This window comes from Cajanus cajan, chromosome 9, assembly GCF_000230855.2.
Source record: "Cajanus cajan strain Asha chromosome 9, NIPB_CcT2T_4, whole genome shotgun sequence".
NCBI lineage: Eukaryota > Viridiplantae > Streptophyta > Magnoliopsida > Fabales > Fabaceae > Cajanus > Cajanus cajan.
In genome coordinates this window covers 6331893-6403981 of record NC_138525.1, presented here as the reverse complement: position 1 = coordinate 6403981, position 72089 = coordinate 6331893, and the positions used below count along the sequence as shown (strand labels likewise).

The window sequence follows — 72089 nt, the reverse complement described above, 5'->3', positions numbered from 1 at the left end:
CTTCGTGGATAATATATTTTTGCGAATTTTAAAATTCGCAGGAAATTTTCCTGCGAAATTTCCTGCGAAAAAAATTCGCAGGAAAGTTTCCTGCAAAAAAAAATTTGCAGGAAATTTTCCTGCAAAAAAAAAAATCGCAGGAAAATTCGCAGGAAACTTTCCTGCGAATTTTTTCGCAAGAAATTCTGCAGGAATATTTTTTACGAAAAAATTAAAAAAAATTATTATAAATTCTATATTTTAAGAATTCATAATCTTTTATTTTCATGCCTCATACATAATCTTTTAAATTCTAAGATTGTAGATTACAAGTCTAACACTCAACCATACAATTCTACTTGTAAGGTAAGTGTTATTCCAACTTATATACTCTTTAATTGTTTTATTTTCAATCGATGTGGGACTTGAAGATTTTTTAAAATATTAATCTTATTAATTTAAATATATTTTTTATTTTTCCTGCGAATTAAAATTTGCAAGAAAATCCGCAGGAAAAGTTACCTGCAAAATTTTTCTACCATTTAGTAAACATTACTTGCAAATTTATTTTTGCAAGAAAATCTGCAAGAAACAAAATAAAATTCTTACAATATTTTCTGCAAATTTTTACCATGAAATTTTTTTCCCCATGATTATTAAAATTGTAGCAAAATTTGTAAGAAATATCTGTAAATTATTTTTTGTAGGAAAATTCGCAAAAAATTTCTGCGAATATTTTTTTGTAGGAAAATTCGCAAAAAATTTTCTGCAAATATTTTTTTGCATGAAAATTCGCAAAAATTTTCTGCAAATATTTTTTTGCAAGAAAATTTGCAAAAAAATAACACTTTTCTAGTAGTGAGATTTGAACCACAATTCGTTACATTATAGTCATCAGATATTAAATAAATATATTTATAAAAAAAAAATGTAGATATTTCTTCTCTCAAAAATTTGAACCTTAATTCATTATATTGTAGGAGATTAATTAGCCCCTTTTGTAGACCCAATCCTTGTTTTAATTTATTTACTGTTTTTGTTATTTTATTGTTTTATATTTATTTGGTTCTCTATTATTATAAAAAAGACATATATTTTTAAATATAAATAAATTTTAACTATTTTTGTCTCAATTAATAATATATTTCTTAAAATATCTCTAATTAATCCATCAACTATACAAAGTTTAACGTTCTGAATATTTTACCAATCAACTTTATATATATATATATATATATATATATATATATATATATATATATATATTAAAGGTATAATGAGAATAATAGAGTTCGAATATAAATTTTTGTAGATATAGTCCAACCTCTTCATTTGATCGATCCTATCGATTGAAATCCATAACTTGTTTGAGTCTTATTTTTAACAGAATAGCAAACCGAAACTTAACACATAATTGTAATTTGAATTGGTTTGAATCCTTATGTACTTATTTTGTCCAATACGGTAGTTACCATCCCTAATATAAGCCATATATCAATAATGCCTTGTCTTTTACATTAAAATTTGGCCACTCCATCGGTGCATGTGCTGTGTTTCCCGTAGGGTATGTAATGAAATGACCTTTTACCAATCAATTACTTACATGATGTGACTTTTCTAATGCGACTGAATGGCTAAATTTCAGACAACGACCAGTTAGCAAACCATTTATTCAATGAACCTTATATTTAAGAAAAAATATTATTAAAAATAATAAAATTTAAACTCGTGTTGTGACCTCTTTCTCTCCGTTTGATCGTGATTGATATAATTAAATGCGACGAAAATTATGCAAATATGTTGTTCATATATGGCAGTGCCATTACCTTTTCAGACTTTGCTTAGGCACCTACAAGCACCTATATTAGAGACATTTCACGACATCACATACAAAATATAGTTAATTAACATATCGCTGTCATATCTTAATTTTCGTAAATAAACCTTGACAGAATCCAAAGGTGTGATAATACTTTTCTTTTCTTTTCTTTTTTTAGTGAAATAGGTGATAATATTTTGAGTTAATCATTTATATATTATTAATGTAAAAAAATTTTATATTGATAATTAATTATATCTTTTAATTATATCATATCACTGTTAAAAATAAATATTTGTATAATAACATGATATAATTAAAAAATTTAATTAATTATTAATATAAAAAACTTTAGTCTAATAATATATATGATTAACTCTAATACTTTTCTTATTTGAAAAGACGATAGAAATGTTACCATGGATTTGTCCCGCAATTTCATGCCATGATGCAGACGTTAAACTACCATTTAGAGTTCACCAAATTCAAAGATTTCAAATCATGCCAACGACATATATGATAAAAATTAATGCCTTAATTTTATAATTTTGGTTCTGTTTATGTTATTTCATTAATAAAACTATTTTGATTGGTTTGATTTTTAACAAAAAATAATCATAAACAAAAATTTGTAAATATTTCATATAACGAAATTTGTACAAGAGTTTGTGGCATGACTTTCCCTCTTTAAATAATTTTCTTGCAAAGAAAAGTTTCAAACCAATTAAACGACCCTATCATGGTACGTAATCCCAAATGAACAATTCCAGATTAGGGTGACTCACTTTCACTACGAGACAACATGAGTGGGCTTTTGAAATTAGACAAAATGTGTCAGTAGCTAGTTGAACAGTTTGAAGCACGTGATTAAAAAAATTGTAGCGATTGAATGTTTCTTTATGGTGAAAACCCTTATAAATAGTTGACAATGCTGACTTATTGAGCATGAAGGGGCTCTAGAATATTCAACATAATAGTTACTACTCCCTCCATTTCATTTTTTTTCATATAGTTATTTAAGGTTTTACACGGGAATTAAAGAAATCATTAATAATTTAGTTTCCACAAATATTTATTACTTACTTTCCTATTTTACCTTTTTTTTATACATTTTTTAGACTGTTGAACTATTCCATTAAATAGTTGTCCAATTTTTTGTTTTTTTATAGTATTTTGTTGGGAACATATTGCTCTTATAAATGAACATTAACTTTATATGAGTAGTTAGAGAAAAATTAGGTAGATATTAAAAATAAATACACACATTGTTCAGGAAACATGTATTAATTATTAAGGGTAAAGTTGGAAAAAAAAATTAATAACTTATTAATTTTAGTAATATGACAATGAAAAAAAAAACAACAAACTCTGACAAAATGACTACGAAAAAAAATGGAGGGAGTATAGTTTTGTTGCGAGATAAAGGTCACAGGTGACATTTATTAATTAGGCAGGCATTTAATTAAGGACAACTTTTGTGAATACTAAGATAGGAGCATTATCCCACGTTGTTGAACAGTCTGGTTCAACATTGGCTACTGGCTAGCTAGTTGGAGAAATCTAGTCTGATTCATGAATCCATTGTTGTAAAATATAATCCAATTAACTGAAGACAATCATCCAGATAATCTCCTTCTGTCATTATACTATTCTTTGAGAATCTGCAACCGCCCATTCCCACCCAAATAATATTCAAAAGATAAAATTAATTTCATGGATGCCTTTTTGGAGTTGAGAGATGTTTATTATTATAAACTATATACTTTTATTGTCTGCTTACTGTAGTGGATCATCGAGGATTTGCATTTAAAAGGCATCACTGAAGTGGTTTGAGGATGTACTGGTGTACCAGAAAAGGTGTAAAACTATAAAATAAAATAAAAAAGAAAAAAAAAACAACTATTTGAAAATAAGGTTATTTAGTTTGAGAGAATTAAGTAAAAAATAGAAGAGAAATAATATTATGAAATTGTTTGATTTGAATGAATGAAGAGGAAAGAAATTATAATTAATAAAAAAATTATAATATTACCTTTTTGTTACATTAGTGAAATTGTTATTTATTCCAATAAACAATATATTTACGTGAATAAAATCTCAAAATAAAAGAACCCGTTTGAATAACAAGTCAATCACATTCCAATAAAGCAAATAATTTGAATAAAATGAATATATTCAAATAAAAAAAATACAAATTCAAATAAAGCATCCATGTATATATTCAAATATCAAACAAATCATTCAAATAAAGTATAAGACATCCGAATAAAAGGATCCACATATTTGAATAAATCTAAGTCATTTAAATAGAAGACAAACCATTCGAATAAAAGTTATTACGTACCCATTCTGATAAAGGAGTCCACGTTTTGAAAGATAATATTGTTAAAATAAAATAATTTTGATCTTTCCTCCAAGTTTTACTCATTTTTGCAAAAAAAATTATAGACATAAATTTCACACCTATAAATTTTGGCTATAACTCATTTCTTATTAAACAAACCAATAAAATTATTTCTTAATTTTTTTTCTCCTCATTATCTTCATTCTTTCTCTTTCATAATAGACAAACACAGCGTAAAGGAAAAAAAGATTTACAATATAGTTACCATATAAGTTTTTTTTTTTTCCTTAATTTTTCCGTTTTATCCAGTGGACAAGATACTAGATACCTCTCACTATATCACACTTCTTTTCAGTTGTATGATTCATCTCCCTCTACCCATATATTTCAAGTGACCATTCTCTTATATACCCATCCAATCTTCCTTTTTACTATTTCATCACATAATGCTAAGTCAATGGTTTTATTCCAGATGGTAACTAGTGGATCTACCAAAGGTCGTCAGATCATCAGGTGTTTGAAATCTCCACAACCGTCTCCATCAAAGTGGTGTTCAAATCTTGCCCTCATAATTTAAGGAGACAAATAAATCAATCTATTTATTTTCAATTCAATCAATTCACAAATAAATTTACTTAATTTATTTATTATAATGAAAATTAATAATAGATCAAATCTATCTATTTAATTTCTCATTCACTAATTTTTCAAAATTTTGTTGAATCAAATATGAAACATTTATTAGATTGAAAATTTAAAAGATTATTATAATATAAAAAAAATATCTTGTAAATTTTAAAAGACTATATAATAATTTAATAATTTATAAAAAATAAAAAAAAATATTTTTAAAATAAAAATTATTTAATTTTTAAATATTATTTTTATTGATGGATCAGATATCCATTCATAGAAAAAAAATTATTAATGAATGGTTTGGATGAATTTTTTACTTTAAATAAATTTGATGAATTAAATTTTTATGTGAATTTTTAATAAATTTAAATGGATTAATAAATTATTTTTAGTTTATTATCATCCATTTAAAATTAAAGATATTAAATCTATTTATTTGTCACCTTTGCTTATAATTAAGTATTGTGTTTGTTTACCGTTCAAGTTCTATAATGAAAATTTTGATTGCATGTTAGATTTATCTTATTGATGGTTACAAAAATGAAATTTTAACTTAAGTCAATTTTACAAAATAATCTAATATATAAGATAAGAAAATGATATTTACGGTATGTTACTGTATCCACTTCTCCTTGCTGCTTACATATATACAGGGCTGATTCAAGCATAAGATTGCTCAAGTTCTAGCATTTAGACCCTCAAAATATTTTTTTTTTACTTATAAAACTTAATAAATCGCTTGTATGAATATTAACTTTAGTTTGTTAATTATTGTCTAAGCCTAACATTATAAAAACTTGGTTTAATCCTACTATAATAATTTTTTGCTAAAAGTTCATTTTTTATAGGTGATTGTTGATTTTCTTGCTACTTTCTCTCATCTTCAAAAATATCAAACTTCAAAACTCGTTTTAGGCCTTAAAATATGTTGGATCAAACCTGCGTTGCATATATAGCTGTTGAATATAACTGATGTAGAACTTCTTTAATTGTTAAGCCCGTAGTGATAAATTATAGAATTTTAGTCGATACAAAAATCTATACTAATAAGAATACTCTGCGAATAAAATATCTTTTTTTCCTTCTAAAATGACAATGAGAATTAACAAAAAAGTAGTGGAGTTCAATAATTAATATATAGTGCATTGAATTTGAAGCAGGCTTGTCTAGCATCGCATCATAATACACAGTAGATACACAGAATACATATATTGCCCCCTAAAATTATGCGACCGTCATCTGTTGGGAATGTGGGGACACAAATCTCTAATAATTATTCAACTAGGAATGATCTTTGTGGACCACCCAAATTTAGCCATTACAATCTGGAGGAAGATATATAGCATAAATAGTTTATTTTCACATCAATTTCATATATCTATATAAATATCCAATCATCGTCCCTCGTTTTGTGGCTTAACTAATAATAGGCAAATTGTTTTGACAAGTACAAGACTAGGTACAAGATTTACATTATCTGAATATGAACGACAGAGATTGTTTGGTGGACGATTAATTATCTGAACATGAATCGATCATCTTGGAGATTTTAAAGATTCGACGTGAGATTTTCCACATGGTCCTCTCAATCTTATGAAGAGCCTGTATTCATCGAAGGTCATGGCCGTGTAGAGTGGAGGTTTGTCTGGCTTTACCAGCTCCTTTGCTGGCCCAATGGGTATGTTACTTTTGGGATTGTAGAAGAAGGCTAGGGAAACTCTCTCTTTATTTGAATTCACTACCACCCTGTGTTCCACACTCTTGTAGTTTGCATTGCTTACAACCTTGCCAAACACAAAATAACCTAAGTTAGTATCATTCACAATGATAACAGATAAGTTAGAAAAGATCTAACATTGAATATTCCACGGTGAATTAATAAGATGATAAAAAAAAATTATATGAGGGAAAAATAATTCTTACATTATAATTTAAATTTATAAGATTAATTTAAATTTATATTTATTTATCTTAATAAAAATATGAAGATAATGATGATGACAATATATTAATGTCATTCGCACTGTGGATAACCAAATTTTTAAAAACCATCACTAATTCATGCAGTAGTATTCTGTTATTTTTTTAGTCATGATAGAAATAATACCGTGATGCACTGATTTATGTGTTTTGCATATTTATTTTATTTTCACAAAGTTCATAAGAGTTTAATCGATGTACTGCTTTTTTTTTTGTTGAAATTTTTTATTAGAATCTAAACAAGGATAGATTATAGGAATCTAAACAGTACTTTTTAGTTGAAGTCTCAATTATTGGAGTGTGCTCGAACCTTTTTTAGTATAGTCAACATAATTTAGATATTTCATCTTATATGGTCATCATCGAAATAATATTTTACTAGGTGCAATGTTTGGTCTTTTGATCATAGTAAAAAATGCAATTATGTACTAGTTACATCACATATAATTGGTAGATCATTGATCTTAGCTTTCTATATGATGAGGGTATGATTGGTCACGAGGCCACTATAGAGGATATATAGAACTTCACAATCACAATAACTCAGAAAGAGGAAGGTAAAAAGCATAATATTGAACTCAAGGTATGAAATCATTCGTTCAGAAATGTCATGCCAAATTGCCAATAAGAGAACGATCTTATCCTTAATTATGTGGCCAACAAGCCAAATGTATATCCATTTACGTGTGCGAGCTGATTCTGCGACAGTAAAAATTTTTTTTTTTTAATGATAAAGATCTCTTTCAAGTTTCAATCAAACTATCACCATTAAAAAAATAATTTACCACTAATTTATAATTGAAAATATTTTTAATGATATTCGTTTTTTATAGTATAAAACATTTATTACGAGTTTATATTAACAGTCATTCTAACAAATAATTCTATTCCCGTAAAAAAAAATTTATTAATATAATAAATTAATATACATATATCATCATATTACTAGTATATATATATATATATAGATATATTTACGGTTAATGACATATTAATGTATCCCAAGACAATTATGCTAATAATTTAATTTCCATTAAAAAAATCTACACTAACGAAAACTAACCAAACAACAAACCACGTAATCCTTGGCTTGAACTAATTAATCTGACGTCAGAAGTGTAAACTAAAAAAATGCAATTAATTATATATTTCGGTTATTACCAAATTAATGTATAAATAAATAAAATGAGATCATATATGTGCAATTTTATTTTATTTTTTAAAAAGACTAACTAAAATGTATTAGTTTGACGTTTGGGTTCTTCGATTAAAGAATGCATAAGGTTTGATTCCGACGTGAAGTAGCAATTAAAATTAAGCAAACTTTACCTCCAAAATAAACCACGGAAGAGAATTATATATAAAATAAAATAAAAATGTTTACAGAAACATATTGAAAAGGCCACATCCACATGCATCAAAAAAATCCGACGAAGAACAAAAGGAAAGAAAAAAAAAAGAATGAAAGGCTGAATTTGATATGTCCCCTCCATGTGGCAGATGCATGCATGATGAAAAATGAATCTGTAGCTAGCGAAACATTCTCTAAAAGGAAGAGAGAGAGAGAGAGAGTAGTGACCTGAATTTGGTCTCCAATATTGACAATAAAGGCATGGGGAAGAGGCTTCACGGTGATCCAATTGTCACCTTTGCGGACTTGAAGACCAGGGACTTGGTCATCTGAAAGTAAGAGTGTCATGCCACCTGGATCTGAGTGCGATGACAAACCCAACGTCAACTCTGGCCGTGGACACTTAGGGTAAAAATTCACCCTCAGGCACGCTCCAATATCTTCTCCTCCAAATGATTTCTGAAGAAAATCCTCTTCCAATCCAAGGTTTATGGACAGAACCTTCATCAACCTCCCACATAACTTCACCAACTCTCTCCCATACTCATCACACACTTCCCTGCATTCATTTTAAGATTATTCCCTATTTATACATCTTACTAATTCATAGGTGAACTAATTACGATCTAACAAACCTAGTGAGTTTTGATATACCATATTAAGAAAGTAATATTATAAGTTTAATTCAGTTTTACAGAACTAATTGTATAAAACTGTTTTTCACTTATATATTAGATTCCGGCTATATTAATGGTTAATATGAAAATTTCAACGCAATAAATACAAAATAACTCACACGTATATGAAGCAAAGATACATAATAAAAATATTCATTATTAGTTTATATATAAGAAAATAGTTCATACACTATTATACCGTCATTGATGAATACATTTTATAATAATTATGTTTAAAAGCATGGTTATCGTCATCTATAATCATAATCTTAATTAACCTCTTATTATTAATATGTTGTACCTGCAAGAGGGAGGGTGAGTGGGCCATTTGCTGTAGTTCTTCAATGGCAAGGGAAGGTAATGAAGAAAATAGTAATCACTCCAATCAAGAATGGCACCTTTCTCAACTCCAAGCCTGCTACCATAGCCCTCATAAGTTTTTGGGGAGTTTGCATATTGCTGTTTGAGCTCCGAAGGCAAGTGAAAAAACTGGCGCCAAGTTTCCCTAGCCATGTCCATCAAGTCGTGGCTAACACCATGGTTGACTATTTGGAAGAAACCCCAGTCATTACAAGCCTGAGAGATTTGGGTGAGAGTGGAGGCTCGTGCATCAGGGTCACCATAAAGACCCGAAAGGTCAATAACTGGGATATTGGCATCATCAGCATGAAGTTGAGGAGATGGACGGTCACTAGGGGGCTTGATATACCTCTCGGGGATTGAATCTATGCAGGTTTGGGACAAGGACTGAACCCGAACAATTGGCTCAGGCCAATCTTGTGGGCTATTGACATTCATGATTTTTGCTACAACTTTAATATTCCTAGGCTTGCTCTCCAACGTACATCATGGTCGTGTATATATATAATATGACATGTGTGTGACAAAGTACTAAGAAACAAAAGGTGTTGATATAATTGTAAGAGTTAGAGGTACGTGTGTGATAGGGAAATTAAGGGGAGAGGTGGGCGCAAGTAGCTAGGAATGAGAGAAGGGACATTGGGGGATGGGGGCTGATAAGGACTTTGAATGAAACGTGGAATTCGTGGGGGTTTAATATAGGTGTGAATGCTGCAAAGAAAAATTAGATGAGACAATTTGGTGGGTATTTTTGCATAGGTGGGGTGCCAAGTCTTGTTGAAGTTGACGTTAAACAATTTAAATTTAGCTGTATCCGTTCTGAATTTACTGGCTCTGCTTATTCACTATATTTTTTTTAAAAAAAATGTTTCACGTACACCATATTTTTTAATAAATGAGATGTATGTCGGTATAAAAGTTTTTTATATTGTTTTCAATTAAAAAAAAAATATATATATATATATATATAACTTACTAGCTTTTATAAAAAAAATGGGAAAGGGAAACTCATTTTTTAAGGATAAAAAATAAGTATAGAAGAACATGGCATATAAAAAATAATGACGATAAAAATAGTGTTATTATTCACGTTATTTTTAAGCTAATATCTATATTTATTGAAACTATTAGGGTTAGCCTAATGGTTAGTGGAGAAAAGTTATGGTAAATAGAAGCTTGAGGATCTAAGTTCAATCTTCATTGTGACTATCTTTGTAATCTATATTTACTGAAAACAAAAAAAATATTATCTCGTCATCTTATTTTTTTTCCTTCTTTTTATCAAGTGATTGGATATTTTTCAAGAATTAAATATTTTATCTAGTGCTTATAATATATTTTTATTTGTTTTTGTCCTTTTATAAAAAAAATATAATCTTTTTATTTTTGTGATGTAAATAGGATACATCGACTATGTTGGAGAAGATATTTGAGAGAAGTTTATAAGTTGTTTTGTTTAACTTATAAACTAATTTAACAAAAAAATAAGATTGTTTGTTACATTAGTTTATTTTCTAAGTTTATAGTTTATTTTCATGAGTTAATTTAAGTAATTTACAACTTATAAGTTTATAACTTTTTTTTTTATCTTTATTAATTTATTTTAATTTTTTTTTATAAACTTCTAATTTTTTAACTCCTATCTTATAAGTTTTTAGTTAATATAAAGTAATTTCACAGAACACACATCTTTATATATAAAGTGAAGTAGATCTTTTATCTATTTTATCACGTAAATTGTCACATTATAAAACATAAGTACATCGGTATATTCTTTAGGAATTAGAAGGTTTAATAAATATTAGTTTTTCTTATACCATACACCATCACACTAAGGGGGGCGTATTGGTTTAGGATTTTGTAAAATTTTAAAAGACTTTTTTTGAGTAAAAAAATTCATTGGTATTCAATCAAGATTTTATGTCACTTAAAAACAATCCAGTGATATTCAATCTGGATTTTCAAGATTTTTTAAAGAGTCCATTAAAATCCACTAGTATTCATTTGAGATTTTTTACAACTTAAAAACAATCCATTGGTATTCAAAAATATAAGGATTTTAAAGGATTGTTGTGTGAGAGAGATTTTGAAGGACTTTCTAGTGTTATCTATAAATACCAGATTCATAAAACAATCTCATCCAAACCCATCAGATTTTGAGGATTGTTTGAAGTGATTTTTCAAGTGTTTCAAGAATTTTCAAGTGAGTTTTTCATTTTTTTTCTATGCTCCTGTCTTCTCCATTTTTTCTCTACTAATAATACTACATTATTGTTCATTGCTCATATATAATATTGTAGTACTGTTCTCATCTCATTCCCCTATTTTGTGAAACTCTGATATGTAAATGATAGTATTATTTATTGACTTGCTCTATTTTTCTGTTCGTTCTCTTTAATTGACTTGCTTTATTTATTCTATGCAGTTGAATTTGTTCTTTTATATAACACAAAAAAATGCTTGAAATTTCAAATTTTGTGACAATTTTTTTTATAACACACGTCAAGAAAAGAAAAAGGTGAAAGATGAAATTGATATCATAATCTCTACAATATATATATATATATATATATATATATATATATATATATATATAAGATGAATTTGTTAGGGTTTCTGTGAGTAGAATGAGATGAAAATGGATTTTAGTTGGGGAAAGAACCCTCTCAACATAAAAATTGCAAACTCTCTCCTTCCCTTAAATTTGTTACTTTTATCCCTCATCCTTTTATGATTCAACAATTATTTTATTTTATTTACTATGAATTTTCTTTTTTATTTTTATATTGTGAAATTAAGATTTTTTTATATTTTAAAAAAAGAAAATTAACATAAGACATTGCAGTATCTAATTTTTTAGGGTTTAGGATTTATGCCTTCATTAGCTTATTTTTTTAAAAAAGAAAATATTGTTAAAATATTTGTTAGAATAATTTACATTTATAAATATCGTTAAAAATTATTATATAATATATAACTAAAATAATATATATATATATATATATATATTCTCTATATCTAAATACTTTCATTTTTATAAAAAAAATTATATATCTAAATATTTTCTTAGTATCGAATATACTAATTTCTTTTTTATATAAAAAATTATCTTATGTTTCTATATTTCCGTTTTTACATATTTTTTTTATAATGACTGAGGTATTTGATCCATTTAGATAGCCAAGATATATTCGATCTTGTATGATTGGTATGCTTCTAAAAATAATAATATAATATAATTTTATTGATTTTGTCTCTTATCCATAATTATTTATATAACTAGTTTTCAACATATATTATTTTAGTAATTCAAATGGGAGATTCACGAGGAAATAATAAAGAAAAAGGAAAAGAGAAAGAAAATTATGAAGCTTGGACCAAGGAGGATTCCGATGAATTGTTACAATTGATAGTGGATGCTATAAAAAGAGGATATATAAGATATTATGGAGAATTATCATTATTATTTATCTAGACATTATTATTTTTTTTATTATTTTTGTCTTTGACTCTTTTGAAATTTGAATGTATGCATTTTTTTTAAATCTTATCAAATGTCAAAAACTCCACAAAATCCCATAGAATCCATTAAAATCCTGATTTAAAAGTCTTGCAGAATCCATTAAAATCCTGATTTTAAATCTTATAGAATCCTGTAAAATCTTAAAAGTCATGAAAATCCTGCAAAATCTTTTAAAACCCGCAAGATTTTTTTTAACTAAAAAAGTCCTTTAAAATCCTAATCCAATACACCCCCCTAAATGTTAATTTTTTTATAACAATAACTTTGAATGCCTATTTAGTGTCCTATGTCCATTACTACACACTCATTTGAATGTCTATATATTAACATCCCTCTTATTGATCATATAAAAAAAAGATATTATAATCTGACTAAATAATGTTTCATTGTTCTTAGTTAATTTTAATTTGTAAGATATTGTTACATATTCTTATCACATTTTCTATTTTATAAACTCTCGTATCATTATTTCTCACTTCCAATTATAATTTGACTCTTATATAATTCATTCTATTTTTTAAAGTTACATATCAGCCTTATTTCCACCTCTTTTCCTTCTCATAACATTTGTGTTTTTTTTTTTTTTTAATATTTACAGAGGAAATAATGGTTTAGATATGATCGTAAGAATAACAACAAATATAAGAAATATGAAAAACTAAACTTTCCATTGTGAATATGTTTCACAATATGTAATTTCATATTGTCGTTCTCTATTTTATATATAATTAATTATTGCAGATTAATGTGTTTCGTGTTAAACATGACTTATTCTTTTTTAGTGTAGAATGAAATTATATTGCTTCAATTGTTCTCTTTTGATTTTTATAATGTCATTCCAAATATTCTCACTCTTATAAATCTTTTTATTAGAAATGATTTTGATGTATTTATTATCTTAAGGTTCCTAGAGTTTGTCTATAGTCTGGTATAATGGTTTGCTTATTGCAATACCATTGTAAAGTCTTAGGTTCGAAACATGACATGTCCTTATCTAAACCAAACTATCAAATTAAGGTTTCCAAGTAATAGGTATTTTTATGGGTTTGAGAAAGGAGATTTGGCTTACTCTCTAACCTATATATCCAAAAACGCATTTGTTATGGTTGTAAAAAAAGATTAGGTGATAAAGTTGATTATTCAAAGAAAAAAAATTTCAAACTTGAAAATCATTCTTTACCAACATGTCTTGATCTAAAAGAGAAGCAAACAAGAAAACAAATAGAAATTTCACATCCTTCTAAATATTTTCACAAATTGTTCAAAAATTTGAACGAATTGGGCATTTCTTTAAATGTTTTGGCATGGAATCCTTTTCATTTTCTATATATCATGTTTTATTTTTAAGCCTTTACATAATCACTAGTTTTCTTCTTCTATATATATATATATGGGTTTGCCTATTAGATTTTGTCATCATGTTCTATATTCATAGTTTATTTTTATTTTTTGGATTAAATTCATAGGTTATTTGAAATTATAAAAAAATTAATATGATTATATACTAAAACTTTAATAAATTAAAAAATAAAATAATTCATGTATCACACGTACGGTCACCGTACTTTTTATTTTTAGAAAGTTATTAAGGTACCCATATAAATTAGGATATTTTGATACAATTAATTTTTTAAATAAATAAAAATGAAGTAATGTGTGATTTTTTTCTTCATTTTTACTTTTTTTTTTCTCTCATAAGTAATATGTTTTTGGCAAATAGATAATATAAGCCAACTTACATTTTTCTCTCAGAAAATATTGACCCAAATGTTTTAAATCTTTTTTGTAAAAATTAAAATAACAGCAAACAAAACATAATAAAATTATGTTTATTGAAGAGAGAGATTTTTAAAAAAAAATTATTTAACTTGCTTCTTATAAAAATTTGTTAAATTTAATATGAAACTTACGAATATAAATAAACTAAAACATTGATAACATATATCATATTTTATACGATCAACAAAAAATCCTTACCAAGCCAAAAATTACTCGATTGATTGCAGATGAAAATTCACAATATATTTTAGAAAAGATGGTTCTAACAAACAGTTAAAATCTGTAGAGAAAGGAAAAACTGCTCCATGCACAAACATAGATAAATAATGAACAGTAAAAATAAGTAAAAGAGAAGATAAAAGTTTTTTTTTCCTTTTATTAATTGATAAGGTTAGTTGAGTTAGTTTCGATAAAATTGACGTGGAGCATTACTCTGGATGAAAGGGCTGCATAATAATTATTAATTGAATTCGAATTGCATTTATTTATTAATTTTTAGAGAATTCAAATTGCATTTTTATAATTTATATTTATAATCATATACATATAAGAGAGTTAGTAGATTACACTGATTATTCCAATCAAAATTAAAATAGTATTTTTAATTGAATAAATATAAATAAATTATTATTTTATAGTTTACGTACATACAGATGATATTGATAATAAGTTATAATATTTCATAATAAAATTAACAAAATAATTATTATATTTTGTATGAAATCGTAATCTTATTTGACACGTACCAAAAGGTATTATTTATGCATATCTTTCCATACCAATAATTTATAAGATCACATACCTTATACCATATCATATCCATATCAAATACCAGAAAAAGTATCTACAGTAGAAACTCTTTAAATTAATATTCGGTAAATTAATAAACTCTCTAAAATAATAAATTTATCCGATCCTGACTTGGGCCAATGTAAAAAATTGAAAAACTCGATAAAATAATAAGATAATAATTTTTCGGGAGATCCCTTTATAATTTTCGGTTCCCAGAAAATCATAAATTAATAATTCATAGAAACTGAAAAATATATATTACACTCTATTGAAATATGATTCAATAGTTGTCTTTTTATACATTGAACACATTTATTCCTCTTGTTTACATTTACTGTACTTCAAAAGTCATTATTGATTTCCAATGCATATGTACTTCAAAAGTCATTATGTAACGATCCGCCTGGTCAATACACACAACGCAACACACCAGAATACTACACAGAAACGAACAAGTATATACATATAAGATCTAGAATATATATATATACAGGGTCCAAATCCATCTAGAATCAAAGTGTACAAAATACATCCAGCAAATACTAACTAAGTAGCTAAATACATCAAAAGAATAAAACTCTATCTGCTAGCTGCAGACTCTCCTCAGCAAACACCAACCTAACCCTGCCCTGCTCCCATACATAGTATGATCATCGCAGTCCAAATTACATGAAAACAACAAAGGGTAAGCTAGTGAAAGAAACAACATCCATATATAAATATATGAATAATAAACAGCTACAACTATCAGCACATCAATCATCTTAACAACATCAGCTTAATATATATAACAGCACACCTTTCACATCATTCAGCAATAACAGCAGAGAACAGCAGTACACAGCGGTAAACAACAGTAAACACACAATGCGTCGTCACGCATATAAGTTAGTATTGGTCGCTTGTAAGCGGTATAGCTCGACCTGGCCCCTATACCGTGGTCGCTTTGTACACGGGTGCCTCGACCTTGCCCACACACGGGACCACTAAGACTTAAAGGAGAACAACAAGTTACCACTCCAAGGGTCAGCTTTCCAAGGAGGGTTTTCAACAAATTGGGCTCGAAGAGCACCACAGCCGCTGCATCCACACAATGGGATGAGGTAAATTTCGAAAACAACTCCTCTAGTTTTAGTGATCAACAGCTCAGCCTTACGGCCTACAATAGCTCCTAACAGCACGGAGCACAGCACTGCATAACAGCAATAACAGCACCGACTTAGCGGCTATAACAGCACCACATTAGTGGCTATAACAGCACCGACATAGCGGCTATAGTACCACAATAGTGGCTAATAACAGCACCGGCATAGCGGCTATAACAGCACCACAATAGTCGCTAATAACAGCACCGACATAGCGGCTATAGTACCACAATAGTGGCTAATAACAGCACCGACATAGCGACTATAACAGCACCACAATAGTAGCTAATAACAGCACCAACATAGCGGCTATAATACCACAATAGTGGCTAATAACAGCACACAACTCAGCACAGCACAACAATATCAGCATACAGCAATAGCGGCTTACAGCTCAGCTAAACAACTTATAGCACAACAATATCAGCATACAGCAATAGCGACTTACAGCTCAGCTAAACAACTTACAGCACAGCAATATCAGCATACAACAATAGCGGCTTACGGCTCAGCTAAACAACTTACAACACAGCAATATCAACATACAGCAATAGCGGCTTACGGCTCATCTAAACAACTTACAGCACAGCAATATCAGCATACAGCAATAGCGGCTTACGGCTCAGCTAAACAACTTACAACACAGCAATATCAACATACAGCAATAGCGGCTTACGACTCAGCTAAAGAACTTACAGCACAACCTAAACATCCTTAATTAGCAATAACATCTAACAGCACAACATATTCATCAATTTCAGCTCAACACCATAATTCAGCATTATCAACTAGTCAGCACAACAATATTTAACAACTACAACTCAGCTCAACGTATCTATCATCACATTTCTACACATAACAACTTAACATCAACTATCATGTCTGCGCCCGACGCGCTCATGGTCGTGCCCAGCATGGCACAACTAGAGAGCATCAGGGCTCAGTGCACCCGGCGCAATGATTCCCATTGCGCTCGGCGTGCTAGGAGGCAAAGACCTCAAAAGGTCTCACACGCCCGACGTGCAAACCCTCGCTCAGCGCAGGGTAAGCAGAGACTTCCCCAAAATCTCACGCTCGGCGCAATATAAATTGTGCCCGGCGCCACCTCTGACAGAGACTCCCAAGAAGTCTCCACACTCGGCAAGACAAGGTCACGCCCGGCGCCACACTAGAAATCCCCAAGCAATGTCACTTACTGATATCGCGCCCAGTGCGGTCCAACCACGCCCGGCGTGGGCCATCTAGAGGCTCACACCCTCAAGCTCGCCTGGCGCATACACCACTGCGCCCGGCGAGCTTGCCCAATGGAGCCCTCTGATGGTCACGCGCCCGGCGCGAAGAATTGCGCCCAGCGTGATACCCAGCAGCAACCCTCAAACTTCGAAAATCTCTTCCAAACCTGCACCAAATCAGCTTTCCAAACACATGCAATCGGCCCAAAACATCACATTTTTATTAAACAACCCAAAAATCCCAATTTTACCCACATGCAACCATAAACAATGAAAATCCCAAATTTCACCAAAAACCCAAAAAATGAGTTTTCATCCAAAACAGCTCAAAATCTTTGAAAATCTCAGCAATTCGTGAGTCCTAGCTCACTACAACACACAACCGGCAAGAAATCCTAGCTTCCCTTACCTGAAGATTGGATCAGGATAGCCAAGAAGCAGAATTCCCTCTCCAAAGCTCAACCCGGAACTTCAATCCTTCAAAAGTAAGCTTTCTAGTCCAGAGCCCTTATCTCTAGAACTTCTCTCTAAAAACCTCCTCTCCTCAACTGCCCACAACCTCTATTTATAGGCATTCCGGAGTGGCCAGAACGGCCTGTACCGAATCCGGAACGGCCCATTCTGCATCCCTTCATCATGTGTAAAAATCACATGCAAAACGACCTGTTCTAAAATCAGAACGGCCCGTTCCGGAACTCATCCAGAACAGTCCATTCTTCATCTAGAACGGCCCGTACTCCCCTCCAGAACGACCCGTACTCCCCTCCAGAACGGTCCGTTCTCCCTCCAGAATGGCCCGTTCTCCAACCAGAACAGCCCGTTCTCAAAACGATTTTCAGGCCATTTTAATAGCTTGGAACGGCCCGTTCAAATTGGGAACGGCTCGTTCTGGGCTACTAAAACACCAACTTGCTACGTCACAATACCTCCCAACAAATAGGAATTTTCGTCCCCGAAAATAGGCTTACTTGGGAATAGAAACGAATATCGCTCCTTGCACTGCTGCTCAACCTCCCAAGTAGCCTCACCAGTAGCTGCATCCCACAACACCTTCACCAGAGCAATAGACTTGCCCCTCAGCTCCTTCAGCTTATGATCAACCACATCTACTGACAACTTCTCATACGTCAGATTCTCCTTCACTCGTACATCATCCAGCTCCACCACATGACTAGGGTCATGAACATACTTCCTTGGCTGGGACACATGAAATACTTCGTGTAGGTTTGAAAGAGACGATGGCAAAGCCAACCGATAAGCAACCGGACCCACACGCTGTATGATCTGATAGGGACCAACAAACCTCGGTGTCAACTTCCTTGCCCTCAGCACTCTACCTACACCAGAAGTCGAGATCACCTTCAGAAACACATGTTCCCCTTCAGCAGAATCTAAAGGCTTTCGCCTTTTATCAGCATATGATTTCTGCTTACTCTGAGCAGTCTTCATCCTCTCTTGAATCAGCTTCACCTCCTCAGTAGTCTGTAGGATTAGCTCCGATCCCACAACCACTGACTCACCATCTTGGTACCAGCATAGAGGAGTCCTACATCTTCTACCAAATAAGGCTTTAACGGCCCCAACCCAATACTAGCATGAAAGCTATTTGTATACGTGAACTCAGCCAGCGATAGGACCTCCTCCTAGCTTCCCAAATGGTCTAACACACAAGCCCTCAACAAATCCTCCAACACGACTTTCTTCAGCTCAGCATCATGAGGTAGGCAAATCCCGCCCTTGAACCTCAAGATTTCATCTTCTCCCAGCTCAAAACCAACAGCATTCTCGGTACCCAACAAACCAAAAAGCTTCACCAACTCAACGTCTTGCAACTGCTTTTGTCCAACCTGCCTCAAGAACTCACTAGTTATGGTAAGCATTCCACAACTAATGTGATCCTGAGCTAACTCCACACAAATATTCCGATCTCTGAACTCCTCAACCAGCTCCAACTCTTTCACCATCATACAAGACATGTGGATGGATTTCCTACTCAGCGCGTCCGCCACAACATTGGCCTTACCAGGATGATACATCAACTGAAAATCATAATTCTTCAAAAACTCCATCCACCGCCTCTGCCTCATGTTCAGCTCCTTCTAATCAAACAAGTACTTCAGACTCTTGTGATCACTGAAGACACTGAATCGAGCACCATAAGATAATGTCTCCATATCTTCAAGGCAAACACAATTGCTGCTAACTCCAAGTCATGAGTAGGATAATTCCTCTCATGGTTCTTCAGTTGCCTTGAAGCATATGCCACCACTTTCCTGTTCTACATCAGTACACACCCCAGACCCTGGTGAGAAGTACCACAATACACATCAAAGGGTTCACCAGAATCCGGCAGCACCAGCACAAGAGAAGTAGTCAACCTCCTCTTCAGCTCATCAAAACTCCGCTCACAAGCACCTGTCCAAACGAACGGCTGCTCCTTCCTTGTCAGCTAGGTTAGAGGCGCTACTATCTTAGAGAATCCCTCAATGAACCTTCGATAGTAACCCGCTATACCCATAAAACTATGAACATCAGTGACAGTTCTTGGGCGCTCCCACTGCAACACCGACTCCACCTAAGCCGGATCAACAGCAATCCCCTCAACTGAGATCACACGTCCCAAGAACTTCACTTCATCCAACCGAAACTCACATTTTGAAAGCTTGGTGTACAGCTGCTTTGCCTTCAAAATCTCCAGCACCAACCTCAAGTGCTCTTCATGCTCCTCCGGGTCCTTGAATAAATTAGGATGTCGTCAATAAACACCACCACAAATTTATCCAAGAACGGCCGAAAGATCCTGTTCATGTAATCCATGAACATAGCTGGGGCGTTGGTCACACCAAACGACATCATAACATACTCGTAGTGACCATACCTAGTCCTGAAAGCAGTCTTCGGTATGTCACCCTCCTTCACCCTGATTTGGTGATAGCCTGACCTCAAGTCAATCTTAAAAAATACATATGTTCCCCTCAGTTGATCCATTATGTCATCTATCCGGGGAAGTGAATATTTGTTCTTAATGGTCAACTTATTCAACTGCCGATAATCCACACAAAGTAGACTACCTCCATCCTTCTTCTTAACCAACAACACGGGAGCACCCCACGGCGATACACTCGACCGTACCAACTGCTTCTCCAATAGGTCCTTCAACTGACCTTTCAGCTCAACCAGTTCAGCAGGAGCCATCCCATAGGGAGCCACCGACACTGGCCCCGCACCTGGAACCAAGTCAATGTTGAACTCCATCTCCCTAACAGGAGGCAACCTAGGCACCTCATCAAGGAACACCTCAGCAATGACCCTCTCGGTCTCCACACTCATAGCAGCAAGCAGAAGACAGCACTCTGCTCGATCCCTCAACAACGATTCAGCTTGACAAGCTGAATCAACAACTCCTCCTCTAGCAGTAAGCATATGGTGAGTACCTCTCCATCAATGCTCAGCCTCCCCAACCAGCATGTAGACAGCATATGCCAGCCTCCTCTCCTGAGAACATCCTAACACAGTGAAGATCTTCTCCAGCTCATAGATCCAGTGGTCAGCTACCTCTAGGTCTGCATCTCCCTTGAACTGTGGAGGACGGCATTTTCGGAACCCAGCTAGATCCCGGCTCTCCTGCGACCCCACGGGCCTTGCTGCACTAGCTGCAGCTCTACCAGCGTCCATCCTAGCAAAATAAGCATTTTGCTGCTGCATAGCCATAGCATTCATCTCCATGGCACGGCCTATCTGCTCATTGGTTCTAGTCATTGTCTACAAAAGTAACAGCAGCATCTTCAGTATACAATAACTAAACCAAACAACCATCAATAGCACATCAATTAATGAAGAAATTAGCACAACAAAACAACACAGCAAAGCAACATAACACAGAGATCAGCACAACAAAAGCCTAAAGGAACCACTCCCACAGAGTGTCCACTAGACTCGAACTGCTCTGATACCACTAAAGTGTAACGACCAGCCTGGTCAATACACACAACACAGCACACCAGAATACTACACAGAAACGAACAAGTATATACATATAGGATCTAGAATATATATATATATATATACAGGGTCCAAATCCATCTAGAATCAAAGTGTACAAAATACATCCAGCAAATGCTAACTAAGTAGCTAAATACATCAAAAGAATAAAACTCCATCTGCTAGCTGCAGACTCTCCTCAGCAAATATCAACCTAACCTTGCCCTGCTCCCATACATAGTATGATCACCGCAGTCCAAATCACATGGAAACAACAAAGGGTAAGCTAGTGAAAGAAACAACATACATATATAAATATATGAATAATAAACAGCTACAGTTATCAGCACATCAATCATCTTAAGAACATCAGCTTAATATATATAACAGCACACCTTTCACATAATTCAGCAAAAACAGCAGAGAATAGCAGTACACAGCGGTAAACAGTAGTAAACACACAATGCGTCGTCACGCATATAAGTTAGTATTGGTCGCTTGTAAGCGGTATAGCTTGACCTGGCCCCTATACCGTGGTCGCTTTGTACATGTGTGTCTCAACCTTGCCCACACACAGGACCACTAAAACTTAAAGGAGAACAACAAGTTACCACTCCAAGGGTCAGCTTTCCAGGGAGGGTTTTCAACAAATTGGGCTCGAAGAGCACCATAGCCGCTGCATCCACACAATGGGATGAGGTAAATTTCGAAAACAACTCCTCTAGTCTTAGTGATCAACAGCTCAGCCTTACGGCCTACAACAGCTCCTAACAGCACGGAGCACAACACTGCATAGCAGCAATAACAGCACCGACTTAGCGGCTATAACAGCATCACATTAGTGGTTATAACAGCACCAACATAGCGGCTATAGTACCACAATAGTGGCTAATAACAGCACCGACATAGCGGCTATAACAGCACCACAATAGTGACTAATAATAGCACCGACATAGCGGCTATAACAGCACCACAATAGTGGCTAATAACAGCACCGACATAGCGGCTATAGTACCACAATAGTGGCTAATAACAGCACCGGCATAGCGGCTATAACAACACCACAATAGTGGCTAATAACAACACCGACATAGCGGCTATAATACCACAATAGTGGCTAATAACAGCACACAACTCAGCACAACACAACAATATCAGCATACAACAATAGCGGCTTACAGCTCAGCTAAACAACTTACAGCACAACAATATCAGCATACATCAATAGCGACTTACAGCTCAGCTAAACAACTTACAGCACAGCAATATCAGCATACAGCAATAGCGGCTTATGACTCAGCTAAACAACTACAGCACAACAATATCAGCATACAGCAATAGCGGCTTACGGTTCAGTTAAACAACTTACAACACAGCAATATCAACATATAGAAATAGCGGCTTACGGCTCAGCTAAACAACATACAGCACAACCTAAACATCCTTAATCAGCAATAACATCTAATAGCACGACATATTCATCAATTTCAGCTCAACACCATAATTCAGCATTATCAACTAGTCAACACAACAATATTTAACAACTACAGCTCAGCTCAACATATCTATCATCACATTTCTACACATAACAACTTAACATCAAATATCATGTTTGCGCCCGGCACGCTCATGGTCACGCCCGGCGTGGCACAACTAGAGAGCACCGTGGCTCAGCGCGCCCGGCGCAATGATTCCCATTGCGCCCGGCGTGCTAGGAGGCAGCGACCTCAAAAGGTCTCACACGCCCGGCGTGCAAACCCTCGCTCAGCGCAGGGTAAGCAGAGACTTCCCCAAAATCTCACGCCCGGCGTAATATAAATTGGCCCAGCGCCACCTCTGACAGAGACTCCCAAGAAGTCTCCACGCCCGGCGAGACAAGGTCACGTTCGGCGCCACACTAGAAATCTCCAAGCAATGTCACTTACTGATATCGCGCCCAGCGCGGTCCAACCACGCCCGGTGTGGGCCATCCAGAGGCTCACACCCTCAAGCTCGCCCGACGCTTACACCACTGCGCCCGGCGGGCTTGCCCAATGGAGCCCTCTGATGGTCACGCGCCCGGCGCGAAGAACTGCGCCCAGCGTGATACCCAGCAGCAACCCTCAAACTTCGAAAATCTCTTCCAAACCTGCACCAAATGAAATTTCCAAACACATGCAATCGGCCCAAAACATCACATTTTTATTAAACAACCCAAAAATCCCAATTTTACCCACATGCAACCATAAACAATGAAAATCCCAAATTTCACCAAAAACCCGAAAAATGAGTTTTCATCCAAAACAGCTCAAAATCTTTGAAAATCTCAGCAATTCGTGAGTCCTAGCTCACTACAACACACAACCGGCAAGAAATCCTAACTTCCCTTACCTGAAGATTGGATCAGGATAGCCAAGAAGCAGATTTCCCTCTCCAAAGCTCAACCCGGAACTTCAATCCTTCAAAAGTAAGCTTTCTAGTCCAGAGCCCTTCTCTCTAAAAACCTCCTTTCCTCAACTGCCCACAACCTCTATTTATAGGCATTTCGGAGTGGCCAGAACAGCTTGTACCGAATCCGGAACGACCCGTTATGCACCCCTTCATCATGTGTAAAAATCACATGCAGAACGGCCCGTTCCGGAACTCATCCAGAAGGGCCCGTTGATAAGTGTCTAATTAGTTTGATTTAATACTCACTTGAGACACTTATCTAGCACATTTTGTGTACATATTGATATTATTTTGATCTATATATACTTAGAATCAAAGAGGTGCTTTTGATTAATGTTAGTACAGGGAATAGGAAGCCTTTGATCCAATTTGGTGTTATTTTGTAGGTTTTGAAATCTGGAGGCAAACGGCTGAGCGCCTTGAAACGGCTGAGCGCCTTCAAGCCAGAGAGCTCAACAAATGCAGCAAAAGAGAGGCGCTCAGCCACTATAAGGCGCTGAGCGGATTTGGCCCTGGAAGAAGGAGTGCTCTCTGCCTCCTAGGCGCTGAGCGGATATGAAGCGCCCAGCCCCTTGTGCTTGCTTAACAATGAAGAATCTCTCAGGCGCTCAGCGGATTTGAATGGCTCAGCCATTTAGATTACTTCATGGTGAAGAATTCTTCAAACCGCTCAGCCGTTTCAAGGCGCTGAGCGGATTCTTCTCTTTCCTGCCTACTCTGTTTTAATTCTAGCAATTATAAAAGGGCAGGGGAGAGAGAAAAGGGAGAGGAGAGACGAAAACAAAGAGAAAAACAAGAGCGGGGAGCACAGGAGGAAGAAAGAACAGAGTGGGAACGAAGATTTGGAGGCTGGATCACTTGGGAACGAGGATCAACTCCTTTTTCTTCATCTCTTCCTTTGTAATTTCTTCTTCCACTCCTTTGATCTTGTAAATGGCCACGAGGGGTTAAATCTTTGAGGATTGGTCTAGATGTAACTACTAACTCTTCTTCTTCTTAAATATATATATGCATTTCATTTTCATTACTTGTGTTTGATTCTTCTCTTAATGCTTATATCGGCTTGATCACCCGTTGTATGATTTTTGGTTTTTGAATCCGGTTGGAAAACGTTTTTGAAAACCCGAACTGAATCTTGCACCTAAACATCTCTTGCTCTAGGAATAGACTTGATTTGTTTAGTCACCTTGTTCAAGTCATTGCTCTTAATGCAAAGTGTTAATCATAAAACATAGAGGAATCATGTTTTAGATTAATTACTTTAGGATTCAATTTTGAGGGATCTTGTTGAATTACTAAATGAACGTGGAAGTCATGAAGATGAAATCATATTTATTTTAAGGAAATTTAGGAGTTAGCAAGTGCTCTAGGGTCCAATCCTTGTTTCATATAATTGTTCTTATAACTTTTACATTACCGTTTTAATTTTGCCTCACATTAGCTCACTTCCAATCATATCAACATCTCTATATTAATCATTAGAGTAAGAATTACTAAATTCTCAAATCCCTGAGGACGATACTTAAATACTACATCGAAACTTGGTCCGCTTGCCAAGTGGAGAGATTGCGAAAATCTTCATCAAGTTTCTGGCGCCGTTGCCGGGGATTTGGTGTTATTTAGTAATTCTTGTTCTTGTGATTTTGTAATTTTGTAAATAATTTAGTTTGTGAATATTTATAATATATAGATATATTTGTTTTGTTGTGTTTTGTGGACTCACCTATATATTTACAAGTAAGTCAAATCATATGGGGCTATTGAACTTGAAAATCCTGCCACTGGAAGGATTTGGGTAGTAAATGGTCAAAGGCTCAAACAATATTTGGGTGGCGAGGTGAAAGACTCACCACCATTACTTATCTGAAGGAGCCATGGTCATACAGGAAGTGTCAAGCTAATGACAATAAAGAAGCGCTTACTGGGAGGCAACCCAGCTATTTTGGTTTGAATTCTCATTTTCATTTTAGTTTAATACTTTACATATGTAGTTATGCTTTTGAAGAGTTGAGTTTGTGATTTGATGTTTTGATGATGCATTCTATCAAATGTTTTGTTCCTTCAACATTCTCTTCTCTTGTGTTATGTTTTTTATAGTTTATTGAAGGTAACTGGAAGTGGGAGTGTGAAAGGAGAACAAAATGTGCTTCTTCCAGGTAAGTTTACAAAACTGACAAAACGGCTCAGCCATTAAAAACGGCTCAGCCGTTTGGCTGCAGTGTCTACTTTGTAGATAAATTTTCCTCACAGGGGGTAAACGGCTCAGCCGTTTCAAGGCGCTCAGCCGTTCATATCAGCAAAACATTTTAGTTGAGATTTCTGCATCAAATGGCTGAGCGTTTTCAAAGCGCTCAGCGCTTTTCTTTATAATGCTCTCTGTACCCAAATGGCTGAGCGCCTAAAAAGGGCTGAGCGCCTCAAAAAAAAAAAAAAAATTGAGAAAGACCAATCCAAGAACAGAAAAGAAGTTATCCCTTTATTTGTCTTTCATTCCCAACACTTTCAAACCTGGTCTTCTCATTTTCTCTCGCTTTCTTCTCTTTCATACACACCATCATTCTCTTTGATTCAAGGTAAGTTTTAAGTTCTCTCTTTTGATTTCTGTTGTGCTTTCATGCAAATATCGTATTAGTATCTAATGTGTTTTGTGTCCACTTGTGGTGATGACAAAATTCTTTTTGGGAATCAAATTGATAATCTTTCTGGAATGAGCATTTTCATGGTTCAAAGTTTTCAATGAGCATTGTTTGCTAATCTGGAAATCTACATTGTTGCACCAGTGGTTGTACATTTTTGACTTTAATTGTGTGCTTCAAGTATGTTCAAGTGAAATTGAAATGAGTCTGAAGTTGTTGACATCCAGGGCACTTAACCAAGCCGTGTGAGGGAGTGAGCCAAACAGTTAAAATTCAATCATTGAGAGTCATCACTGATTCATGCAGTCAGTTTTGTTTGAGTCTCCCATGAGTTACAGTTAAGCTATGCTTGGAATTTACTAAGGCAATTGTTTATTATATGTAGCCAGTAGCCAAAAAGCAAACCCATGAACTACATAAACCTTTAATCAAACAGTTTTGAGCCTAAACAGAACCCCTAAGCTTAAAAAGAAAAACCATGATTGTCCTTAGCCTTGTTGGTAAGAGACATTCTCATGAAACAAGTGGGTTTTGAACCAAGTTGGGGGTAGCATGTATGAAGAGATCATATGGTTGGAGCTGAATTGCACAGGCAAAGTGTGTTTCCTGTGTATATCCATTACTTTAAAAAAAAATAGAGTTAATTTTATAATCAAGGTTCCTTGTTATCAGTTCATCAATTTGTGTACAGTCTGAAAGAGAAGGAACCAGTAAATTCAATCAAAAAGAGGGATGAAACATAAAGAGTCAAGAGAGTTCAAGTTAGTGCAAGAATTTGGAATTAACCCATATGAGTGAGAATGTCTCTTGTCAAACAGGCCTTCAGATTCCCAAAGAAAAACCAAATCTCTGATAGCCAGGCCACATTACAACCCTCTTAAGCCCTTAGTGATCCATGCTTAGTCTTAACAATAGACTTGTGGGAGACGAGTAACAAATCAGACTTAGCGTGTTTTAGTGCATGAAATGAGAGAAACACTCACCCTTCACAACATATCATTGAGAGATACACATTGGTGAGGAAATTTGAGTGCTCTGGGTTGAAAACAATGGAAGATGAGTGAATATTTCCCTTGAGTGTGCTTGAGGTTCATAATTTTTGTTATCATGTGGGCACCATTTGTTGTAACATGTACTCACTGGATTTTGTAAACAAGTTCATTGGATTCTTTGTAATCATGTAAGTGCGTTAACATATTTTTTGTGGGTGAAACTTTTAGTGATTCACTGAATATATAAACTAGTTATATTATACTCTTAGTTAAGACTTTTTGTTTGAGGACAAACAAATTTCCAAGTTGGGGGTAGCTTGATAAGTGTCTAATTAGTTTGATTTAATACTCACTTGAGACACTTATCTAGCACATTTTGTGTACATATTGATATTATTTTGATCTATATATACTTAGAATCAAAGAGGTGCTTTTGATTAATGTTAGTACAGGGAATAGGAAGCCTTTGATCCAATTTGGTGTTATTTTGTAGGTTTTGAAATCTGGAGGCAAACGGCTGAGCGCCTTGAAACGGCTGAGCGCCTTCAAGCCAGAGAGCTCAACAAATGCAGCAAAAGAGAGGCGCTCAGCCACTATAAGGCGCTGAGCGGATTTGGCCCTGGAAGAAGGAGTGCTCTCTGCCTCCTAGGCGCTGAGCGGATATGAAGCGCCCAGCCCCTTGTGCTTGCTTAACAATGAAGAATCTCTCAGGCGCTCAGCGGATTTGAATGGCTCAGCCATTTAGATTACTTCATGGTGAAGAATTCTTCAAACCGCTCAGCCGTTTCAAGGCGCTGAGCGGATTCTTCTCTTTCCTGCCTACTCTGTTTTAATTCTAGCAATTATAAAAGGGCAGGGGAGAGAGAAAAGGGAGAGGAGAGACGAAAACAAAGAGAAAAACAAGAGCGGGGAGCACAGGAGGAAGAAAGAACAGAGTGGGAACGAAGATTTGGAGGCTGGATCACTTGGGAACGAGGATCAACTCCTTTTTCTTCATCTCTTCCTTTGTAATTTCTTCTTCCACTCCTTTGATCTTGTAAATGGCCACGAGGGGTTAAATCTTTGAGGATTGGTCTAGATGTAACTACTAACTCTTCTTCTTCTTAAATATATATATGCATTTCATTTTCATTACTTGTGTTTGATTCTTCTCTTAATGCTTATATCGGCTTGATCACCCGTTGTATGATTTTTGGTTTTTGAATCCGGTTGGAAAACGTTTTTGAAAACCCGAACTGAATCTTGCACCTAAACATCTCTTGCTCTAGGAATAGACTTGATTTGTTTAGTCACCTTGTTCAAGTCATTGCTCTTAATGCAAAGTGTTAATCATAAAACATAGAGGAATCATGTTTTAGATTAATTACTTTAGGATTCAATTTTGAGGGATCTTGTTGAATTACTAAATGAACGTGGAAGTCATGAAGATGAAATCATATTTATTTTAAGGAAATTTAGGAGTTAGCAAGTGCTCTAGGGTCCAATCCTTGTTTCATATAATTGTTCTTATAACTTTTACATTACCGTTTTAATTTTGCCTCACATTAGCTCACTTCCAATCATATCAACATCTCTATATTAATCATTAGAGTAAGAATTACTAAATTCTCAAATCCCTGAGGACGATACTTAAATACTACATCGAAACTTGGTTCTCCATCTAGAATGGCCCGTACTCCCCTCCAGAACGGCCTGTTCTCCCTCCAGAACGACCCGTTCTCCCTCCAGAACGGTCCGTTCTCACAACGATTTTCAGGCCATTTTAATAGCTTAGAACGGCCCGTTCCAGGTTGGGAACGGCCCGTTCTTGGCTACTAAAACACCAACTTGCTACGTCACACATTACGTATTGATTTTCAATGCATATGTACTTCAAAAGTTACTAATTTACATTGAGTCCCAAGGTTCGCTGCAACGTAATTCTAAGAGGCATAGACTAATTTGCCTTTTTGTTTGGTATGTACAGTATAATTACTTAAAAACTCTTTAAATTAATAATTATTAATTTATCGATAAATTAATAACTCTCTAAATTAATAAATTTCTCCGGTCCTGATATTATTAATTTAAAGAGTTTCTACTGTATATATAACATTAATAAAGAAATACCTTATTTTGATATTCACATTTTTTATCACTTCATTTTATAACTAATTTATTTAATTACCTTTTTATCCCTTAATTATCTCACTATTTTAAAATTAATTACACACTTTCTTAATTTCATATTTTTTTTTTCATTTTTCTTTTACGAGACACAAAATTCACACTTTCATTAGTTTTGAATTATGTGAATGTGCATTTAACACTAACATCACATAGTCATTGACGGGAAGGTTTTTGGAACTCGTCGTGGATGTTTACTGCAGCATTTAACACATTACTGAATTTTTAATCTGAGAAGTTTGACAATAATAGTGATCGATATTAATTGTTGGAAATGTATATTATATATTTTTATAGTATATTGTAGAGTATTAAAAAGAGGGTTGAATATGGGCACACCCCAGTTGGCGCCGTGCACAACTTGGTGTTTTCTTTTTATACTTAGTTATGTAATATGTTTGATTCTGAACCAGAAAATTTGTTAGTTCAATAACCATATCCAATAAGGTCCCCAACATAATAGTAGCTTTACGACAAGTTTTGAGGCTGGGATTTAAGTTGTCCCAAAGTGTTTGATGGGACTTCTACTTAATTCATTCACGTTTTTTTTTCTTTCATATATATTTTTCCCTCTCTAAAGACCAAAGTGTTTCCATATGTTATTATGTTAGGTACTTACAGTGGTCCAGCTAGCACCCTATGTCTCATAATCTTTTTAATCGATTCAATGTTTGGTGGTAATGTAATATGAAAGCTTTTTGTTTATTAAAATCTTCGATTCTTAACTGTAATTTTAATTCTTTATATTGTTAAGGTTTGATTTTGGTCCATTAATAGTTCTTTTCAGGTAAAATTAATTCCTCATTTTTTAACTATTAAAATTAAGACTTGTACATTGCAACTTTCTTCTTATTTTAAATTCTCATATTTTTGTTTTTCACTAAAATCACACATGATTGAATTGATTGAATTATTTTAAATCTTAGATTAAAAAACTCTTTGTGATTATCATCTTCTAATTTTTTTAGTTAATTAAATCTCTCTGTTGATTGAAATCAAATAAATTTTGCTTCAAGAGGTGTTATGGTGGGAAAACCTCTAATAAGAATAAGAGACTGTCATAACTAGCTTTCACATTTTGATAGGACTTTGATAAACATCATTTGATTGAGGGAGGTTCGAGGTAATTACTATAAATAAGTGGTCTCGTTGCATGATTTTTAGGTTATTCAGTATTGATGATGATGATAAGGAAGGAGATTAGTACCACATACATGTAGAGTTAAAAACATATGTATTACACGAATCTTGTTTTATGATTGAGTAAATTATACAACTTGTTGGTTGTAGATGTTGGATGAATGTATGATAATGGTTATTATATATGTATGGATAGAGGTTTACATGTATATGAAATGTTTTAATATTATAAATGTGTGTTTATTCTTATGTCTTATATGTGTTATGTATGGATGAGATGTATTATCATTTCTTATGTTTGTGTACTTGTGTTTGACTTGATCACCAATTACAGGAATAGACCATATATAAGAAAATTTAATATAAGAAAAGGAGTCTTGCTCTGATTAGTGACATCGAAGATGAAAATATAATTTCACTATTTCATTATACCAATTAGTATAATGATTAATTAGATGTGGAGATACTAACAAAATTAATAAAAAAAAATCTCTCATTTTAGTTCACAATATTATATTTGTGAAAATAATATTACATATATATATATATATATATATATATATATATATATATATATAAATAATATGAACACACAAAGTTTTAAATATATGAATTGTGATAAATAATTATAATATCTAAAATTAAATTACATAAGAATTTAAAAAAATTTAAAAATCTTTTAAATTTTTTAAAAGAAAAGCTTCTAAAAAAAATATTTATGTAAAATAAAAATTTATATTTAATATATAAGAGTTGATTTTAACTAATTATAAAATATGCGTTAAAAAAATTAAAGAATGTGTTGGTGTAATTATCGTTTCTCTTCCAATAATACTTTTTGTACAAGTCGAACATATTTTTAAGTTTACAGAAAACCCAACAACTTTATAAACCCAACCCAAATTCTATATTCAGCAACATAAATTCTACGCCCAAAACTGAAATTTTTACCAATTATTATTCAATGATTCCAGCAAATGCAAGAGCCTAACAATGGATTTGAATGATTCCTGAATGTCTGACCAAATAAATGAAAATTACAATGATTCCATAACGCCTTTCTTTTTTCTGACTGATCCATAAAAAATAAAAAAGAACTCCATTGAGCTGGTGGATACATTAATTCATTGGGGAAAATTACCCTTTGCTTGAAATAATTCTCTTTGATTTTACGTTTACAGCCACTTTTCCCTAATGATTGGTTAATGGAAAGGAATAAAATGAAATGATGGGAGTAAATTATAAGAACTGTAACTTCACGAGATGATTTCAATAAAATGTTACAAGCAAATATATTAAACTCTTTTATCACATAGTTTTATTTTGGTTAAACAACTTTTGAAGTTAGTAAAATAACTTAAAAATCTACTTCTTCAATTTTATCAAACACCTTCGTTTTTTTTTTTTTTTGTCTCAATCATAGTAAACTCGGATTAAAAAAATGAATAAGAACTAAAACAAAGTCATCCCATAAACACAGTTAATACCTTTTCAGTTTGTTTAAACTTAAAAAAAAAATTATAAAAAAAATATATAGAATTTTTTCGTAAAAAAAAAGACAGAAAATAATTTATTCTAATTACAACACTTTTAAATTTTTTTTAATAAAAGGCCCATTGAGCAAGGTTGCTTTTAGTGGGATATATGTTTTTTTTTTATGAATAGATTTGTTTGTTATTGGACTAGCAGGTGAGAAAACATGGGTAGGCCTGAAAAAGGTTTAAGTAAAAAAAAAACCTAGCGGGTCTGGATAAACTAGTATTGGACCGCATCATTAAGGCCCAATACTAGTTTGGACTCAACCTCATAGATAGACATGGACTCCCAAAACAGAAAAGCCTCATATTTAGATGGTCAATGAATTACTCATTACACAATCCAGCTCACACAGATTATGAATTAAACAAATTAGACCTTGGACTCTATATTTTTAATTTTTTTTAATATTAATTATTCTATATTTAGAAATTACAACAGTAATTAAATTGATATCGTTTAGAATATTACAATATTTTTAAAATATAATATTATAGTTTTTTTTATAAAAAAAAACACTCTTCCTATTTCTTTAAAGATAAAAAAAATGATCATTTTTGTTTCTTGTAATATTCGATACTTTTATTCGATACCACAAAAAAATAAAGAATTTCATTTTCATTCTAAGTGAATCCTTAGAGAGAAAAAAAACAATTTGGTAAAAAAAAAATAAAGTGAAAGTGATAAATTTTGAGTTATTAATATTTTTATGCATGCTGTGTTTCTTATAATATGATAATAAACAATAAAATATTACATACATAAAACAAAGAAAATAATTGCTTTTAAATATTTTCTTAAAGAGAGACAACAAATGCCGAACAACTGATAAACTGGTGTTTAAGGTTAATAATCTCTTTTATCGTTGTAACTTTCACTTACTCTCTAGAATTTCACTTATTGAAAACCTAAATTTTGAAGAACCGTGTGATCTAGTAAAGAAAAGTTTGGCTTCTCAGTTTCAATGATTCATATAATGTGTTGGTAATTTATGGCTCATCTAATCATGTATTTAGCAAGTAAGAATTTAATTTGATGTTCAACAACGTTATCATGTATTTAACAAAGAATTTAAAGTACGTGAAATGTGTTATTTTTTGTACGCTATTTGTTCAACAATGTTATCTCTCAGTACTTTATTTTAGACTAATGAAAGCAGTTTTAAGGGTTTAGGGTTCTTTAGACACACCAAGACCTTGTGGGGGCATTGATGAACCCCTTAAAGCCACTTCGCTTGAAGAAAATCTTGAACATATTGAAGATGTTTTTCCGCAAATTTCATAGTCAAAGAAAAATGAAGTGAATGTGTCTTTTAGACAGTTGCAACAATGAATTAAATAATTTCATCAAACACTTGCAAGAAAGGTTTATATTTTAAATTTTTAATGTTGTTGAGATTCGTTCAGACATGAATACAATTTTAATTTTTGGCCACGTGTCTTTTAGACAATGGGCAAATAATTAAACTCATAAAAGATATGAAATATAATCAAATTAATAATTACAAATTACAAAAGTTCAATTTAAAATCTTTATCATTGAATTTTATATTATTAAATTCTACTTTTCAAATATTTTTGTTCATTATAAATCATATTTATCGATGACTCATGCTAATTACTATTTGAAATTTTATTAGTTGTTAATAAAGAAAATACCGTATTTTGATGTTTAACTAATTTATCTCTATAATTACTTTTAAATCTAAGTCTCTTTCATCATCTTTGATTTATTTTTTTCTGTTTTTCTTTTTTACTTTAACAATACTCAATTTTTAAATTTTTATTTTTAAATAATCACTTATTATATTTTTTTTATTTTTAAGCAGAGAGACACGAAATACTTTTTTTTTTCTCCATAGTATCTATAACGTGAATCAAAATTATTCTGGTATAGAATTTCTTATATAAAGACTTAGCAGTTGTTATAATTCAGAACATTATATGTATATAAACTGTTTCTTTTGAATTGAAGCTCTTTATTTATACTGAAGATATATTCGAACCATGAATCTCTTTTTTTTTTTTACTGTAATTCCGTAAACCATAACACATTACTTATTATTATTAATAATTTCACAAATTATGTCATTCCGACTATTATTAGGTTTCGTTTCATTAATCTTTGTGAATTTTTAACCAAACTGGCCTCCTTAACTTTTTGATATGCATAATTGGCCTTTCTTTGAAATAATATACATCATTGGCCTCCATTCACTGCTAAACTTTAATTTAAATAAAAAAATTAAATAAATAATGAAATTTAATAACTATTGAGAAAAACCTAAGTCCCACATCGACTAGAAATTAGACAATTAAATAGTATATAAGTGAAAAACAACCCTCACTTTACAAGCTGGTTTTGTAAGGTTGAGTTAGATTTAAATTCACCATTCTAAGATGGTATCAGAGCTATCTTAGATTGGCTCACCCATCATTCATTGATACATGCACCATGGGCATGAAGGGATGTATTCGGAAAAATCCAAGTCCCACATTGACTAGAGATTAGGCACTTAAATAGTATATAAGTTTCATTGATACATGCACCATGGGCATGAAGAGGTGTATTCAAGTCCCGTCATTAAAATAGTGTTGGACGTGAGAGGGATGTATTCGGAAAAACCCAAGTCCCACATTGACTAGAGATTAGGCACTTAAATAGTATATAAGTGCAAAACAACCCTCACCTTACAAGCTGATTTTGTAGGGTTGAGTTAGGCTTAAATCCACTATTCTAAGAATAACTTTAATTTCTTATTTATTTCCTTATGGATTTCAGTTTTAAATGAAATAAAATTAAAATTTTGTATATGTTAAAAGAAGAGTGTAATTTAAATGTTGTGGAAAGTCAATTTTGTAATTTAACAAATGAAAATGCTAGTATAATATTTGAATATCTTAACAAATGAGAGTGTAATCTATGTTAACAACATTAAGTTAAATAGATAAAATTATTTTTCCTCTTATTATAAGATACTATTTTTAAGAATTTATTGGTCTTTTATGAAGTATTTAAATTTTTTTTAAAACGCATTAATTTTATTTTTCATATTTTACCCGTATTAAAAATTGTGTAGCGTGTGTTTTTTCACACACCTTTTAATCTCTTTAATTGTATTTACCATTTTTAGTAGTATTGATACATAAATATTTATGTGGAGTAATATCTTCACAATGAGAATGATAAACAAAAAACTAATAATTAGTAAATCATTATTTTATTTTAAAAATTTAATAAAATCAACGAATATAATTATATATAATTTTATATTAGTTTTTTAAATAAAATTAGCAAGAAGTATACTTTAATATTAAGTACAACAATCGTATATATGATAAAAGGATAATGTAACTGATGTTTAATTTTTATAAATAGAAATACTAAGGGGATGTATTGGATTATGATTTTAAAGGACTTTTTTAGTTAAATTTTTTTTACAGATTTTAAAAGACTTTCCAGGATTTTCATGACTTTTAAGATTTTACAGTCTACAAGACTTAAAATCAGGATTTTAATGGATTATGCAAGACTTTTAAATCAGAATTTTAATGGATTCTGTGAGATTTTGTAGATTTTGTAGAATTTTCGTGGATTTTTGACATTTGATAAGATTTCAAAAAAAAAATTCATACATTCAAATTTAAAAAGAGTCAAAGACAAAAATAATAAAAATAATAATGTCTAGATAAATAATAATAATAATAATTCTCCATAATATCTTATCTTCTTAAATAGCATTCACCCACATATCCATAGTTATACTAGTCCTTCAAGCATTAACGTCTTTTCGTTCTTGCTCCTGGGTTTGAATAATAGGCTCAAAAGTATGATCTTCATTAATTGGTAATGTTGAAGATGAAGGTTCATCTACCGCTTCAATTGAAAATTCATCAGAACGACATTCTTTGCATAGAGAGTTACGTAGTGCACACATACTAACACAAGTTCTACTTGTGTCTTAAATAAAAATGGAGGTGCTGACTTAAAAATTGTGAACCTTGATTTAAAAATACCAAATATTCTCTCGATCACATTCCTTAAAGACACATGACGAAGATTGAACAATTCTTTCTCATTTTCAGGGTCATTACCCTGACTTGCAAAATCTTGTAGATGATATCTTACACCTCGAAATGGAGCTAAAAATTGACATCGATTAGGTAATCCACAATCCACCAAAAAAATATTTACCTAATTACATATGCAATATATATAATATTAGTATAATAATAATTATTATTATTTAAAGAATAAGCATTTAGATATAGAGAATATATATATATATATATATATATATATATATTATTTTAGTTATATATTATATGATAATTTTTAACGATATTTATAAATGTAAATTATTCTAACAAAAATTTTAATAATATTTCCTTGTTTAAAAAATAAGTTAATGAAGGTATAAATCCTAAACCCTAAAAAATTAGATACTGCAATGTCTTATGTTAATTTTCTTTTTTTAAAATATAAAAAAATCCTAATTTCACAATATAAAAATAAAAAGAAAAATTAATAGTAAAAAAAAATAATTATTGAGTCATAAAAGGAGGAGGGATAAGAGTAACAAACTTAAAGGAAAGAGAGAGATCGTAGTTTTTATGTTGAGGGTTCTTCCCCTAACTAAGATGCATTTCATCTCATTCTACTCACAGAAACCCTAACAAATTCATCTTATATATATATATATATTGTAGAGATTATGATATCAATTTCATCTTTCACCTTTTTCTTTTCTTGACTTGTGTTATAAAAAAATATCACTTAAAAATTGAAATTTCAAGCATTTTTTTGTGTTATATAAAGGAACAAATTCAACTACATAGAATAAAATAAAGCAAGCCAATTAAAGAGAACGAACAGAAAAATAGAGCAAGTCAATGATATTATCATTTACATATCGGAGTTTCACAAAATAGGGGAATGAGATGAGAACAGTACTACAATATTATATATGAGCAATGAACAATAGTGTTGTATTATTAGCAAAGAAAAAATGGAGAAGACAGGAGCATAGAAAAAAAAAATGAAAAACTCACTTGAAAATTCTTGAAAAGTCACTTCAAACAATCTTTTAAAATCCGATGGGTTTGGATGAGATTGTTTTATGAATTTGGTATTTATAAATAACACTAGAAATTCCTTCAAAATCCCTCTCACACAACAATCCTTTAAAATCCTTATATTTTTTAATACCAATGGATTATTTTTAAGTTGTAAAAAATCTCAAATGAATACCAATGGATTTTAATGAACTATTTAAAAAATCTTGAAAATCCAGATTGAATACCACTTTGTTTTTAAGTGACATAAAATCCTGATTGAATACCAATGAATTTTTTTACTCAAAAAAAGTATTTTAAAATCCTACGAAATTCTAAACCAATACACTCCCCTAAAATTAAATATTTAAATTAAAATATAATTTCTTATTTTAAAAATTAAGTTAAAATAAATACCTTTAAAATTTTAAAAAATTTGGTATTCAGAATTATAGTTAGGGAACCTCAAATTTTACACGTAATCGTTCAATTTTTATGAAAATGGTGAAGATATTACTTCTATAAATGTTTATGTGACTTTTTTAATTTTTATTATAAAAAATAAATATGCATATTGATAGCACAAGTTGTATAATATTTATTAAATTAGGACATTTTACTATGTTTTAGAAAAGTCCCACTCCTCAATCTCGATTTTGCAAGGGAAGTGTTGATTTTTTATTATTTATAAATGTTGTTAAGAAATCGGGGTTGGCCACCCAAATTTCTCACAACAACCAGATTTGAAGTGAAGAACTTTTAAACGTTAATATAAAACGTGTTATTTTATGAATTGATATTAGTCATTAATGCGTAACAAAATTAAGAAAAAATTCATTAATTTCACAATAAACATAAACATTAAACATAACAAACATTACAAATCTTTAAAATTTGAGTGATAAAAGGTGGAAGAGTAAGCCAAAATCCTTATAGATACAAAACTAAGACAAATTAAGGAGGATGTGGATAATACTAATAATTTGTAAAATATTGAGTTAATCACTGTAAAAAAAATTATATTAACAATTAATCATATTTTTTAATAGTGTCATATTATTTTTTTATTTAATTAAATAAAAATAAAATAAAATAATTTTAAAATATAAATAATTATTAATATAAAAAATTTTATACTAATAATGTATAAATAATTAACTCTAAAATATTAGTGTTGGAGGCATAAAATATGATTAGGTATTTTATGAAGAGAGTAATAGTAATAGGAATTAGGAAGGTATAGTGGAAGGCTGAATCAGGAACTTATCCCTCTGTCTGTCACCCAACTGCGACCCACTCACTTAAGCATGCATAATACATTATATAATATAAAATACAAAAACCCAAAAGAAAACGCGTTCTAACTTCTAACTATTAATGCCTTCAACTGCATTACGCATTCTACTGTGGTCCCAACCATTCTCCAATCCTATTTATTATTTTAAAACACCCCGCTAAGTGCTAACAATATAAAATCAACCAACTCGATTCCCTCACTTTACCATCTTCAATCACCTTTCATTACTTATTTTCCACTTTCAATTCTTTAATATTAACTATCCCCTTCCAAATCAATTTAGTAGTAAGGCTTCTAGAGAATGAAATACCACAATACTAAGGGTCTTATAATTTATTTAAATAAATTTATCTTGACTAGTTCATACTTTATTTAATTTGATCAAAATAATTATCTTTGGTACACGAATTTGTTTTTGTGGTTCCGCGATTTAGCTAGATTTTACGTGACCTTACTCTTTGACCCATGAACTAATTGTGTTGCATGAATGTCTAGTTTTGCTGGATTTAAAAATTGAGCATGTGCAAATATTAAAAAGACTAGATGGGATAAATATGTGAGTGAGGTGCAATAATCTTCTTAGGAAATGATTGCGCGTCAAAATCTCACACTCTTTGCAACTTCTTCAAACCATTTGTTTTTATAATGCTTTCTTATCCATTATAACGGGCCGAACATGATGACTATAAAGAAGTTGGCAAAAAGATTTTGAGCATGGAAATTGCAAATTGATATTTTAACAAAATGAAAATGAAAAAAAAAAGAAAAAGAAAAAGAAAAGGAAAAAAGAAGGTAGTGTGGTCTAGCGCGTAGTGAAGAGGATGACAACTGAAAAGCGCACGTGAGAGAGTGAAGCGCCCGTTGTAATGGAGGGTGGGGTCCAGGGGAAATTTGAGTTGCATTTGAGCGTCATTTGGAGTTTCATTTGCGTTTGCGTTTGCATTTGCATTTGCATTTGCATTTGCATTTGCATTTGCATTTGCATTTAGGAAGATAGTGACATTAAGCAAACGCTGCCCCTGGGCCCTAGCTTGAGCATTGAATAATTGACTTTGACCAAAGAGAGAGAGAGAGAGAAAGAGTGAGGAAGAAAAGTCACACTTTCCTCCCTTCTTCCTGATTGCTGTGAGTCTGTGACAATAAAAAGGGCAACCCTTACCCCCCTTTCTCCCTCATCTTTGCTCAATCGAGGTCTTCTCGATTTTTTCATTCACGCTTTCTTACAACCATTTCACTCATACTACTCCCTCCCTACTACTCAAAAGGTATTTTTTTTTTATCTTCTTTTCGCGCTTTCACTCACTCAAAAAAAGCTCTTTTGCCTCTTCTTTGTTTTGATCTTTGGTTGTTTTCGGTGGGTTCTCAGGAATATGTTTTGTGGGTAGATCAAAGTTTTAAGCTTTGGTAGTTGTTTGGTTTTTAGCTACTTTATATGTTTCCTGTTGAGGTTTGGAACACCAAGTTGTTGTCTTGGATGGTATTAGTTGTGGATCTGATATTTGTTGGTAAAATTGGTGTAACAAAGTTTCATGGGACGTTACCTACCCGTGCTTCTTTAGGGATTTTGAACAAGGGTTGTTAATTGTTGTTGGGTATTGATGGAAATCGGGATTTTTGGCTTGTGAATTGGACGTTTAATTATTTTTCTGTTTCTGTGTGAATAATTTATTTTTTTTTTAAATTGATAGGCTTATTGAAATTATGCTATCTTATTCTGCAGGATTTGGGGCATGTGCAGTGATTCAAAGAGTAAGCTTTCTTCGCCAAACCTCGTCATGGAGAATGGTAATCTTCAGAAGCAGAATCTAGATGGTCTCTACAACTTCTCAGTTCTGCTGGAATTGTCTGCATCAGATGATTTTGAAGCTTTCAAAAGAGAAGTGGATGAGAAGGGGTTGGATGTGAACGAGGCAGGGTTTTGGTATGGTAGAAAAATTGGGTCAAAGAAGATGGGATCCGAAACAAGGACCCCTCTCATGATTGCTTCTTTGTTTGGAAGCACTAAGGTGGTCAACTATATTCTTGAGGCAGCAAGTGTTGATGTAAACAGGGTCTGTGGTTCTGATGGGGCCACTGCTCTCCATTGTGCTGTTGCTGGGGGCTCTGAATCCTCACTTGAGATTGTCAAGCTCTTGCTTGACGCTGGTGCTGATGCTGAATGCCTTGACGCCAGGGGCAATAAGCCGGTTGATCTGATTGCTCCCGCCTTCGATTCATCGTCCAAATCGCGAAGGAAGGCTATGGAGTTGTTCCTCAGAGGTGAGGAAAGGGATGAACTCATGAGCCAGGAGATGGAGCTGCAGATGTTCTCATCCAAAGAAGGTGCTGAGAAAAAGGAAGGAAGTGATAAGAAAGAATATCCTGTTGACATATCGTTGCCGGACATAAACAACGGTGTATACGGATCGGATGAGTTTAGGATGTACAGCTTCAAGGTGAAGCCATGCTCGAGGGCTTACTCCCATGACTGGACTGAGTGTCCATTTGTTCATCCAGGGGAGAATGCAAGGAGGAGAGACCCAAGGAAATACCCTTATAGCTGTGTTCCTTGCCCTGAGTTTCGCAAGGGAACCTGCCAGAAGGGGGATTCCTGCGAGTATGCTCATGGTGTTTTTGAGTCATGGCTCCATCCGGCCCAATACCGAACAAGGCTTTGCAAGGATGAGACTGGTTGCACTAGAAAAGTCTGCTTCTTTGCTCACAAACCTGAAGAGCTGCGCCCGGTGTATGCTTCCACTGGGTCGGCTATGCCTTCGCCGAAATCCTATTCAGCTAGCGGACTTGACATGAGTGCTATGAGTCCATTGGCTCTTAGTTCAACATCTTTGCCTATGCCAACTGTTTCAACCCCACCCATGTCTCCCTTGGCAGCTGCTTCCTCTCCCAAGAGTGGAAACCTGTGGCAGAACAAAATAAACCTCACTCCACCATCCCTGCAGCTCCAGGGTAGCCGGTTGAAGTCAGCTTTGAATGCCAGGGATCTGGATCTGGAGATGGAACTGCTAGGTCTAGAAAGCCCGGCTCGTCAACAACAGCAACAACAACAATTGATAGAAGAGATTGCCAGGATCTCTTCCCCCTCTTTCCGGAGCAAGGAATTCAATAGGATTGTTGACATGAGTCCAACTAACCTTGATGACCTGTTAGCATCTGCTGACCCTTGTGTGTTATCTCAACTACATGGACTTTCGGTGCAACCTTCAACACCTACACAGTTGCAACAATCTCCAAGCAGCCTTCAAATGCGCCAAAACATGAACCACCTTCGCGCCAGTTATCCATCCAACATCCCTTCCTCTCCTGTGAGGAAGCCTGCAGGATATGGGTTTGACTCATCGGCTGCTGTGGCCGCTGCGGTGATGAATTCCAGGTCGGCTGCTTTTGCAAAGCGAAGCCAAAGTTTCATCGACCGTGGAGCTGCAACCCACCATTTTGGGCTGTCTTCACCTTCCAACCCTTCCTGTAGGGTGTCCTCTGCCCTTTCAGATTGGAGTTCCCCCACCGGGAAACTCGATTGGGGTGTAAACGGAGACGAGCTGAACAAGCTGAGGAAATCTGCTTCATTTGGGTTCAGAAACAATGGGGTGACTGCATCCCCCATAGCACAGCCAGAACATGTTGAGCCTGATGTCTCATGGGTTCATTCATTGGTTAAAGATGTTCCCTCTGAGAGTTCTGAGATATTTGGTAAAGAGATGCTTTCACCATGGGGGGAGCAGCTGTACATAGAGCAGGAGCAGATGGTAGCATGAGTAAGGGCTACCATAGCAATGCTTCTTGGTTATGCTGACAAAAGTTTATTAATTTATTTATTGATTTTATTAATTTGAACTGCGACAACTATCCAACATTACACAAGAGTATAGATAGGGATAGGCCGAGATCTTATGTTGCAAAGAACAAAGTTCAGGTTAATCCAGAGATTTGAACGGAGTTTCAACTTCTAGATCAGAGAAGACTTGGAGAAAAGTTGGAAGAAGGATGCTGAATTTTTTTTTATTGTATAATAATATAATTTATAATTTATTCCCCCCTCTTTCTCTACGGGGGTGAATGTATTTTCTGTAGCAAGTGGACCCAAGGTGTTTGTCATTGATTAAGTAGCACAATTCTTTATATATATATATATATTGTTATGCCATTTGATCAATGCGTATCCGTTGTTGCGAAGTACTTTCATTGTCAAAATACTTCTTGTTTATTCATCTCGGCTTCTATATAATAAACACAATCATCTTATATATAATAAACACAATCGTACGTAATAATAAAAAAATGTGTGGTTTTATACTGTTTTTGCTGTCCTTGTACGTGTGAAAATTAGCAGCGTAAATGGACATGCGCCGGCTGCGATGAGTAAACGTAAGCATGAAAGGTTCAAATTCTTCGGATATAACTTGGCAACCTAGTCAAACATGATGGCTTCGTGTTTTCTTATGAGTAGAAGAAAAAACATGATGTATTGTTCTTGTTTAAAGATAAAATTAAACCACCATTAAAAGGTATACGAAGAATGTCAAATGAGGGGGTATACTGTCTGAAACAAAATAATAATCCAATAAGAGTACTCCACGTGAAAGAACTGTAGATGTATTTTTATTTTCCAAGGGAATAAGATTACAAGAGAATGATAAAGGAATCAAACAAACTGCAAGAGATCGAACTTGCAGGCTCACAATTCATGTCTCGCAATCAATTAATCAATTTAGATCAATCGAGGAGAGTACCAATATATATATATATATATATATTGGTTTACATAATACCGAGAATTGTTAGACACTTTATAGTTTTTTTTAATCAATGATATTATCTTCCATACCAGTTTCTTGAGATCAAAGTAAATTTTCTATTTATTCAATTTTATTAATTACTTATTTCATAATAATTTTTTATTATATCTAAGGATATAGAAAGAAAATTAGAGTATGTCCCTTTAGTTGGTTATATTTTATATTTTAGGAAAAAAAAAACTGGTGATGACTAACCTGCTGCTTCTTTTTCCAGAGCATTTGTTGGGACTTGGAATGCAATAGAATAAAAAAAATGTGTAAATTTTCTTCATCTCATTAAACTGCAATTATATGTACAGATACGATATTTACAGATTTTATATAAGTCATCAATGACCCTCAATAAAGAAAAGGAAAGCGGAATGAAAAAAGAATGGTATGAAATAATTCTGATTTAGATTTATTTTAAAATAATTAAGCATAAAAATTGCTCTCATTAGATATTTGGAAGACTTTATTAATGTATGCCATTATTTTAGAAAGATACAGCTTCGAAATGAAGGTAATGTCGGGAAACATTGTTATCCAGATTAGAGGGTTATGTGGCGCACAGGCGGCCAATGGTCCCTGAAGGTAGTTGGGTCCTTGGGAGAATGAGTTGGTTTAGAGTTGGTTTTGTAAGTTCAGCAACCCACATGCTTAAATTTGAAAGGGATAATGTTGAAGGCACATTAGAAAAATAGACAAGGTAAAAATGTATAAACATAAAGTTTTATGCAGATTTGTGCTGGAAGATATTAATATTATATGTATAAATCGAGATAAATATCCCCCATCGTCACATTGAGTTATTAATCGACTATAATACATATTTTTAGTTTTGAGGAAAAAAAAATATTGATATTCTTTCACATTTAATTCATCTGTGATTTTTTTAAAAAAATCTCAATTTACCTTCACATGCTTTATGCAGCATGCTATTTATTGAAGCTTATACAAAATTGCGTTATAAGTACACAATAATTAATAGCGTAGGTGACTCTTTCATTCTCAAGAAGTTTCTGAACACGCTATAAATACACTTATATGCGTGTAATAAAAATAAAATTATAAGAATAATTACATGCACATGTGAGACCAAACATGTTTACAAACACTAAGCAAGCAATGGAATCAGAGCTGCTTTTGAAAAAAGTGAGGCTACTTCTACAGTCCAGAACTTCAACTTCGAAACGAGCATAACGGGACGTATCGATGAAAATAAGAAAACCATGCACCCAATCATAACTGCCACCATTTACGATTTTCCATTCTTTTACGGAGTTCAGTTGCCATGGATGCAAAATCTTGTGCCCCATTTTGCAACTCTTCAGTACGTTCATTGAGCAGCTGGGATAAACCATGCAATTGGCAAGAGATGATTAGATAGAAAATCAATATAAACATTTGGGAAATAGAAGTAAAAAAATACTTTGATGTCTCAAAGTGGTCAATGAAATTGAGAGTTGGGAATCAGAATATGTCGTAAATCATGCTGCTAGGTGTGTCTACAGACTTCAACGGGTCAATGGGACCCTCAATCATATTAAGATAAACCCGAACCTATCATCTATTTAAATGAAACAAACAACGTCTATTTTTAGAAACTTCTAACAAATGGAGTTTGTTTTTGGTGATTCGGATTTTTATGTTCCTTGGAGAGAAGAGGTTTGAAATTGTGAAAAATATGATACGGGTAATGGAGAAAGAAGTCGAATAATACTCTACCTGGAGTTTTTCTTGACGCTCCATAAGTTTATCCTTTGCAAGTGCAGCTGCTGTGGAGGCATCCTGAAACAAATGACCAGGTCAAGACGTGAGCTAAAATGCTTAAAATACAGAATTTTCAGATCTAAGATTTACCCCCGCAGTCTTTCTGTATTTAGCCTTAATTTCGTCAGCCGTTCTAACTTTCGGTTTTGAGACGGTGCTTGCATCTTCAAATAATTTCTGTCTCTCTGTTCCTTTACCTTTATCTGCAAGGCAACCATTCAATAATCAGAAGATAAAATCATTCAATACTTTATGGAGAAAATAAAACAATATCTGTACCTCTCTTATCAATATCGTTTTTCTTAGGAGATGAATAGACTACAACAGGTTCATCAATCAGAATGTCATCTGCAAAAGATGAGGTAATATTTTAAGAAAGTAACTAGTAAAGAATAGTTGGCAGAAGAAAATGTTAAGGACAAACCTATGTCAAGCGCAAAAGCATCTAGCTTATCTACTGTACTCGAGGAAGACTTTAAGAAGGGAGGACTGGAGAATATTTGCTTTAAATTCTCCAATCTATTAGCATGAACTGCTTGATTTGCATGCTGATCGGCTTTCCCCATTTTAAAGTTCTTGGCTATATTAACAAAGATAGCAGAAGCTCCCTATAGCAAGATAAGTTGAATTACAAGTCCTGAAAAAAATAATGGGAGAAAAGCACTGCAAGCCTGAACAAACTAGACCTGTCTTTCATTTTGGTTTGGTGATAGACTTGCTGTAGAATCTACAGCAGCTGCAAGAACTTCATCATGGAGACAAGGAAAAGACTCTGGAATCCTACAAGAATTTGGAAGTTCATGTTGGAAACCAAAGTTCTAATTATTATGGAGATAGATTATACAGACAAACTAAAACTAATGTGTTAAATTCAAGGTCGAATCGTTCAAACATTGTCTAAATTTAATCTTTGGTGAAAACAATACTTGGCCAAACTTTATTTACCTTCTGACTAGACCAGATTAGTCTAAGACGAAGTCTTAAGATACTGATACTAAAGTAAAAAAAAAAAATGAGATAGACTACATATAATTTTCTCAAGCATTTTCTGTAGAGGTTGATAACATTCAGCAACCACCTGAGGGTTGTCCCGGGTCCTCTTTTATATCAGCCCTCAAATTTGATTTCATTTATTTTGTCATAAGCTGTTATGGTGAAACATTTAATCGGATACTTGGAATATGAAGAATAGTGCTCTAAATTGTGGGGTTAAGAATTGACGTCTAATTGCTAATAAAACATATATGGCCAGAAAAGGGAGGAATGATGAAGCTACCATAACTCATTTTCACAGTTCCACAGTGATATGCAAGCAATTTCATTCCCATTGACCTATAAAAAAAGATAGCCATGAGTTTGATTTTAAACCAAAAGAACCTTGAACTTCATTTGTAGGAACGCTAGGAATTATGCATGTAACATGTTTTCTTGCCCTTCCTGTACAAAAACTTTTTGAAGGATCCTAAACACATTAAAGGTAAATGTATGATGGTTTTAATTGTGGATTATATTGAACTCACTCTCCCAAAATCTTAAGCTGCTAGAAGAAAACTTACAAATGGTTGTATATCCAACACCCTAACACGAGCCATTATCTGAAGCATGGACTATGCACTGCCAACTAGTGGTGCTGAAATCCAATTTTTTTGGATAACTTACATTATGCTCAAATTACACTGTCCTCGCCTCTACTTCAAAAAAAAAATTACACTCCCTCCAACTTAAGATAAAATATACTATATTTTATTATGCCTAGTGGGGGGGCAGAATTTACCCCCTTTTCTATTTATTTTTTATTTTTTAGAATAACAAAGGTAGCAAGGGCCAAACATCTAACTAATATTCTTATTTTCTAAATCAGTATCCAACAGATATATGCTGAACTCAAAATACTAAACATTTGTAAGGAGACATATCAAGCTGAAGATAACAGACGAATCATGTAAACTTTTACAGCATAAAAGGAAATAACTTCATTTGAAAAAGGCTAAAAAATTCAAACCATAATAATTTTTCCATTTGATGAAGAACATATCATCTTCTCCATGTTGGTTTCTAAGTTCCATCTGAGGATTGACATTAAAGAGCTTTCTCCCAACACTTCCAAAGCTGGCAAGGACCTGCTCAATGTGAGATAACATCCATCAAAGCTACTACAGATTCTAGAATAACTACTACAGATTCAGAGCCAAAAGTGTATTTCTCGTACAGAGTATAAAGAATAAACAATCAGGAGAACAAAATATTAAATACTTTTCATGCAGCAAAACTGGGACTTTAATATTGGGATGTGGGGTAATCCAAGTCCCAGTCAAAAATAATATGAAATTGATGAAACTCCATAAAATACTATTTATTTGAAGGATAGCAATTTAATTTATAAAGGCCATCAAAAGTTCATTTTTTATTTATTAAGAAAAAAAGTTCAATTTTTCTTTTTCTTTTTAAAAGGGTTGGGGTTGCGTTGCGATGTTGTGTTGGCTATTTTCATTCAAATGTGATTCCAGTTCCACTTATGAACTGAGTAATGTCACCGTGGCCAAAGTATGAGAAGAACACATATTCATATAAGCACTTGACCTTAATTCAATGTCTCCACTTTGATACAGAAGAACCAAAACACACTCTTTCTCGTCTTTCTTGAAGGTTGTAGTCCAGCAGCATCGTTGAACAAGGTTCAGCTTCCGTACGTACTTGCTACTACCCTGTTATTAGGAAATTTCATTAACCAGTAGAAAGGAATGGGTTGAAATTTGAAGGAAGATAGATGTAAAGACCAGCACCTCCATCACAAAATTTAAAGAGTGTAAACTCAATTCACTCTCATAACAAAGTAAAATGAGCGAGTTTGATATTATCTGCCCAAAATGTGAATTTTCTATGGTAGTAGCAATTGCAACTTCAACTTGTGCATTTTCAGATTGGATGTTAGCTTGCATTCCACAATCACTCTTCTGAGGTGAGTTGGATGACAGTTTTTCAGCAGATTGATCACAAGTACTACCATCTAAAATAAAACAGCATCATAAGTAATAAAATTGGTGACAGATCATAATATCTAATTTTCTCATCCAAAATACATGCCTATAATGTGCATTGAAATTGCATTTGATTTTTCTTTAGGGCTCATTGTCCTATTGCAAACTGTATTCCCTGTCACGGTATCTATTGCAACAAAGTGTGCATCCCTTGTCATAACAAAGACTAGCCCCATTCCAAGATTGTCAGAAATATCAGATACAGATTCCTGTAGATTGTTTAAGTTGCATTCTAAAATTTTTACTCTCATAGAAACAACTGCCGAAGAAGTGTTAGTTTCATTTTTGGAAAGAGACAAAACTGATGATGAACTGATATCAAGCATAGCCACCTGTAAAGCGGGTTAGAAAAATATAAGTTGGAAGCTCATTGCTAGTTTAATTCAAACTGCCACTCAACCAAGTGACCGAAAACATAAAAACTATTTCCTTCAAAAAGGAAAAGAATTAATGCATGATCTCACCTGCCCATGTTCATACCCAACAGCAAGCGTCCCTCCAAGGTTTGCAAACTGTAGGCCACATACAGCAGAATTTTGAAGGGAAAACACAGCTTTGCAATGAGGTCCATCCCCTTGATGCATATTATGAACTGTCCCATTAGATAAAAACAGGTTAAAATCCGAGATTAGAAACATGAAATCATCTTTTAGCATAAACAGATACATGAAAAGTAAGTAAGCTCATTGTCAATTAAACTGTTCAACTTCCCCATGGCAATTGGGCAGCAAATCAGCAAAGTATCTTTTTTTATTGATAAGGCTAAGAAAGGGGTAGAGAGAGAGAGAGAAAAATCTTGCGGAAGAAGCTTTTCTACAAATTCCACCAAGACAGGGGGCATATCAATGCATTGGATTGGGCCAACTATTGGGTAAGTGGTAAAAAAAATGGTGCAAAGAATGTATCTTTACAGAAAAACCCAATCAGCCTTTTCAATTTGTTTACTTTTTCTGCAACAGCAAAACATGTTGTCTCAGCTCCCAATAAATTTGAAACAGGTTGCAGAAAAGCAGGACTAGTAGTGAAATTGAAATATTTTAGTTTCGATTAAATTGTACTTTTGGTCATATTTTTGTCAGTCCACAATTTTAATTCTTTTATCTTAAACGGGAGACATTTAATTCCCCAAATTATTAAAATAAAAGACTAATGACAGAATCAAAATTTCGTACTTTTAAAATAAGAGGATTAATATTGAAGATTAACAAAAATAGAAGATAAAAAATGTATATTAGCTTTTAATTTAAATCAAAGACTCTATACAAAGTTATATTCCTATAGTCTTTCTCAATCAACCGGATGCCTGTGCATCCAACCAGGCATTTTTTCCCTTCGTTAGAAAATAAAACTATTATAGTGTGTCGACTGTGCTTATACTAGTTGTCTTGTTGTTAAGTTTCAATTACACTTCTTTTTGGACAAGACTTGTTGAACAATTTCACTCATTCTTTGAACCATTGCAATAAAATTGTTCTCTTTTTGGTTCATTTTGTGTGCAAATATAGCTAACCCATAATTTAGCTAACAATACCCTAATACACCTCATTTTTGTGCAGGTATTGAGCTAGAGAATTGAGGATTGAAGACCCATAGGATTGAAAACCTAAGGAGCTAAGGAGCATAAAAGAGTGACTGCGTCGGGCGCAAGATGACCCGCGCCGGGCTTGAGCAGAACGGAGTGCCTTATCTCTGCAAGTCATATATGCGCCAGGCGCAAGACTACCCGCGCTGGGCGTGATTGAGGCAGAGAGTGACTTAAACTCTCTGGAAGACATTGCGCCGGGCGTAAAAGGAAATTGCGCCGGGCGTGTCCTGAGGCAGATAGTGCTCAACTTCTCTGGAAGGCCCTGCGCTGGGCGCAAAGACTTATGTGTCGGGCGCGTAACCCTAATCTGACTCCCCAAGCTCGTATTTGAAGACATTTTCGAGGGCTTTTTCCTCATTCACACATTGGACGCGTTTTAGGAGCTGAGGAAGGGATTCCCGGAGCTTGGGGCCGTTCGTGTGTGGGTCTTTCCTTCGGTTCTTCATTCTCTCTTCATCTCTATTTTGTGTTTACCCTCATTGTTTTGAGTGGTTCTACCCATTGTTTTGTGGGGTTAGATGTAACCAACGAATTCTATTGTAATCCTTACGTTTTCAATGATATATATATACATGTTGTTCATTCATTGTTGTGTATGTTTCTATTCTTAATGTTTGCTTTGGATTGAATCTCCTTTGCATGATATAGGTTCCATTGGGTGTTGGAAAATAATCATTGAATCTAGCTCTGAAACAACTGCCTAGTGGGAAATGTATCTAGGAATGGAGCTTGGCCCATTAGTAGTCTTAAACCCAAGCCCGTAATGCGGGTGTAGATATTGGGTACTCAAGGAATTGATATTCAATATCCGCACCTACACTCTTGCTCTAAGGGATTAGGTTTGAGTAAACTTATGAGTTGACTAATCAATGTATGTAACAAGAGATTAAGGATTCATTAGTCTGACGTTTGGTGAAATCTGACCCCACAATCTCACAAAAATCATAATACCATTTCTACCCTTTTCCACTCAACCAAATACTTTTATAGTTAACATTCCAGTAGTTATATTCTTCAATTAATCTTCACATGACAAACTACAAATTGGAATTATTCTTTAGTCACGAATAATCAATAAATGCTTATTTTACCTATTAATCCCTGTGGATACGATAATTTTACTACTTGAACGGCCGGTATACTTGCCGTGTTTGAGATTGTTGATAGAATTAAACTGATTTACAATTATAACAAAAGTATTTCAATGGAAATCTCAACACTTGTGTGGTACTGCACTTGTACTAAACATAGCTTATTTATATATATAAGCACATTATGATCCTAACTTCCTAGCCGATATACAAGTTAATGAATGCCATTATTCTTCCTCGCACTATGTGTGTGAGGTTCCATGTTTGATGGTTGATGTCCACTTGTCTAGATTCTCATAACTCAGGTGGAAGCATTTTTCATGTAGAAAATATTGGATGATAGGCTTAGGGTAAATCAGCAGAAGTAATATTTTTGCATAGATTTTAATTTTTTTTCCCTTATGAATACATTATAATTAATTAAGTAAATAAACCAATCCCGTGATACTCAGGGAAGAGAAGAGCCCAAACTAAAGATTCTTCCATTCTGACATCACATCCCAAGCTGGTGCACTAGCCAAAGATTCGTCTAAGGACACAATTTACAATAAAATACTAAGGCATCATTTTATATAGAGCCAACCCTACCTAATGTGAAAAGTATTGGTTGGTTGTTGTAAGAAGTTTGTTTTAACAGTAAAGTTCTGAAGAGTAATTATATCCAACTTTGAAAAAAAAAGATGGTAGCAAGGTGGACCAAGATTTGGAAAACACTCTATATGTTATCACAATTCACAAATGGGCATGCAAACAAAATAGGTTTCAAATGTTTTGTTTGTGGTTCAACCTTCAGTTCCATTTTCTGAGACGAAGTGCAAAGTGGTGTCATCTGAACTCCTTATTAGCCCATATAGACGAACCTACATATTCCCATAGGATACAATTACCAGGCACTCAAGACTTAATTGAATAAGAAGAGGATGAAAAATGCTAAATACTAATAAATCTTACAACACCACTTTCATCGCCAACAGCAAGATGTAGAGTATCAGGGCAAAAACCTAATGCTGACACTGGCACACTTGCATTGCCAATTTTAACATCATTAACCTGCCAATTGCAAAAAGAATAAAATAAAAAAAATTCATGATGGACTAACATATGTCTCCAGTATGAGTTTCAATCATATACAAATACATGGGTGGGTAAAAAATCACTGGATAAAAGATTGTATAATGTATAATAACCTGATGGCAAACCTCAGATTTTATATTGTAAACAAGTGAAAAAGCAGGATATGTGGCATCCCATATCCGAACAGACCCATCTTGGTAACCTGTTATGTATATTTGAATGATAGGATGGTCTTCTTTGAAAGACAGACCTGGAACACCACCAGTCAAAGGCCACTTTATACCAAGACTTTTCTGATTTTCTATTGAACGATGCTTTGTATCAACAAGAATCTACACAGACATTGTTTGCTATTATTACCGTTGAGTTGTGAAAATCAAACATTTTATCATTAAAAAAAATTAAAGATGTTGTTAATGCAAACTTAATATTGTAGAACATTTAGCAACAAGGTTAACAGCTAAACATGGAGAGAGAAAAATCCTGAGACCTAATATATATGCATTACCTTGAACAGGGCTTTAAATGACTTCACTTCTTGACATACCACATCAAGCCTTGATGTTGTCATGCGTGGTTCAAGAGTGGGTATGAGGATGGGATACAACATTGCATTTGCGGGAACAGAAGTCTTCTTTTCTTGCTGAGACATCATAGAAGACAAATAATCATTGTCATAAAGATCCAGTTGTCCAGAACTTGTTAATACAAATAGCATATTACAAGCTCCCTCTTTATGGCAATCACTGGATAATAAAGCCATATCAGCAAAAGAACCATGAAGCGTAACATCAGTGCGGCCAGTACACTTAAGATTTTCCATCCCACGGGACAAATCAATGCTCAAAACCTGTAAACATGAAAAGGCCATATTATAAGTGCCACATTAATTATTTACATAAAATAAATTTATGAAAACTTAACAGGCTATTGACACTGCCAACATGACATGCCCAATTTTTAAATCTAGTGTAGCAAAAGTGAAATACTAATTGTAGCAATACACAGTTTCAACAAATTAGTTATTCTTCGATACAAATAAAGTAACAATGCATGGAAGATGAACAGTGTCTGCTCCTCAAGTTCACATAATCCCGTTTACTTTTCTTTTCAATAGGCAACACAACTTTATCAGAATGATGAAACGTACATTGAACACTTATAACAAAAGCAAAGCACCAAGAGAATAAAGAAGCACAGACCAATATTAATTTATGGTATTCATCTAGGACCATTTGCTTTCTTTCTTTTTTAGTGTTGTTTGTTTGGTAGGAATTGGACAATCTAATCCTTCAATGAAAAACCTGGAATTGATCTTTCTCAAAGTGAGCATAGATCCTTGTCAATGTTTCTTCTAATCTCTTGTTTACCAAGAGGCCACCTCACACGATCTCCACCCTTAGGCCTTAGCCCACTGAGCCCAAGTGTTGTCTCCAGCTCACTTCCTCTTTCACCTAAACTCCCTCTAAAACATTCACAAGACTACATGTTAGTTGCGTGAGATAGGATGTTGCGACAACTTGAACTAGTGGCACTCATTATCATGGCTTTTAGTGAGATTATGGCTTCTTTGGCTGTTATTATATTCAAACACCACAAACATAACCTAAACAAAGGAAAGTTTTTCTCGTCTAAGCATCACCTCCTGCAAATGTTAACATTATGATAGATGCTATGATGTTTTCAATTATTACTATGCTATGAACCATGAAGCTTACTGTCAGAACTTCTTCAGACCCAATATCATGACCACCATAGACAAAAAGTTTTCCCCCACTATTATTGACCCACCAATGTAGAACAATAATAGGGAGTCTTCTATCAGCTGATGATAATTGAAGCTTGACAACATTATTCAACAAGTTTTTAAGTTGTTGATCTGGGGTAAAGTCAGCAGTTGACAAATCCCAAAACATTATATCACCATCTACATAACCAACAACAACAACTGATCCATCATTAGATGCCCAAGACACAGAGCTTATCTCCTTATCCTCCTCTCCATGGTCTAATTTATCATCAGAAAGCTTAACCATAGGGTCATTTGGATAACTAGCCACTGTTTTTCTCTTCAATTTGATATCTTTGTGGCCTCTAATGAGAACAATTCGATCTTCAGAAGCATCCCAGAGTACCATCAAACCATTTTCATATGCAATTAGCAGTCTGCAAAATGACAATTTCAATTAAATCAAGTAAAAACACGCATACCATACATATTAATACAAAAGTTAAGTTCCCATATTAATCTTTATGAAAATATATGTGTGTTACATAATGTGTATCTTAGATATTTGTCAATGAATGTTAAACACGTCATAAATTAATTTTGTGATGATGTTTTCAATACACCATGTTGAAACAAGGAAGATACTCCATGTTGAATTATATCTGGATTGAGTTTATTCTCCATTTGTATATTTCAAAAAGAAGAAACCCTGAACAAATAAAATTGAATTTGAATTGGAGAATCCTTAAGTGTAATCCATTGCCTTGCTGCACAACAAAAGTGAATAAAACTTTACTTTCCCCTAAAAACATGGCTAAAGTATTGCATATATACTGCATTCAAACTTCACTATGTAAGACATTTGGTCCTATGGTTATAAACCAACTGAGTTCTATGGTCAAACCTATATAGATATTGATGAAACTCAAACTCCTACTCGTGATTTAGAAAAGGCCCAAATATCTGACGATTTAATAGAAAGATCAACTAGCCTAGACAGAGATGCAAAATTACCTAAAACTCATGTCTCACAATTCCTTCATAGAACATAAGGAAATCAATTAGAGAAACTTTTAAGTATGTTCCTGTCTTGCCTGTTTCCATCAGAGCAAGGTTGATGGAGAACTCTGACAACTGAAACCTGATCAAGTAACATCCCAACTGCTTCTGCAAAGGTGAGCAACATTTAGTAACAAGTTAGATGTTAGACTTAGAGAAACCATATGATTACCCACGTGTAGAAACAAATCTAAATTAGATATTAACAACATGCTTATGGCTAGGAGTAGGAACTTATGATACATTTATGACATGCCAACAATAATCTTCTCCAATAAGGAAATTTCATTGAAGATGATCACAAGGCTTTTTCATAAGTTGATTAATGAAGATCTATAGCAATTTATAAAGGATCAAGAAACATCACCACCATTATCCTAAAACTCCAAACAATTCTTTACCTAATAGTTAAAGCTTTTACACTTTTTGGTCATGCGATTCCTTAACCTGGTATAAAAGCCTCTTTGAATAAACCATAAACTTTTTATTTCAACATAAGCTAGTTTTGGATCTGCACTTTAATTACAGATTAAGCCTAAATGAGTTTCGCATAGAGGAAGGGATGGATTAAATATAAAATTAAATAAATTCTTATGTCTTCACCTAACAGCTTAAAGTTTCAAGTCGAGTGGATATAGAACATATATATAACATGTAAACAGGCATGGATCTTAGAAAAATGCCAAAAAAGAATATTAGATCCTGACATCCTGTATATTATCATATGCATTTATACAAAATTTCAGTAGTTATAAACTTACAACTTTAAGGCCTTAACTCATAATCTGAGTGACACACATCGCCCATGTCAAGAAAGTTAATGGATTACACCAAGCATGCAATAACAACTTTTCTTGTGTATACAACCACAAGGGCATTTCAAAATTTGTGGTTGGTGGGTTATGAACTTCATCAAGAGAAAGATGCCCTATATCTTGATCAGAAATTTGGATCAGAAAATTTCTCTCCTCACATACCAAATTCAAACTAAAGAAAAAGTCAATGCTTCTATTAAGTTTAAGCCAGCCACTTTGGCAGGTGGAAAAATACAAGTCTTGCTTCCAACTCAAATATGGTATAAATGAACTTCAAGAATGAGTACTTACCAGATATAACATTTGTGGGAACATAATAGGATAATATTTTAATTTTTCTGTCTTCATGATCAAAAATCAACACATATACCATCCCATGCTCTGTTCCAATATACCTGAATCTCATTAAGAGGGTAAAAATGTTATAAACACATTTACCAAGATTTTAATAGAAAGAGTAGCATGCAAATGCACATAGAAAATCATCCGCACAAGTATTTTACATGTAATTGGTGCCATAAATAACAGAGAAAGCAGTTATGATGGATTCCCACTGCAAGGCAGAAGCAATTTGTTTGCTCTTCAAATCCCAAACCTGCCATTATCAGAAACACACAGAGCTGGCTGGTAAATGAAACAGAGGCAAGGGGAGAATGAGAGTAAGGGAGAAAAACTAGGTATAAAAGTCAACCATTTTAAAACAACAAAAGCATTCGAGGAAAGAAAGTTCATGTGGAATACCAGAAAAAGGGGTAAAATATTTTTTGGTCTCTCAAAATATCTGGAAATTCGGTTTTAGTCGCAATAAAATTTTAATATGTTTTGAGTCTCTACATTACCAAAGTGATATGGTTTTAATCCCTCATGACGACTAAAAGCATGTGTTTCTGTTAAAATGTATGGACCTAAAACATATATTTTTATAGAGAATAAAACTGTATTTTGAGATATTTTGACATATTTTACCCCCAAAAAATTATAAAAGCATATTCAGAGGGTGTCTGGTCATATAGCCAGTTTAAAAGAACCCTACTACAATTTTAACGTACCTCTATCTTGTTGTCACTTGAGACGCTGACAAGAAAGCCTTGATTTTCCAAGAACTGTGAGATTTGCAAAAGGATAAGATATAATATTATTCATGAAATTCCTCAAAATCATTTCATTTGACTTCTAAAGTTCAATAAATGTACAACGTTAGGTCATTAAACATGCATTCAGATGCACAACATACACAAATCACTACATATACATGGATTCCAGAGATGCAAACATTCAAAGAACAAACAAAACACAATATCAGGGTAAAAACAAATATAAGATTAAATAACTGAAAATGTTACTCATTAGTTTCAAGTTTCAACAAAGATCCAAAATTACAAACCTCCAAATTCTTGAAGGATACTTGCTTGGGAGAGATAAAAGTTCCTTCAATATTGTCACCACCAAACACCTTTATCCTTCCATCACTGCAGGAAGGAAGGAAATGCCAAAGTCAACTAAAAAATTCACTAGCAACCTCCTTAGCAAAATTGTCTAGCTCTCAACATCACGATGTAGTAATAACTAATGTGAAGCCTATTTAGATACAAACATATGAGAGCTTTTGAAAGCTTTCCTATTAAAGATAAAAAGTTTTTTTAGTAGAAAAATCCTAAAAAATACTTATAACGTGTATCCAAACAAGTTCGTACTACATTTGTTTCTATATCTAAGCTACTCCTCAATCATCACAAAAGAATGATGAAACATAGTTATAATACAATTTCAAAGGCACATAAAGCATAAAAAAATCCTTTAATAACATTAAAGATATAAAGTGCATAACATATTATCGGCTAGTTCCAAAAGCATGAATCTCTATACACTGCATAGAACGCATGCATCATACACTTGACCTTAAGCGAAAATAGAGAGTTGCTAACTAATGGAATTTCATTTCGGTATCATTGGAAACGGAGAATTCTGATAAGGCAGCAAATATGAAACGAACGCGCCGTTCCAACGCAAAGCCGAATAACAAGCAATAACTCACAGTGTTCCAACTGCTAATAGACGTTGGATGTGATCAAAAGCGAGAATAGACGCGGTAGATGGAACGCCGTAGTGAAGAACAACTCGCGGATCGAATTTCGCCTGTACCACGTCCTGCGGCGGAAAGACACGAAAAATATTCAGAAACAACATCAGTTTCAAAATTTGTATTCATATAGAAACTCATATCATACGAATGCACTGTTCAACGAAAAACGAAAGGATTCCTAACATTCTTCACCGCATACATTCGTAACCGTTAGAAAAAATGGAAGACGATAGAATCTGCAATGAGCGGGAATAGCATTTATTTGTGGAGGAAATTGAGCACGTACCTTCTGGTGTTGTTGCGGTGAAGATTTATGAAATAATCGAGAAAACATTGTTAACGGTGATCCAATCCAAGAGCTTCTGGCTCTTGCTTCCTCTTCTGCCCAAATTTGTATTCCGATTTTCTGTTTTTTAGGTGCTTCAGGTGCCGTGTGAATCACCAGTATGGTGCATCGTGCACGTCTGCTCCTTACGATTTTGTTATCGAAATGGACGGTGATGCGAAGCCTAACGGATCACATGGACCGTTGATTTTAACCCTTCAAAGGAGTTTCGGGGATCTGATCACGAAATTCCAAAATTAAAGACGGGCCTACCGAGTATAGAGTATAGAAGGCACTTTGCTTTAATGCTTTTCTCTGTCCAACTTCTTTTTAAATAAATCAAACATGTTTTTTTTTATTCTTTTTAAACGTTACGAAATTTTAGTTCGTCATTTGTAAATTGAGTATTTACATATCTCTTGAAAATAGAGATTAAATAGAAATTTTATAATACTTAAATAAAAAAACACACAATTTATAAAGATAAAATAAATTAACAACAATAGTTCATAAAAATTATTAAAAAAAACTAACAAATAAGTTGTATTAGGAAAAAATTTAGAAAACTCGATTATAACTTTATGAAAATGAGATATGACGAAAAATATTATGTTAAATAAATAAAAATATTTACCAAAGAATTAGTGGCTTTTCAATCTAAAAATATTGATAAAATATGTTGGGGTAGTTATTAGAGTAAGAGTTTTATAGTTAATGTTGGGAATACTTCTTCCAACTTTGATGCTAGGAGTACTCTTTCTGGAGTCAGGATTTAATTATAAGTAAATTTATCTAACTTATATGCTATTTTAATTAAAAATTATTTTTTCCTAGTCCTCACTAAAAATTGAAACCAAGAATAAAAAGATGCCAATAAAAATAAAATTTCAATTAAATGAGAAATATTTTAGAGATAATATTATTAAACAAAATAAAAATATTTTTTTACACCAAAATAAAAATAGTTAAAATTTGCATATTTTTAGGTGTAAATTTCATGGATTTTAGAAGTTATAAGATGGTCCGGATGATTTTGAAAAAAAGATATAAGATTGAAATGATAAGAAGTGAGTGAGTCTTAATTTCCAACTAATATATCTTACTTATTCTAATATTTGTCTATCAAATAAAAAAAAACTATAAATTTGTTTGTACTTATATTTGAGTTTGAATAAGTAATTTATGATTTGATAAAAAAAAAGTATTTCATGAAAAAATTATATAAATTTATAATAAATTTATTATTATTGACTAATTTAACAAACTTCGTTTATCACGGTGATATACCATTAGCATCATTTAATTTTTAAAATTTTTAGAGACGGATTCGGGGGAGTGTGGATGGAGGTGGAAGCAGACCCTCCCTCTGATGACTTTAATAAATTTAGGCTAAAAACTTAATTTGGTCCCTTATAATCTTTTTTTGTTTCAATTTAGTCCCTCATTAATTTTTGGTCTCAATTTGGTCCCAAACTAATTAATTGGTTTCAATTTAGTCCCATATTAATTAATTGGTTTCAATGTGGACTTTCCGTCTAAATTGTTTTAACGGTGTTAACTTTTGGCCACGTGGACGCCACGTAGATGCATACGTGGATGCCACGTGGATCAAAATTTTTTTAAAACACCTGGACCCAGAACGGCCCGTTCTGAAACTGGAACGGGCCGTTCTGGGTGCACTTTTGGTGTGTTAATTTTGCATCCGGAACGCCCCGTTCCAGGTGCAAAATTAACACAACGAAAATGCAACCAGAACGGCCCGTTCCAGTTTCATAACGGGACGTTCCGGTTTTATTTTATTTTTTTTATATATAAAATATTAATATTTATAAAATATATATTATTAATTATATTTTAATTATGTTATTATATCTAATAAAATAAATATATTAATATTTTTTTTATATTTTATTTTATTATGTTTATTTTATTAATTTTTATCATTTTATTCTTTTAATCTTAAATAAGTTGCAAAAAGTTATAAAGTGATATTTAAATATTTCTTCAAACAGAAAGAGAAAGAAAAAATTATTACTCTATTTATAAGATAATTATATTTTATAAAAATAAGTAATTTTAAAATTTTTACCATAAAAAAATATTTTTCAAAATTATTATATTTTTTAATAAAATTAATCAAGAATATTGGTTTAATTGCATTTTATATCTCTCAAACAATTGTGCAGTTTTGTGATCTCCAAGATTTTAATTGCATAATTTTAGTGCTTAAAGAATTACAATTGCGCGATTTTGGTCCTTCAATTTTTAATTGAACAATTTTAGTCCCTCGAATATCATAATAGTATGATTTTTGTTTCTCCCATTAAAAATTAATAATTTTAATATATATATAATGTTTTAAAATTAAATAATTATTTATCTATTCAAATTAACATATATTATAATTTTTTGTAATGTATCAAATGATATATATTTATTATTACTAAATAAATAAAATTTATATATTATTAATATTTTAATATTACTAATAAATTAATATCAATAATATTTTTCCTATATTTATAAATAAACTAATAATTTGATAAATATATATTAATATATTTTTACAAAAATATAAATATATAAGATCAGATATATATTTTTAATTAATATACTTATATTTTTGTAAAAGTATATTAGTTTATCTATAAATATATTAATAATATTATTGATATAATATCAAAAATTATAACATATGTTAATTTGAATAGATAAATAATTGTTTAATTTTAAAACATTATATATATATGTTGGATATCAGCACATATCAATCAGAATCTGTTGGAAATCAGCATATATCAATCAGAATATTCAATTCTGATTTGTAAAGATTTAATGTTAATAAGATCAATTTTATTTCCCCTCCTTTAATTATTTAGATACAGCATTTATAGGGAGAATTATTTCCCAGATTTTTAGGGATAGATTAGTGTGCAGATTTATTCCCTTGTATTCTATTTATACCACTTTTGTATTTTTCCCAAATCAGAGAAATATACATTGTATTTTTCCGCAATATATATATATATATATATTAAAATTATTAATTTTTAATGGGAGAAACTAAAATCGTATTGTTATGATATTCTTTATTAATTTTATTAAAAAATATAATAATTTTAAAAAATATTTTTTTATGGTAAAAATTTTAAAATTACTTATTTTTATTAAAATATTTATTTTATTAGATATAACAACATAATTAAAATATAATTAATAATATATATTTTGTAAAATTATTAATATTTATATTTTTAAAAAAAAAGTTAAAACCGGAACGGCCTGTTCTGAAACCGGAACGGGCCGTTCTGGTTTCACTTTTTGTGTGTTAATTTTGCATTCGGAACGGGCCGTTCTGAATGCAAAATTATTACACAAAAAAAGAAACCAGAACGGCCCGTTCCGGTTTCAGAACGGGCCGTTCTGGGTCCAGGTATTTTTAAAAAAAAATTTATCCACGTGGCATCCACATGGCATCCATCCACGTGGTATCCAGGTATGTATCTACGTGACATCCACGTGGGCAAAAGTTAACTTCGTTTATATAATTTGGACGGAAGTCCTAAATTGAAACCAATTAATTTTTAAGGGACCAAATTAAAACCAATTAATTAATTTGGGACCAAATTGAAACCAAAAATTAAAATGGGACTAAATTAAAACAAACAATTAATATAAGGGAACAAATTAGTGTTTTAGCCATAAATTTATTATAAAATAATTATTTAATTTAATATTTTATTATTTTAAATCAATTTTTTAATAACTCCGAAGAAATTTCGGCGTTTTCTTTGAGAGGATGCATCATTTTCCTTATCTAATAGACCTATAAATTTCACAAATCATGATTCAATGATATTGATTTGTTCTTTCAGAAATTTCAATCAACAAGAACATACAATTTTTTGGACACCTTCATTTCTTGTTGTGTTTCGTTATGCAAAGAGGTTGTTCTCACATAAGTTTACTTTTTAAACAATTATAAAATGAGACGCAATAGTAAAACAAGTATAATTAAGACAAACAAAATATCATTAATGAGTACAAATTACATTGTAACAGCAATAATATGGAACTTTTTAAACATTTTATTTTTGTAATTAATACTTCAATTTTTCCAATTAATATTATATGTTAACAATTTTTGGTAAACTAGAATTAAAATGATCTATATTAATTAAGATATTTTTGCTATTTTTAAATGTATATGTTTTAATAATTTTATGAATTATTTTTATTATAAAATAAAATTACATTGATTAAATTAATTTTAAATAATTTATTTATAATTCGAATATATTTATTAATTTTTTATTAAATGATTTTTTTAATATATTTTGATGTTATTGAATTCTATTTAAATAAATATTTTTTAACTTCTAATAATATTATTGAATAATAATATGTAACTTTTTAAATATTTTATCTTTTATAATTACTAGCAGGAAAAACACACTTCGTGCCTGTATTATATTAAAATAAATAAATAAAAAATGAGAAGTTACTTATAAAAAAGGTGGTTATTAAAAAAAAATGGTCCATGTAAAAACAAAAATCAAAAGTAGTTATTGAAAGTGAAATTTCCTTTATATATTAGTATAGATTGATTAGTTTCAAGTTTTTAAATTTGATTAAAAATATTTTTCTAATTTTTTAAAATAAAATGGTATAATGGTCCAAAAAAGTGGAGACCAAGGTGATTACCGAAAAAGGTATCTCTTTTATATATGAGTTAATCATCCATACACTGTCAGTGTAAAAATTTTTACACTGGCAACCAATCATATCTTTTAAATTATTTTATTTTATTTTTATTTTATTAAATAAACAACTGACATGACACTATTAAAAAGATATGATTGGTTGCCAGTGTAAAAAATTTTTTTACTGACAGTGTATAGGTGATTAACTCTTTATATATTAGTATAGATTATATAAATTTTTTATCTGATTAATATTGAGTTTGTTTTTTAAAACTTTTTTTTTTCTAAAACTGTTTTTTAATAAAATAAATTTTAAATATTTTTTATATGCGTGTCTATTTTTTTAAATATCTTTTTTGATTTTTTTATAGAAATAACTCTTGCACGTTTCTTAAAAAATTATTTCTTTTAAAATACCTGTTTAAAAATATTTATTTTAAATTTAAAGAACCAGGTCCAGTATGTGTAACTAATTATTTGTAAACTATCTTCAAAAATATTTTAGTATATATGTTTCACAATTAAATGTTTATTATATATAATTAAAATTTATAATATATTATATGTATAAATAAATATCATATTTAAACATATATAAAATATATTTTAAATTTAAGTAAATAATTTATATTTTGACAAAAAATTATTTTTATCTATTGATAATTTATTTTAAAAATATTAAATTAAATTTATAAATAAATATGATAATATGAAATTGAAGTAGATAAATTTTTTTAAAAAATCTCTAAAAATCCTTTTATCAAAATTTTTTTTAAAGGATTCTGGTGTAAAATAGAATCATTCAAGTTGATTTTCACTAATTAAAATAATTTTTAAATATATATTTTATTGATATGAAATATTAATTTACTTTTGTTTTTACAAGTATTTATCTACTCTAGTGCAACTATGTATTTTCTATTAATAAAACTCAAATTCGAGATTTCATTTAAGTAGTGGATTCAATTATTACTCGAATCAACATTTTTTATTAAATATATATTTGTTAATATTTTTATGCATTTTTGTTATCATTAAAATAAAATTAGGTTGATTAAAAATAGTTTTATATAATATTTTTATTTATTTATTTCTTTAAATTATTGAGTGAGACAAGTGTTGAAGAAACAGTTAAGCTTTTTCCCAACTGCTGAATTGAAGAGCCACCAGTGTCCGTGACCACGAGAGGCGCATCTTTCCTCACAAAATGGCAGAAGGCTGCCACTAATATTTTATGCAAAATCTGGCACAGATAAAGTAATGAATTCAACACTCATGGCCATGGTTTCAATCAAGATATTCCACTGTGCTTGAATAATTAAGCTCTGTCCATTCCACTGTTCCTTGTCTCCTTAGTTTATGAACACTGACTGGTAGACACCATCGCATACCTAACATCTAACCTTTTTACAAGATCATACCTAGAATAGATAAGTTTAATTATATAAAATAATAATTATGTGCTATGGTGAAGCACCTAAGTTGTGGCTTCACCAATGAGGCATAAAAATGACTTTCTATCTTTGAGGGTTTTATCGGGAGAATGATAATTAAATATAATTTAATATTTATTTTCATTTAATTTAATTTATTTTTATTTACTTCTTAAATTAATATATAAGATAACTGAATTGAAGACTTTGTTTATCATATAAAAAAAATTAATTGTAATATTAATGAAGATTTACTTACATCCTTAAAAAATATATTACACATTTGAAATCGGAAAAATAATATAAATAAATCCACATTCGTAAATAATGTATACATATCAATCCCTATCTTATAGGAATTGAAATATATCATCTAAAAAGAGACCAAAGTATATACCAAATGATGGAAGGCTTAAAAAATTATCAAAATACAGTTAAAAGATTAAGAAAAACAACAATAGAATTATAGACTTGACTGAATTTATTAATCAGTGTAAATATATTTATATACTGCTTTCATTTTATATTTATTGATGTTTAAATTTATTATTGATACACACATATTCAAATATATTTAATACATATAAAAATATTACTGTATTTAGTTTAATACTCATATTTAACGCTACTTTTATTTGTATATGTATAAAAAAAAATACTTAATTCATTACGATCAATTAAAGTAATTAAATTAATTAGTTTTAATTAATAATATCTTAATTTAAAATCATTAAAATTGAGATAACATACACGTAGTTATAAGTTTAAATTTTGTTGTCATCATTGTATTTTTTATAAATAAAAAAACCTTAATTTAAAATTTTATTCAAAAAAATATATCTAGAGTTAAATGGTATAACTGATAATAATATTAATGATGCTAAAGAATAGTTTTTCAACCGATAAACATGACTTATAATAGTAGTATGCAAGTAACCAAATAAATGCATCACTTTCATAAATAATGAGTGAATGTCTCATTAATAGACTCTTACTAAATTAATAATATAAAAAATTATCAATCAATTAATAGATATAAAAGTAGACCTATGTTAGTACCAAAATAATGTTTTATATATAATCAAAAGTAGTATTATATGAAAGAAACAAATGAAAGTCTGATTGTGGTCCTAATTAATTAAAAAAAAAACATCTCTCTTTTATATATATATATATATATATATATATATATAAAATGTATTAATTGCTAATTTTATTTTGTACCCTTAATTATTATAAGTCTATTAATAAACTACTCACTAATTTTTCATAGAAGTGAATATATTATTGAGCTACTAACAATGTAAGTCACACTCAAGGAAATGCGATGACACTAGAAGTGAAATTTCTTTGATAAACTTCTATTGACCCCCAGTTTGACAAGTATATTCTTGGATCAAGTTAAGTACTATTAAACTTCTACTAAATATTAAGTCAAAATTGGTACTTGGCTTAAGAATCTCTAATATGTCATTGACTCATTGATAATTTTGAAAGTGTCATTTTTTATCTATCATTTTAATGAGTCAAAAAATTACTTATTAGTTGAAAACATTATTTATTGATTTATGAGTAATCATTAAATATAACTACCACTCACGCCATTTGATATTTTATTAATATTTTTAAAATGCATTTTCAAATTAAGACATTATTAATTAAAATTAACTAATTTAATTATCTTTATTAATTTCAATTAATTAAATATTTGTTTCCTATATATAATAATAGAGGTAGTGTTTATCTAGACTACCCTTCACATGGACGAAACTAGGTATAAGTATACAGGTGTAGTTGTCGACCCCTAAAAAAAAAAGAAGGCTGTAATATTTAGTGTTAAAGTAAAAATTCAGCCCCTCTAGTATTCAATCCTAAGCACCGAATTTGTTTGCCTATGAGTAGTGTAGTAATAAACCTCTTGCTTCCCTACACCTTTTTTTGGTTTTGTCCTTCACCCTTGACCTATCTCAACTTCTTTTGTTGTGTCACCTTAAAGTTAATTAATCATAGAAGAGATATCATATTTATTTTCTAATTTGAGTGTCGTAGTATTTACAGGAGGAGATATACTACAAATAAAAATAGTTATGCAAACATGAATGGTTATTTTCACGAATGTTGGCACAAGCAACATTGAGCAATAAATGTGTTAAAAAAATATCCCAATAGGAGCATTTATATTGCCTGCCAAGTCCGACATTGTTAACTAATCTGTGTCACGTTGAAGAAGGAAATGTGTAATGATTTAATTAGGGAAAAACGATATAGAGTCGTGGAAAATGGAATAGAAATGGGTCATCACACTTCACACGTGTGAATCGTCCTCTCCCCAATACTCGCACGCTCGAACTCAACAAAAGGAGCCCAACATATATAAACGCAACGGGGTCCCAAAAACTTTCGCACCATCATCATTATTATTATTATTATTATTATTATCTCACGTAATGGCCTCTTCGACTCACAAGCAACAACTCTTGCCCAACCTCTATGGCGGCGCCACCTCGGCTCCGCCGCCAACGCCGGCGGCGCAGCCGAATAGCCTCCTGTCAACCTCCGACGCCGCCGACGCGCTCTCGCGCCTCCTCCACCGCCTCCCGCCCACGCTCTCGCTCCCCACGCGCTGCGCCTCGCCGTCTTCCGCGGCCGCCACGTGTCCCCCCTCTCTCTCCCTAAACGACGACGTCCTCTCCTGCGTCTCGCAACTCGGCTACGCGCAACTCACCGATCACTCCGTTCCCTCCGGGCTCGCCAACTCGGCCGAGTCGGAAGCGCTGGCGCTCTTCGACCTCTCTCGCGACCGGAAGGAGGCGCTATTCCCCAAAAACTGGCCTCTCGGCTACGGCGACGAAGAGGACGAGGGGCTCGCCGAGTCGTTCCGGTTGGACTCGGCGCGGTGGACCGAGTCGAGCGAGTTGGCTCTGGCTTCTCTGCGCGAGTTGGCGCTGGAACTGGAGAAGCTGGGGTTGAAGATCGTTGATGGGTTGACGAAGGAGTTGGGCTTCGAAAACCCACTTGGACATGACCCGACCCGGTTCCGTTCACTCATGTGGGTATCGGAGTGTGTTCGTGGATCGAAACCCGATTTATCGGGCGGGTTTTACCCGTTTGTGGTCGGGTTGCAGTTCCAGATAAGGAATCAGAAATACTCGATGCTGTCTGATTCGGGATGGGTTTCTGTGCTGCCACACGTGGACTCGATTTTGGTTACTGTTGGTGACATTGCTCAGGTAATCATAATTGTTGTTTAATTATTAATTTAGTTCTTTTGCATTTTATTCTTTTTATCTTATTCTTATATATAAAAATTATAAATAAATGAGTGTCTGAATTAATAGGCACAGAATTATTTCAACTTATGACTTCAAGTTTAAGGTAAAGAATCTTATCTTCTACTTGACTCGCATAAAACTACTTTTAGATTATTAGTCACCTTTATCGTGAAAACTGAAGTAATTTGTCTAAGATCGTAAACTCGTGGATACTAACATTAGTGTGATCATTATACATTAAAAAGATCTATTAAATATATTTGTTATAAACTTTTTCTACAAGTTAATCGCTAGATATTAGCGATAGACATTAAAATGTAAGATATTCCACCATACAGTAAGCCACGTCAACAAAGTTAGCAACGATATTAACGATAGAATTAAAATGTATTAAATTTGCTTGTTTAAGATCAAAACTTATACTTTTTGTAAAAGAAAAAAAATCAAAGCTTATAATTTCTTTATATAAAATTAAAAGAGTAAAGTGATGTCCTAAAACAAAGGTAAAGTGCTGGTAAATATCGGAGTAGATTAATGATTAAAGCTTTTGTTTTAGGTTATGTTTTGAATTGTTTAATGTTTTTGTTCTGACACGATGGCTGTGGCTTGTTTGCTTTATGGTTTGGATGTTTGTTAATTTTGTTGAATACTTGTTTTTTTTTTTTCGTTTCTTTCTCCTAATTAGTGGCCAGGTTTGGGGGAAAAGCTTACATTATCATATGATATTGTCGGTTGGGTCACGTAATTGTGTTGCTAGTTTAGAATTATTTATGACCTTTAATTACTCTATTGCCCTCGAGCATGTATAATTTGATGTTTGAACAAGGCTTGAAAAGACAAACTAAACTGAGCACAATTTATTTGGACCATGTGATTTAAGCTCAGAGGCAATGTTAATTATCTGAACGAGTCTTTTATTCTTTTTTAACTAAGGAGTCCTTTTTCAGTTGTTGGGTCACGCGATAAATGAGGGAATGTTATGTTGGTGATGTCATTCTACATTATTTGTTTTATATTTTTAAGAATGATAAATTTTTGTTTTGGTATAGATTTTTAAGAATGATAATGAAGTTAAGATTAAAATATTTTGATACGTATATATATATAATCAAAGAAAATAATGGTTGTTCTTTTCAGTCTTGCATATCGGCATGCAAATTCTGATTTTGATCATGCAGATAATTTATGTTGGTTGGGCCCCATCTTTAGCAAGGCGGGCCATAATGTTGTGTGGTACCTGTTCTTCATTTTTCATTGGGATGTGGCCTAAAGCAGAAAAACTTGTATTCAACTCAGAAAATTAGACGAGGCAAAAGCCTCAAATCACAATGTTATACCACTGTTACAAGATTCATTATTTAATTATACAATTTTGCATCATGTACTATTTTTAAAAATATTTTATTTTTAAGAGCACATCATATATATTAATCCTAAGGATGATGATGCATTGATATGTAGAGAATAATTTTGTGCAGGTGTGGAGCAATGGCAAATTAAAGAAAGTGAGGGGTAGACCAGTGGCGACAGTGGGAGAAGAAAATGATACACGCTGCATAACAATGTCATTGCTGATAACTCTTCCTACAGAGAGCAGAGTGGCTCCACTTCTTCCCAATAAGGACCAAACAAAGGAAGAGAGTGAAGAAGAAAGTAATAATGGAGGTGGTGGTGGTGAAGGCCAAGAGAGAGTGTTTAACTCATTTGATTTTGAAGACTACGCTTGGAGAGTCTACCATGAACGTCTCCTATTCAAAGATCCACTAGATAGGTACCGTGTTACTTAGAACTTAAGACATTGGACTTGGTGGTTGTCTCTCACTCTACCTCATGATAATTCTGTGTTTTGTGTGATAGAATGAATCATTTCTCATGCTGGTGTTAATTAAATAGTCCAGTAAGGTTTGAATTTTGGATGAGGACTATATGATGAGGTGTATATGCTCCATTTATTTATTGGATTGATTTTCAAGTTAGAAAAGAGAACAGTGTCACTCATTGTTTTTACTTTATCATTCAATCTAGAATTCATGTTTGTGTCAGTTACTCTGCCATCTGGGGTCCAACTCTGCCATGCAAATATTGACGAGACGGGGCCTTCAATTATCTCTTTCAATGAATATTATTGAATCTTCAATTCCTGATTGAATATATATAATAAATACTTTTATTGACTATAAAAAGTATATGTTGAATGATTTTTCTGTATATTCCTGAAATAATAAATATTTTTAAATAAAAAATCTTTATTTGAGTTAAATTTTCACGAATATTTTATAAATGTGAAAAAATATAGTGTCAAATGATTCATAATCACTCTAAAGAAATAGAATGATAGATAGCAATTCCAGTTTGTTTTTTTTCCTTCTTCTTTTCTGTTCTTTGGAAAAACTTAAGATGTTCATCCTGAAAGGGTGTTTTCAATATAAGTTTGGATTAATTTATTTATATTTAAATTTTTTTTAACTAAAATCTTGGTGAAAGAGATTTTAAAAATCTACCAAAATTAATTAAAACTAATATGCATTTAGTTAAGATGGCCTTAAGATGCATCTCTTGTTGGCACGTGGATTACCCCCATGTTTGTACATGCATGCGTCACTGACATGGTCTTTCATCTCTAAAGTGAAGCTATCTGTTTAATAAAATAAAATAAAACAAAACAAAATAAATGAAGTTATATGAGATAGTTTTTTCATCTCGGATGTGAATGTGATTTTGGTTTTGAAATGTACGTAGATTCCGTGGGTGTCACATCTAATGCGCAAGTATCATTATAAAAATCAGGTCAAAATCGATCCATTATGTAGAAGCAAGAATCTCATGCTTAGGCATGAAACTTTTGTAAATGCTAAAACAAACACGCAGTTCATTTTGGGTGTGCATGATACTTGTTGGGGATGGTATTTCTTTGATTTGAAATTTTGATCGAGTTATTTATTTAAATCTGATAACGATAATTGAGTCCAATAATATATGAAAAAAAAATTCAGTCAAATCAATTGATTGACAAATATATGAATCTTAACATGATATATAATTAAATAAATATATAATTATAGTATATAGTATATATTTCATAATAATTAATATTGATATATATATCATGTTATACAAAATATTATTCATTTAAAAAAAATATAAGATATTAATGAGTTGAAACAATTAATGTGAAATATAACTCGAGAAGTTGTTTATCCATTCTTAAAATATAGTCTAATTTCTTAAATTGAAACTCATGAAAAAGTAACATAAGGTCTGGTGAGATTAGATGATACTTTGGATTAAGGTACAGCCAAAGGGCAAGGCTGATTTACCAGTTTGAAAAGAATTATATTGAAAGTGACAACCTCTTGCGATTGCGTGGTGAGGAGAATGTGTATGAAGAAAACTTGGTATCATCTTTCTAATCCTTCTCATCTCAAACAGCTACCACTTCTACGGTTGTTCCTGTCTTTAGATTCACTCCACTCAAGTGCCCTTGAGTGGTTTAGAGCCTTTTTTTTTCATTTTATTTAGAAAATGTATTTCCTGTTTTCATCGACTTATAAAATTATTTTTTTAGCAAAAATAATTCATCTCTGTTTTCGGCTGATGACGTAATTTATATTCTACTTGGAGTTTTATTTTTCTCACAATTTACCAATCCAACAGAAAATCAAGGCCCATTCAGTCAAAATTAATGCCCCAAAACGAGAAAAGGAATGTAGGAAAAAAAAACACACACACACATGAAAAAGTCCATTCTTATGTACGATGTGTTTGGATTTGAACGTACTAGACCCAAGAACTAATTGACCAAAAATAAAATGGCAAAAAGGAGGAGGGGGATGAAATAAAAAAAATATATAAACAACTTAAATAAATATTTATACTTTATTTATACCCTCTAATTTAATATATAGATACAAGTGGTCTTAGATGAAAAAGTTGGATGAATTTCAAATATTTATATTTAAAATAATACATATGTAAAAGAAAACAAATTAATTGCATGGTTATATATAATTAATTTTCATTGCCATTCATACCGCAACACAGTTTACTTTTAATAGCAATTATATGGTGGCAATAAATTAGTGGATATAAAACCCATCTTGCACTACAGCTTTGGTGGTAAATGAGTATTTATAGCCTTTAAATGTTAATTTATAAAAGATAAGCTACAATAAAATGAGTTTTAACTGGTACTCACCAACTATAATTACTGTTAATACTTTTTCAGACTCTAAATACGTTGACCATAGTTTAATTGACTCAAAATAATTTAGCAGTTATTTATATTTCCATAATAAGCATAGTAATTCCTGAAAAATGACTTTTTATGTAGTTAATATGTCAACAACAAAAAAACATATAAACATTTCAAAAAGCTAACGCTTTCTATGTTACCTACATATATTCTTTCATTTCAAAACATAATCACTCCGATGTACGTACCATTTCTATTTTGAATAGGTATGCAGGAAAAAAGAGAATTATATATAC

General features: G+C 32.2%; 4 protein-coding genes across 8 annotated transcripts; 2 read left to right on the top strand and 2 right to left on the bottom strand.

The window, feature by feature from the left end:
- Positions 1–5900: 5900 nt before the first annotated feature.
- LOC109789768 (jasmonate-induced oxygenase 2) lies at positions 5901–9797 on the bottom strand. The gene is made up of 3 exons (XM_020348803.3): positions 9088–9797; positions 8338–8668; positions 5901–6562 (listed from the first exon to the last, which is right to left on the bottom strand). The coding sequence occupies exons 1-3, from the start codon at positions 9582–9584 to the stop codon at positions 6314–6316; spliced, it is 1077 nt and encodes a 358-aa protein (XP_020204392.2). The 5' UTR covers positions 9585–9797; the 3' UTR covers positions 5901–6313.
- Positions 9798–39955: 30158 nt separating this feature from the next.
- LOC109814755 (zinc finger CCCH domain-containing protein 29) lies at positions 39956–42999 on the top strand. Its single transcript, XM_020379267.3, has 2 exons — positions 39956–40114; positions 40570–42999. Exon 2 carries the CDS (start codon positions 40580–40582, stop codon positions 42599–42601), a length of 2022 nt encoding a protein of 673 aa, XP_020234856.2. The 5' UTR covers positions 39956–40114; positions 40570–40579; the 3' UTR covers positions 42602–42999.
- Positions 43000–44531: 1532 nt separating this feature from the next.
- On the bottom strand, positions 44532–58361 carry LOC109795575 (uncharacterized). Of its 5 annotated transcripts, none has more exons than XM_020355121.3 (24): positions 58155–58361; positions 57821–57933; positions 57170–57254; positions 56835–56888; positions 56289–56380; positions 56077–56180; positions 55006–55078; positions 53901–54348; positions 52691–53032; positions 52296–52514; positions 52060–52158; positions 51896–51968; positions 48897–49024; positions 48479–48764; positions 48178–48401; positions 47975–48099; positions 47397–47514; positions 46671–46726; positions 46081–46174; positions 45819–46002; positions 45674–45742; positions 45485–45597; positions 45350–45412; positions 44532–44971 (listed from the first exon to the last, which is right to left on the bottom strand). In XM_020355121.3, exons 1-24 carry the CDS (start codon positions 58200–58202, stop codon positions 44864–44866), a joined length of 3318 nt encoding a protein of 1105 aa, XP_020210710.1. In that variant the 5' UTR covers positions 58203–58361; the 3' UTR covers positions 44532–44863. The 5 variants fall into 5 exon arrangements, 4 of the variants coding, with proteins under 4 accessions (XP_020210710.1, XP_020210712.1, XP_020210713.1 ...); XM_020355123.3 differs by having other exon boundaries at positions 52308–52514; positions 58155–58322; XM_020355124.3 differs by lacking the exon at positions 52296–52514 and having other exon boundaries at positions 58155–58322.
- Positions 58362–66716: 8355 nt separating this feature from the next.
- On the top strand, positions 66717–69738 carry LOC109795576 (2-oxoglutarate (2OG) and Fe(II)-dependent oxygenase superfamily protein). The gene is made up of 2 exons (XM_020355126.3): positions 66717–67559; positions 69080–69738. Exons 1-2 carry the CDS (start codon positions 66777–66779, stop codon positions 69386–69388), a joined length of 1092 nt encoding a protein of 363 aa, XP_020210715.1. The 5' UTR covers positions 66717–66776; the 3' UTR covers positions 69389–69738.
- Positions 69739–72089: the final 2351 nt, after the last annotated feature.

What these genes read in the sequence shown, in the direction of transcription:
- LOC109814755 (XM_020379267.3), top strand. Translation starts at nt 40,580, where the DNA reads ATGTGCAGTGATTCAAAGAGTAAGCTTTCTTCGCCAAACCTCGTCATG.
- LOC109795575 (XM_020355121.3), bottom strand. Translation starts at nt 58,202, where the DNA reads ATGTTTTCTCGATTATTTCATAAATCTTCACCGCAACAACACCAGAAG. An exon ending in TATCCTTCAAGAATTTGGAG is followed by an intron (nt 56,889 to 57,169) that starts GTTTGTAATTTT and finishes CAAATCTCACAG; the next exon opens with TTCTTGGAAAATCAAGGCTT. An exon ending in AACTGTGAAAATGAGTTATG is followed by an intron (nt 46,175 to 46,670) that starts GTAGCTTCATCA and finishes AAATTCTTGTAG; the next exon opens with GATTCCAGAGTCTTTTCCTT.
- LOC109789768 (XM_020348803.3), bottom strand. Translation starts at nt 9,584, where the DNA reads ATGAATGTCAATAGCCCACAAGATTGGCCTGAGCCAATTGTTCGGGTT. An exon ending in ACTCACCCTCCCTCTTGCAG is followed by an intron (nt 8,669 to 9,087) that starts GTACAACATATT and finishes AAATGAATGCAG; the next exon opens with GGAAGTGTGTGATGAGTATG. An exon ending in ATATTGGAGACCAAATTCAG is followed by an intron (nt 6,563 to 8,337) that starts GTCACTACTCTC and finishes GTGTTTGGCAAG; the next exon opens with GTTGTAAGCAATGCAAACTA.
- LOC109795576 (XM_020355126.3), top strand. Translation starts at nt 66,777, where the DNA reads ATGGCCTCTTCGACTCACAAGCAACAACTCTTGCCCAACCTCTATGGC. An exon ending in CTGTTGGTGACATTGCTCAG is followed by an intron (nt 67,560 to 69,079) that starts GTAATCATAATT and finishes AATTTTGTGCAG; the next exon opens with GTGTGGAGCAATGGCAAATT.